Source organism: Lissotriton helveticus, chromosome 3_2, assembly GCF_964261635.1.
Source record: "Lissotriton helveticus chromosome 3_2, aLisHel1.1, whole genome shotgun sequence".
Taxonomy (NCBI): domain Eukaryota; kingdom Metazoa; phylum Chordata; class Amphibia; order Caudata; family Salamandridae; genus Lissotriton; species Lissotriton helveticus.
The window spans coordinates 252426076-252498164 of NC_136062.1; positions in this window are offsets into that span (position 1 = coordinate 252426076).

Sequence of the window (72089 nt, forward strand, 5' to 3'; positions counted from 1 at the left end):
AGATGATCCAGTCTGGCGTAGGTCTTGTGTGCGTGTGAATAGTAGGAGTAGGCTCGGGCGGTAGGGTGGAGACGACGCCACAGATCGTGCAGGTCGAGGTCTCCCATGTGGGATTTGCCCGTCTGCGAGACCTCCCCCGTTTGAGCGTGTCGCTGCGCCGATCTGTCCGAGGATGAATCGAAGACCATATTCAGGTCTCCACCAATAATTATGTGTCTATCCGGGGTGGGAGCTATGTCCACCAAGGCCGAGTGAAGGAACCGCTCCTGGTGGTCATTGGGACTATATATCGAGCCAACAGTAAACACCAGACCTCCCGTCTTGACCCTATAAGCTAGGAGCCTCCCCTTCTGTTCCGACACCAGGATTGCGACCCCCGCCGTCTTGGTCGTGCTAGAGGAGAAGAACTGTGTCGGGAATTTCGGGGATCGCATCCTGTGGCAGTCTCTGGCCAGGAGGTGTGTCTCCTGCAAAAGACAATTATCCGCCCGTGTGTTTTCTAGTAGGGACAGTACTGCTCTCCTTTTGACAGGGTTATTCAGCCCTTTCACATTAAGGGTAACAACCTTAAGGGCCATCAGCGATGTGGGTAAGAGCACAGCTTAATCAGCAGGTCACGGCCCGGGAAGGGCGGCGCCATTGTCAATAGTGTGTTGATGTGGTGTGAGGTCAGAGCAAATGCAACAACAATACAGTACGGTTCCCGTCCCTTCCCCCCCCACTCCCCTAAAACTGCCCCCCAACAGCCTGTCCCTGCCTCCCCCTGGCCCCCCTGTCCTCGCCTCCCCAACAAACCCCTCACGGAAGCAACCAGCTTCATCGACTCCTCCTCCCCCTGCTCCCCTCCCCAACCTTTCCTCCCGACCCCTCCACTCAACCTGCCTACCCCGAAACTACCCCAACCACCCACCTCCCCCACCCCCCTAACCAACCAACTGTGCAACGAGCACCATTGTCCCAGTCTGGTCCCAATGGACAAGTCCGTGGAAAGTTATTCAAGTGGACGTCCAGCCACAACGCACCCTCCCGCCGCCCCCCAACCCCGGAACCCTCGAACATGCAAAGATGAAGAGGCCATGGTGATCTCCCCCCTGAGTATGCTCAGGCCGTCAGGGCTATATCACCATTCAGTACAAAACACATAAGAGCAGACCAAGTCAAGAGAATGGTGTTGAGCTATGTGGAGGACTGTGAAAAAAGTCGAATGCATGTATGCACATATGTCATTGAGGTCCATAGGCTAGAGACAAAACCCCATCAGACCAGCCATTTGCCGGAAAATACATCATGTGGGGGTTTAGTAAAGCATTCAAACACCTCATCCGACTTAGTTATGACGGTGTAGGAGTAAATGTCAATACTTATGCCATGAGACTCAATGCAATAATTCCGTGCAGTGCTTCAGTGATAGTGATGCTTAAAATTGACTACTCAGATTCAGACCTTGGTACAAAAATAGAAGTCTGTGTGTCAAGATTAAAATTAAAAGCTCGCCGAGTAGTGGGACTACCCTGTAGCGATTATGCAGATTGGTCGACATGTTTCAGCCAAATAGGGCATTGCCCTGGCTTTCTTCAGGACCTATAAATGGCTACTGCAACTATGAAAAACTTTTTGTGTCAAGTGAAAAATACCAATATGTACTGCAAGAAAGTTACATAGCTACCAGGAACTTGAAAGAATGTGAGTCCACTGGAAGGAAAGAGACATGTCTTCTTCCTGACAAAACTTGACTTGGTCTGCTCTTATGTGTTTTGTACTTGATGAGCAGGGGATGGAGCAGACAGGTCGGTAAACTACCCCATGACCCTCCACACACACTTTTTGTTTTTTGAGTATTTAGTGCAACTTTTGGGTTGCGGGTCGAATATATGGATACAAACAGTTTGTACCCTTTAAGCTCACCCAACTTAATTGTACATGTAGCCCCTCCGCCTACCTCGCCCTTACCCCATACTACACACAACTCCCATAAATATGGAGACATTTCCTGTGGCAACAAGTTTGTTAACCTTACAGGCTCTGTTTAAAATTGTGAAGGAGCTATCAGGTGCATCTACGGTACCTAAAGACCCCAGTCTGGATACTGCCCAGTGTGAAGTTTTAGCCAATTTTTTTGTTGACAAAATTGAGAAGATCTATGAGACTTTTAACTCTACTTCTGGTGCGTCCACTTATCCTGACCCAACCGTATGTACGCCCCCACCGGTCACTTTCCCTTGCCCTACTCTCATCACTCCCCAACTTCATGCGTGGGACCCCATCTCCCCTACGCTTCTAAAAAAGTATCTGCAGGATATAAAATCTGGTTCCCCCCTTGACCCTATGCCTCCTCAAGTTTTGAGCTCTTTGGACCCAGCACTACTTCTCATTATTCTGAAGATTCTGAACGCATCACTTATTGAAGCTACCGTCCCTAACGAATGGAAGCACGCTATGGTGGTCCCACTATTAAAAAAGGCCAACGCAGATCCCAATAACCCATCTAATTTTCGCCCTATTTCTTTGCTTTCATGTTTCTCTAAAATTCTAGAGAAACATGTGAACTCTTTGCTCAACTCTCACGTGGAAACCTCCAATTTTCTTCATGGCTCTCAATCCGGGTTCAGGGCGGGTTTCTCAACTGAAACCACTCTCCTTGGTGTGTCAGAATCCATCAGACAAAAGGTGGACAATGGGGAGACAGTGGCACTCATATTGCTTGATTTGAGTGCCGCATTCGACACCGTCTCCCATTCCATCTTGTTGTCCACCTTGAAATCGGCGGGTGTCGGTGGTTCCGCCCTGGCCTGGGTTGCTAATTTTCTTTCTGATCGCACGTTTCAAGTTTTTTCTTCTACATCTATCTCATCAACTTTCCCTTCCAATCACGGTGTCCCACAAGGGTCTATCCTCAGCCCTCTTTTCTTCAATCTATATGTTAGACCTCTTGCTTTTTTGGCGGAACAAGCAGGTCTCACTATTTATTCCTATGCCGATGACATGCAAGTCATCTATTCACTTTCCACCAACAAACATCTTCCCTCCTCCTCTCTTCAAGCTGGACTGAAACGGATATCGGCCTGGATGTTTGAGCACAAATTAAAATTGAACGGGGAGAAAACAGAACTACTCCTGTTTGGCTCTGACACCCCGCTCTGGGGCCCACAACATTGGCCACCGGAGATGGGCCCTCTTCCCACCCCAACTACTAGTGCTCGTAATCTGGGGGTCCTCCTGGACAATCAACTATCCTTCAGGCGAGGAGGAGCCTAGCCTGGGATCGAGATGGCCGCCTAGTTTCTCGGCTCCGCCGATCCCAGCGCTCTTCACTATCATCCTGTCCCTGATCCTGCTCCTTTACCCAGCGACTGACATGCGGAACCTATCCTGATTCCGCCGGTGTGTCTCCCGGCGATTTCTGTGCTGTATTGGCGGTGAAGCACCTCTGCTCCTCTCCCGGCCCTACATGGCAGTGAGACCGGGGCTTTGTTTGCGGAGCTGGCTGGATGCGACCACGGCAGCGGCGGTCATCACGGAGGAGGAGGAGCCGCTCAATTGGTGAGAGGCTGCCTGAGTTGTGTTGGTCGATGCAGCACCGCATCCCGCTCTGACATTGTGAGCGCCCGGATACATTGTATCTGCTGTAACCACCCTGCACTATCGCCCGGCTTGGAAGTGGTCGGCGCGGTTTCTTTGTTCTCCCGGCCGGTGACGGACGCCATTTTTACACTGCGCCTCGGCGACCGACGGTGAATCCTTGGCACTCGATTGGGATCCGGATGTTGGCTGATAACGTGGAAGCCTGCACTGCGATGTCCACAGTCTCCCCCCCGTCTCTGACCCGAGGGTCACAAGTGGAGGGTCGGCATAGGGGTCTGTGTGCTGTGAGTGATGATGGCGATTGGCTCCCCGGGCGGCTGTTATTCTGTGAGCCTGGTGTGGAAGACATTGCGCTGCCCTCCCTTTCTGGGATGCCGCTTGGGACCCGTGCTGTCCTGTGTGCTTTGGAGGCTGTGAGAATTGCTCTTTGTGTTCATGCCCGAGATCTGGGGCGCCAGCTCGATGCTATTTCTACTACGGGCGGTGCTTGTTCCCCAGTGCTGTACACTGCGCCACACCCTGAGCCTGCTCCTGTTGCCTTCCATGCCGAGGTGCCTATAGTGCGGTTGGCGGATGGTTCTGATTTGGCTGAAATGTCGACCACGACGGTCGGGGAGTTCTCTGGAGTTCGTGGTTTCATAAACTGGCTGATGTATCATCTCGGGGCGCCATGTTCGTCATCTCCTTTATGTGCTGGTGGTGTGACTTTTCATCCTTTCCGGAGACTGCTGTTGTCGCTCCTGCCTGCTGCTTCCGACATGCAACCGCACTGCCCTGTCTATGTTTGTATCACTCCTGGAACTGTGACTGTGCTTTGCGTGGACTTTCGTGGGCGACCTCCTATCCTGTGTTGGCCGTTTCATGTGCCCCTTTCATCCGCGGCACTGGCCGGACGGTTGGACTCCGTCGACTTATATGATCGCAGGGGGCAAGGTTGAAACAACTTTTTTGGGACGCTATTCCTTCCACTGCTGGGATTGTGCTAAGTGAGCGGGACATTGATTGCATCGACCGTTGTTATCCTGTTGTGGTGGGGCCGGGAGCGGGTGGCCGGGTACATATTTGTTGTTGTCTTCTTTTTCCGTTGATCCTTATCTCCTTCTTGTTTCATCCTCTCCTCCTCCACTTCTTGTACTTGTTATATCTTTCCCTTCTTTGGGGCAGTTCCGGGGCGACAGGCACGCTGTTTATGGGTTAGGCCGTAGCCATTACAGGGGTGCAGGGTGGCGGGTGTGGGGGGGGTTTGTTATTTTAGTTTATTTTGTTCTATGGTCTCTTTCGCTCTTTTCTAACTTTGGGAGGGTTCTTTCCTCTTTGTAGGGTTGGCTGTTCCTTGGCTTTGCACCTTCTTTTTCTCGGGCGTCTTCTTATGCCCCTGTCTTTTTCTTTTCTGGGGTGGGACTTTTGGGATGGTACCTGGACGAGTTGTTGAGTCTGTCATGACCTGTTCCTCGATATTATTGATTCGGTTGTCTTGCCTATTAAGTCGCTATAGTCTTTGCCCGCCTCAGTTCGCCATTGGGGTATGTCCCCCGTGTCTTTTGGAATTTTGTGTGTGGTGCTATTTCCTTGTTGTGACAGCCCCTACTCTCCTTTGAACATTTAAAAATGAAAACCTCTTATCCTTTGTTACGATGCCCGCGCCCTTGTTGGGTGTACTCTCACATATCCTGTTTACCGATTGATATGCATCTCTCCTGATTTTTTGGCTTACTGTTTTGCGGCCGGCCATGTTGGTTGTGGGCCTGCGCCTGTATCTTCTTGTTTTTTTCGAATAAAGGTTTTCAAAAAAAAAAAAAAAAAAAAAAAAAAAAAAAAACTATCCTTCAGGCAACACGTCGTGAAAGTCTCCGCCACCTATACCACCATCATCAGGTGGTTGAGGAAAATCACGTGGATGCTGCCTGCTGACACCCTGAGAACTGTAGTCCAGGCTCTTGTCACCTCACGCCTGGACTATGGAAACATCTTACTCCTGGGTGCCTGCAAGGAGGTAACTAAGAAGTACCAGGTGGTACAAAACATGGCTGTTCGCCTTATCTGTAACCTTCCCGCTAGAACCTCTACCACCTCTCACATGCGTAAACTACATTGGCTGAGAATTGAGAGCAGAGTCAAATTCAAGGCACTTTGTCTTATGCATAAGATCATGTCTGGAAAAGCTCCACACTACCTATCTGCTCTAGTGCACCAATATCTTCCACCTCGCACACTTAGGTCATCTACCCAGAATAAATTCAGGATACCGCGTGTCAAGAGAGCTAAAATGGGAGGTCGCTCATTCTCCCTGCTAGCACCTTCTCTTTGGAACTCTCTACCCCTCCCCTTGCGATCTGAAATGTGCTTCCTGACTTTCCGTAAAGGAATAAAGGCCTGGCTCTTCAATATGTAAACTGCTGTCCTGACACTCCCTCCACCCTGTATACTGGTTTATTTGCCTTAGCGCCGGGAAACCTCCGGGTAGCTGTGCGCTTAATAAATGTAATAATAATATTAATAATAATTGACTTCACACTGGTTTACTATGACTGAATGATCCTTTCCCTCATTAAACATTCCTCCAAAGGGTTTGACCGAGTTTCTACATCTAGTGACTCATATCGATCATTTCACATGTCCATGCTTTTATTTCAGGGCACAGCAAGGGATACGCTTCCAGGTCCCTTCCATTCAAACAACTGTATAGTGCCATTAGGTTCAATACATGAGGAGCATAACATCACCAGTCCGCTTCACACGGAGTCCGGCGGGAGCCCTTTCTTGGCGGTGATGCTCAGTGGCACGCATGCTCAGGGAACAGTGTTCTGCCCCTTGACCGTGCGTGCTCCGCCACTGTGTGTCTCCCATTTGTGATCCACACACTGGCTGTTCCGTGCGCTCCATCGCGCAATTTTGCTTACAATCAGGCAGGAATCTCTGACTTGCACCCACAACGATTTGGGGTGTGAGCCGTGTGTTGTTCCTTTTTTGGCAACAGAGACGACACGGGTTCGGGCGTGTTACCTAGACTCGTAGGGTAATTGCGCATGCGCGTAGGAACAGTGTTTTCTAGCGCTACCAACCACACGGAGTTGACGCCTTTTATAACCAATGAAATGTATGTATTTATTAAGGCATAGGACGGCACTAGGAGTCCCTCCCCTTCCGCTCGGTGTAAAATGGAGGTACCGACAGAGAGGTGAGTTGTCTACCAGGCTCTCTGCAACAGTCAGTCTTTGATATTGCATAGATGGGCTAAGAAGTAATTTAGAGTGCCCCCTCTGGACTTTGTTTAAGTTAGGATATTTAGGGGCCCATGAAAATCTTGTAACTTCGTAAGGTTCTATGAGATCTTTGTAGTGGGTAGTTCAGATGTATGGCGGGTGTGGTCTCCATTACACGTATGTTGGGTTCAGTGTGTAAAATAATTGGTTTGGACACAGTGGATCTCAGTACTTACTGTGCCCTCTTTTTACACCACAGAGCGGGGCCTCATACTCCCGAGCGGTTGCCGGGTGAGGTGAGGTCTTCATCCACATAATGCTGGGTGAGTATCACCGCGAAGAAATGCTTCCTGGTGATTAAGCTAATATGCTTTTCTTACAATGCATAATGGAAACTATTTTATGCAGGTGTTTATCTATGTGTTTTCGCTGTGAACTTAAATGAATGTGTATGTGCAATCCAATGGTGTTGATAAAGAAAAACATTCTCATGTTTTCTGTTGTTTTGTCAGGAAGAAGACATGTCTCTTTCCTTCCAGTGGACTCACATTCTTTCAAGTTCCTGGTAGCTATGTAACTTTCTTGCAGTACATATTGGTATTTTTCACTTGACACAAAAAGTTTTTCATAGTTGCAGTAGCCATTTATAGGTCCTGAAGAAAGCCAGGGCAATGCCCTATTTGGCTGAAACATGTCGACCAATCTGCATAATCGCTACAGGGTAGTCCCACTACTCGGCGAGCTTTTAATTTTAATCTTGACACACAGACTTCTATTTTTGTACCAAGGTCTGAATCTGAGTAGTCAATTTTAAGCATCACTATCACTGAAGCACTGCACGGAATTATTGCATTGAGTCTCATGGCATAAGTATTGACATTTACTCCTACACCGTCATAACTAAGTCGGATGAGGTGTTTGAATGCTTTACTAAACCCCCACATGATGTATTTTCCGGCAAATGGCTGGTCTGATGGGGTTTTGTCTCTAGCCTATGGACCTCAATGACATATGTGCATACATGCATTCGACTTTTTTCACAGTCCTCCACATAGCTCAACACCATTCTCTTGACTTGGTCTGCTCTTATGTGTTTTGTACTTGATGAGCAGGGGATGGAGCAGACAGGTCGGTAAACTACCCCATGACCCTCCACACACACTTTTTGTTTTTTGAGTATTTAGTGCAACTTTTGGGTTGCGGGTCGAATATATGGATACAAACAGTTTGTACCCTTTAAGCTCACCCAACTTAATTGTACATGTAGCCCCTCCGCCTACCTCGCCCTTACCCCATACTACACACAACTCCCATAAATATGGAGAAATTTCCTGTGGCAACAAGTTTGTTAACCTTACAGGCTCTGTTAATTGGCTTCACACTGGTTTACTATGACTGAATGATCCTTTCCCTCATTAAACATTCCTCCAAAGGGTTTGACCGAGTTTCTACATCTAGTGACTCATATCGATCATTTCACATGTCCATGCTTATATTTCAGGGCACAGCAAGGGATACGCTTCCAGGTCCCTTCCATTCAAACAACTGTATAGTGCCATTAGGTTCAATACATGAGGAGCATAACATCACCAGTCCGATTCACACGGAGTCCGGCGGGAGCCCTTTCTTGGCGGTGATGCTCAGTGGCGCGCATGCTCAGGGAACAGTGTTCTGCCCCTTGACCGTGCGTGCTCCGCCACTGTGTGTCTCCCATTTGTGATCCACACACTGGCTGTTCCGTGCGCTCCATCGCGCAATTTTGCTTACAATCAGGCAGGAATCTCTGACTTGCACCCACAACGATTTGGGGTGTGAGCCGTGTGTTGTTCCTTTTTTGGCAACAGAGACGACAAGGGTTCGGGCGTGTTACCTAGACTCGTAGGGTTATTGCGCATGCGCGTAGGAACAGTGTTTTCTAGCGCTACCAACCACACGGAGTTGACGCCTTTTATAACCAATGAAATGTATGTATTTATTAAGGCATAGGACGGCACTAGGAGTCCCTCCCCTTCCGCTCGGTGTAAAATGGAGGTACCGACGGAGAGGTGAGTTGTCTACCAGGCTCTCTGCAACAGTCGGTCTTTGATATTGCATAGATGGGCTAAGAAGTAATTTAGAGTGCCCCCTCTGGACTTTGTTTAAGTTAGGATATTTAGGGGCCCATGAAAATCTTGTAACTTCGTAAGGTTCTATGAGATCTTTGTAGTGGGTAGTTCAGATGTATGGCGGGTGTGGTCTCCATTACACGTATGTTGGGTTCAGTGTGTAAAATAATTGGTTTGGACACAGTGGATCTCAGTACTTACTGTGCCCTCTTTTTACACCACAGAGCGGGGCCTCATACTCCCGAGCGGTTGCCGGGTGAGGTGAGGTCTTCATCCACATAATGCTGGGTGAGTATCACCGCGAAGAAATGCTTCCTGGTGATTAAGCTAATATGCTTTTCTTACAATGCATAATGGAAACTATTTTATGCAGGTGTTTATCTATGTGTTTTCGCTGTGAACTTAAATGAATGTGTATGTGCAATCCAATGGTGTTGATAAAGAAAAACATTCTCATGTTTTCTGTTGTTTTGTCAGGAAGAAGACATGTCTCTTTCCTTCCAGTGGACTCACATTCTTTCAAGTTCCTGGTAGCTATGTAACTTTCTTGCAGTACATATTGGTATTTTTCACTTGACACAAAAAGTTTTTCATAGTTGCAGTAGCCATTTATAGGTCCTGAAGAAAGCCAGGGCAATGCCCTATTTGGCTGAAACATGTCGACCAATCTGCATAATCGCTACAGGGTAGTCCCACTACTCGGCGAGCTTTTAATTTTAATCTTGACACACAGACTTCTATTTTTGTACCAAGGTCTGAATCTGAGTAGTCAATTTTAAGCATCACTATCACTGAAGCACTGCACGGAATTATTGCATTGAGTCTCATGGCATAAGTATTGACATTTACTCCTACACCGTCATAACTAAGTCGGATGAGGTGTTTGAATGCTTTACTAAACCCCCACATGATGTATTTTCCGGCAAATGGCTGGTCTGATGGGGTTTTGTCTCTAGCCTATGGACCTCAATGACATATGTGCATACATGCATTCGACTTTTTTCACAGTCCTCCACATAGCTCAACACCATTCTCTTGACTTGGTCTGCTCTTATGTGTTTTGTACTTGATGAGCAGGGTATGGAGCAGACAGGTCGGTAAACTACCCCATGACCCTCCACACACACTTTTTGTTTTTTGAGTATATCACCATTAGCCGTGTCTCTGGTCACCGCATGCACTGCACTGTCCATTGCCGCCCGGATAGTGGGCGAGTCCGGTCTCACGGGCGTAGGTGGGGATCGCCGCTCCTGAATCGTCTGCCAACCATCTCTAGTGCCGCGGCGGGGCGCAGGCGTGTCCTCCTCCGTTGCGGTGATTCCCAGCACTCCGCAGGTGTCCTGGAGGGACCGGAGTTGGTGCAAGGTCCCATTCCAACGGAAGATGAGCCGGAAGGGGTGACCCTAGGAGTACTGCGTGTCATGTTCCCGCAGGAAGTCCGTAGCTATTTTGAACGCTTTGCGTTTTTGCAGGGTAATGGCCAACAAGTCCTGGAAAAGGGCCACCGGATGGCCACGAAAGCGCAAGGATGGCTGCCGCCGTGCTTCTCGAAGAATCCGCTCTTTCAAGGGATAGTCTGCTAGGAAGGCCAAGATGTCGGGGGGCGGCGCCGAGGCCCGGCGCGGCAGGCCCACTCTGTGAGCTCTGTCGATTCGGACAGGGAAGTCTCCAGGTTCACCCAGTATCTCTCTGAACAAGTCCCTCAAGTACGCGGCGACGTCGTCCCCTTCTTCTTTCGATGGGACGCCTCGGATCCGGATGTTATTGCGCCTGGACCTATTCTCGAGGTCTTCAGCGTGTGCTTGGAGGTCAAGCTGCTGGTCCTTGAGCCACAGCACTTCCTGCTGTAGTTGCACGATCACTTTGCCTCGGGAGTGTCCAGCCTCCTCCAGCGAAGCCACTCGTTCGCCTAGGGAGTCCACCTCCCTCCGCACCTCCCGGACCTCTCCGGCCACCTCCTGTTTCAGCGTTTGGAAGTCTTCTCGGAGGGAACTGAACAGCGACTCCAGGAAAGATCTAGTGACTGGAGGTTCCCCTCCCTCTGCTCCTCTGGAAGTGTTCGAGGGGCTCGGGGCCGGCTGAGACCTATCTGGCCTGGGGGCACCCCTGCCCAGCATTTCTGGTAGAGTGCGGTCTCCCTTCTTGCCCCCTCTGTTCCCGCCATCACGTGAGCGGGGGGGCCCGTCAAGTGGCACAGTGCCCGGGAGGAGTCGTGTGGTTTGTCTTCGCGCCTGCAGATTAATCCCTTTGTGGAGTCCGCGCCCAAGGTCACTCCAAGGGGTAATATCGCCAAGTCACACCCCCGCCTGTAAATTCCCAGGGCACCAGGAGCGCCGGCCCGGGGGAAGCAATCACGGACCACCTCCGGCGCGGGTCACAGTAGCAATGTCCGAAGGTCCGTATGGTGGTGGGTGGAAGGCGATCCAGGCCCCATGGGCGGGGCCAGTCACCAGCGCGCCGACCGGCCACCGGGGCACCCCCCCTGTGGTGTTGGTGTACTCGGCGCCAGGTCAGGGGCGCCCTCCATCCGGTGGCGATACTCCTCGTGGGGCTCGGGCCGTAAAACACAGCAACCGGAGCCTCAGCTGGCCCCCGCTCCTGCCTGCGGGTCTCCCGGAAGCACCAAGAGCCCCGATCCGTAGGGGCCGGTGGAGGTCCGCCCCCCGTGGCGGTCGTAGCAGCTCTCTCTCCGGTGTCTGCTATGGCAGGCCCCTGATCTCCCCACCACGCCGGGGGAACATCGAGGGTGCTTTCTCGTCCGGCGCCGAGTGTCTGCAGGCCGCGGGGAGGACGTACAATTAGAGGCCTATTTCCGGTTGCATCCCGGGGCTCGCGTAGCGATCCTACGCCGATCCACCACCGCAGTTCCCGCACACCCAGCCGTTGCGGGCTCCGGCTCAGATCCGAGCAGTGTCCGGCAGCCGTGCCTAGTCAGCCTGCGCTGTGCGGAGATACTCCGGGGTGGCCGTCCGCTCACCTCCCTCTTCCGTGCTGGTCTCCGGGGGGGCGGGGAAATCGCGCAACTGCAGGTCCGCCGGCAGGACCGGTCCCCAGCTGGGCGCGGCGACTCCACACGGATCCCTCCGCAGCGGAATCAGCTCCGGGTCTCAGGAGCGTCGCGCGCCCCCTCGGGTCTCAGTGGGGGCCAGGCAGGGCCCGCCCATCGCCCCCAGCCGGTCCGTGTGTCTCCGAGTCTGCCTCTCCGCAGCTACGTCGTTCGCGACTCCGGCCGCCTCAGCTCTCGGTCGGCTTTCCTCTCGGGCCCCCTCCGGAGCTCCGGAGCCGCATCCACCGGGCTACTCGGTGCTCCGAGCCGAGCCGCAGTGTGCCCCTTGCTTCTGGCGCCGATCCCCGTGCAGTTGGGGGGAGATCAGCGAATTTCAACGGTTCGAGGGCCCTGAATTACGGGAGCTCATGGACGGCGTGTCCTCTCAGCCCGCCATCTTGGCCACGCCCCCCCAATAAGCAGTTTAAAACGAATAAAGAAACCGGTATGATTTTCTCCATAGCAGATCAATAAATGTAAAAAAAAAATTTAAAAAAAAGGGAAGTCATCAGCTGGTTCCAGTAGAAATCATTTGAAACTGATCAACTGAAATCCCTACAACAGATCGATAGAAAGTGTGGGGAATATATGACAGTCAGTGTTTCAATGGTCCTGTCCTATAGTGCTGTGCAAAACGTAATACGTTCATTAATTGGGTCTCTACTGCAGAAGTTTGAACTGAGCACTCAGTGGTCCCTCAAAGGAGCCTATGTTCAAATTAATTTGCCACTGTGTTCTGGAAGGGAATGAAAAGCTTTGGGAAGACGTTTAAAAGTCCTTTGGTATTCCAATACTCAGATTGCTTTATTATTAAGAGCTAGTGACTGTACTCTGTGGTTGTGTTACCTCATTTCGGGCATCATACGACAAGCAATGGGCAAGCCAATAGGTCTCGCCTGTGAGCGCTATTGGCTCTACCAATGCCTTTCATTCTTTCTGTACAACCGTTGCAGGAAGCAATAAGACGTCAGTGAATAGAGGGGAAAAACAGCCCATGAGGGAGAGCAACACGAAGGGACAGAGAGAGAGACACACAAGCTAGAGAGAGAGAGCAACACGGAGCACGGTGAGAGGGAAACAGATTGGTGAGAGAGAGTACCAAGGAGGCAGCGGAGGAGAGAAGCACACAGTGTAGACCAGTGGAAAACACATGCACTCTCGTGGATTGCTAAGGCAAAAATAAAAAAGTAGTTCCTTAACTGCAAGCTGTGGAAGGACACAAGTAATGAAGTTATGCTGGGGGATGGGGAAGGGACAAAACAAGATGGACAAGGAACACCATCAGATAAGAAGCAAACAAATGAAAGTGACAGTCAAGGCAACCAATGGTAAGTAGTAAGTTATTGGTAAGCTGACATAAGTTTTTTTTCAATCAGACCACTACGTTGTTTAGTAGGCTCGACATGAATGGATTACTAGCACCTATTATTTTTCTGCAAAGTACTACACCTTCACCCTGAATAACAAAACTGCAGAGGAAGAATAATGTATTTGCCAAATTGTAGAACTCAAGAAGAGGCTGGGCGCTGTCCTCAATCCCTATGTCACTTCAAGTAATAACAGTTAACTAGGTGTCCCGTCTCTTTTTGGTCGAGCATGGATTGATACTGTCACATCTTTTAGACAGAATGTGAAAAAGTTCTTTGAGCAGCTGACGAGCATTTTTGTTTGTGTTTGTCTGAATATTCTCATAAATGTAATGAACTCGAAGTATGAATCAAAAACTAAGTAGGATGTAAGAGACAGGCATAACGTGTGATATCAAATCTAATAACACGAGCACATTTATACACAATTTCTGCTGTTTTCGTAAAAATAACAAGCATTGAAAATGCAATAGGTCTCGCAATAGAAGAGTTTTACATTTTTCGTTTTGCAAATGGATGAGTGGCGTTGCGTGGATGAGTGGCGTTGCGTGGATGAGTGGCGTTGCGTGGATGAGTGGCGTTGCGTGGATGAGTGGCGTTGCGTGTGTGAGTGGCGTTGCGTGGATGAGTGGCGTTGCGTGTGTGAGTGGCGTTGCGTGGGTGAGTAGCGTTGCGTGGGTGAGTGGCGTTGCGTGGTTGAGTGGCGTTGGTTTTGAAAATAGCAAAATTAATAGCTTTGTCAGTTACAATGTCAATAGTTTTAACTTTCGCAAATGTGACACCTATATCATTTGTAATGCAATGTGTGTTGTATTTACGTGACTTAGATGTATTGATATTACAAATAACAATGGCTTTTAATTTTGTAAATAATAAATACTGAAATAAAATGTATTGTAATTTATAATGGCAATAGCTTAAACGTTTGTAAATAACTTTTGTGAAGATTATGTTCAGTGTATTTTATTGTGACGAAAATTCAAGAACATTGCATTTGCACCTACACACACACACACACACACACACATATAGATGTGGTGGTGGTGGATCTAGGGGATATGGTGGTGGTGGATGTGGTGGTGGATGTGGTGGTGGTGATGGTGGATGTGGTGGTGATGGTGGTGGATGTGGGGGTGGATGTGGTGGTGGTGGTGGATGTGGTGGTGGATGTGGTGGTGGTGGTGGATGTGGTGAAAGTGGTGGTGGATGTGGTGGTGGAAGTGATGGTGGGTGTGGTGGATGTGGTGGTGGATGCGGTGGTGGATGAGGTGGTGGATGTGGGGGTGGTGGTGGATGTGGTGGTGGTGGATGCGGTGGTGGTGGTGGATGCGGTGGTGGTGGTGGATGTGGTGGTGGTGGTGGATGTGGTGGTGGTGGATGTGGTGGTGGTGGTGCATGCGGTGGTGGTGGAAGTGGTGGTGGATGTGGTGGTGGTGGATGTGGTGGTGGTGGATGCGGTGGATGTGGGTGTGGTGGATGTGGTGGTGGATGCGGTGGTGGTGCCTTTTTTTTTTAATGTGCTAAAGTAAGTTATTAATGCAATTTCGGATTAGGGGGGCATGACGACAGTGCATCTTTGCTTTGCACTTGGACATGCTGCAAAACATACTGTGTTGTATTCTTCTGTGAAATCCCCATGACATTTGGCAGTTAAAAGAATGTATTGAAAGAAATGTTCATCTAAATAAGATAATTAGTGTGCACGACATAATTCTGTAGAACTACAGATTCAGTTTAGGTATGCAGCCCTGCGTTACAAAATCATTTAGAACTGAAATGCAAGAAAGTTGCAGTTTGGCTTTGAAACGGATCAGAGAGGTGTCTGCGTGATAAATGAATGATGCATAGGAATGGACAGAATGGAAATGTGTTTCGAAGGACGTGCTCGGGGTGTGCATACTGGAAGCAGGGCGATGGATTCGAGGCTATGAGCGAGGGTGATGCCGAGCTCACCTCAAGGAGAGGGGGAGGGGCCAGGGCAGAAAGTAGGGAGGGGAGGTGTAAGTCGGCAAAGTCACACGGATCGAACAAACGATGAGTAAGGGAAGAATTGTTAAATAGGTTTAAAATGGAACAGGAAAAAAGAAACAAACTAGGGAAGGAAAGAAACGGAATCTGAAAGGAAAGAGAAAAAGAATAAAGGAAAGAGCAGAGGGAAAATACAAGACGGAGGGAAGGCAGAGAAGGGGAGGGGGAGGAGAAATGCGACACGGCGGGCAGGGGAGGGGGCGGAGCGGGTTTCGGATTAGGGGGGCATGACGACAGTGCATCTTTGCTTTGCACTTGGACATGCTGCAAAACATACTGTGTTGTATTCTTCTGTGAAATCCCCATGACATTTGGCAGTTAAAAGAATGTATTAAAAGAAATGTTCATCTAAATAAGATAATTAGTGTGCACGACATAATTCTGTAGAACTACAGATTCAGTTTAGGTATGCAGCCCTGCGTTACAAAATCATTTAGAACTGAAATGCAAGAAAGTTGCAGTTTGGCTTTGAAACGGATCAGAGAGGTGTCTGCGTGATAAATGAATGATGCATAGGAATGGACAGAATGGAAATGTGTTTCGAAGGACGTGCTCGGGGTGTGCATACTGGAAGCAGGGCGATGGATTCGAGGCTATGAGCGAGGGTGATGCCGAGCTCACCTCAAGGAGAGGGGGAGGGGCCAGGGCAGAAAGTAGGGAGGGGAGGTGTAAGTCGGCAAAGTCACACGGATCGAACAAACGATGAGTAAGGGAAGAATTGTTAAATAGGTTTAAAATGGAACAGGAAAAAAGAAACAAACTAGGGAAGGAAAGAAACGGAATCTGAAAGGAAAGAGAAAAAGAATAAAGGAAAGAGTAGAGGGAAAATACAAGACGGAGGGAAGGCAGAGAAGGGGAGGGAGGAGGAGAAATGCGACACGGCGGGCAGGGGAGGGGGCGGAGCGGGGAGAGCGGCCTTTGAAGTGCACTTTACACGGCCGGCCGGCAGTGAAACTGAAAGCACGGCCGGCCGGCCGTGAAAGCCTTTGATGACGCAGCAGGGGGAACAGACGGCGAGAGGGTGTGAAAGCAGCAGGGGCAGGCAGGCGGCTGGGGGCATGTGCACGCGCTTTTAAGCGCATGCGCATTTAGCTTAAAAGTCACGGGCACTGCAAGGAATCGCCACGATTCCTTGCAAGTTAGGTAAAGAGTGGTTAAGCCCCCATAGTCTCGCAAGCTCGATGCGCATGCGCATCGACAGGCGAGACCTAAAAACGAATAATGATTTTGCCAGAGCTTTAGCTAGTGTGATCAGTCTGTTTTCCACCATTTACCAAAACTTGGCGCATATGGTGCATTCAAAGACAGAGGGGGTTTGATTTACATTTCAAAGTGAATACGGCAAGGCACTGCATGAGATAACGCACTTTGATCAGTTTAATAATAAACTGCATGGCGTTCAAAGTCAGTAAATATTCGAGGATTTCTAAGGCCCAATCCCGCTGCGCCGACACTATGGAATATGCTGGAAATTGAAGTTGTGAATTAATTCTCAGCATAAAAAATCTATACAGACAATGCTCGTGCGAGGGGACAAACAAAGATGATTCAAGCCCTATAAAGTCCTTTGTTTGTGAACAAAAAGTCCCCCTGCATTTATACTTCTTTGGATTCCTGCAGTGATAGACTTTCCTGGTGATGGGGTCTTCCAGTCTTAAACCCCTAGGAATGAATCCATCTGTACAGACAGAGCTGAGATCTGATATGGTGGAGCATGGCTATGTAGGCTATACTCCTCACATCTGGATGTTTCAATGTGTCAACTATTGCAATGAAATATTGTGACTGAGGTATGCGCAGGAGAGTTTTGAAACTGAGTATCCCATGTGACTGTTGTAGTGCAATCCTAGTGACTGAGGCTATAATAATATGGCTGTAATTATGTGGCAATTGTAATGTGACATTTGGGAATTTACCATAATTAAGACAAGTGAGTAAATCAGAGACACCAGCTTGTTGAAAATTCTTTGATTTTCCTGTATCCCTGCCTGCCTCATTACACTTTTATTCACCTCCCAGTGCAGGCCTTAAATTTCCTTTCCTTTATCCATTCAAAATAATGTATTCGGTCATTACGACCATAAAAGTGTACGTGCTAATAATACAAAAGGTTCAATTGTTACTATTGTAGCAATAGTAGAGTTTTGAACAAAATGTGGGTATCATATTAAAAACAACATCTCAGTGTAGGTGTTTAAAACAGTAATTTAGGCAAAAAAGAAAAAACAAAAGAGTAAATGTACTAGGTAATATTAGGTTAAAGACCCACACAAGATTACAAGAAAAGTGCAAATGCAAAATAGTGCAAGTGTACAATATAGCAAGAATAGCAATAATTCATTCATAGCTTGGCTGCAAATAGACCAACAAATTGCTTCAACTAACTAAACGACTAAAAAAATTAAAACGAGGGATGTAAAGGGTAAAAAGTTGTTAAAAGCAAGTTAAAAATAGTCAGAGATAGTTCTAGGGAGCATGCTTTATCTCTTCTTTAGTGCATGGCGCCTGATAATCCACATTTTCCCCAGTAATGTTGCTACTGCATAGATTATTAATGGCCTGGAGTCTGTTTTTAAAATACGAAATGCTTCTTGATGGCACCGGGTTCCCATCAGCCTACAGACAGGTGTTAACCAATTAGATCTCTGGATAATGTATTAAGGGCACATAAGAAGGTTGTGTTTAACCATCTCAAGTGTGCTGGGGCAACCTGGACAATGCTGTACAACCTCAGAAGATCGCTACCAAACCACTGTGAAAGAATTCACAGGGAGGCAGACAAATCTAAATTGTATGTAGAGGTTCCTATCTTGTGGTATCGAAATTACCTCCATAGACTGTTCGTATACACCTAGCCACATAAAACTCCATGAACTCTAATGATAGGAGGCCAGTCCATGAACTCTAATGATAGGAGGCCAGCAGAGGATTGAGAAACAGTTGTCTGCGCCACCTAATACCAATAGTGGGTCTTTACAACTTGTCTGCTAGGCAGGAGCAGGCCCGGACTGGCCATAGCGGGCACCGGGCAATCCCCCGGTGCGCCGCACTGGTGGGGGCGGTTTTGGGCCCCTGTGGGCCGTTTTTGGTACAGGGCCGTTTTTGCAGCATAGCTGCAAAATCGGCCCTGTACCAAAATCGGCCGAAAACCGGCCCCGGCAAAGAGCTCGGCGGCACCTCCAACCCTCCCACACCCCCCGAGTGGGGAGGGGGCTGGCCGAGCACTTTGCCAGGGCCAGTTGTGGTTCCCAGTCCGGCCCTGGGCAGGAGGCTAGGATCGGAAACATCCCACAAGGTTCCCAGGCCTCTAGCAGAAAGCAAAGCCTGGGCTTTGGTGAACCAACTTATGTTTTGGAAGCGATCTAGTTTGTAAAGATCTTCAAAGGCTACAACATAGCAACTAAGCTCAGGTGTTTGAGTCGTTACCAGAAGAGAAGGGGCTGAAGCCTAGCTTTGTCCATTATAGTTGTTCTACCCATGTCCAATCTTAGAGGGATGAGCGGAGTACTCTGGGGAAGAAATAAAGATCTTAAGAACTTGTTTTCTGTGTGCAAAAGGCCCTCAAGATTGCCGAAAACCCAGGTTTACGCCCCGTACAAGGCAGAGGCTACTACCTTCTGATCGTATATCTGAAGCGGGCAGCGATTGGTCTGGTTTGGGAGGCCCTGGCTCTTTACTCAGTGCCCCAGAGGTTTTCTTCTGCTGTAATTTCCTCTTGGTAATGTGGTGCCTCCATGCCATTGTCTTCGAGAGGGTCACCCCTAGGTAGTCAAAAGTGGCTACTCTCTCCAAAGGAATCCCCCGCAACTTCAGTTTACCTTTAAACGATTTGTGGGGGTTCATCGTCAGGAGCTTAGTTTTCGAGGTATTAACCTCCAGGCCTTTCAGATTATAGAAGGCCAGAAAACGATCAAGAAGGAGTAGAAGACCGCTGGGAGTATTGGAGACTACAAATGTGTCATCCACAAATAATAGAGTTGTTACCTTTCCACCCCCCCAGTGTAGGGGCATCAGCAGGGACTTCCTACAGATGCTTCACCACACCGTTGATGAAAAGTGAGAACAGGATGGGAGCCAAGACACATCCTTGGCTTTGATTGGTTCAGTCACCTGCCCTTGATACCCCCAACAAACCCTTGCGTAGGTATCCTCATGCAGCCGAACAACCAACGCAAGAAGCTCCAACAGTAGCCTCAATTCCTGCAGTGCCTGCTATAGTTTGGACCTTGGAATAAGGCCGAAGACTGACTTTAAATCAATAAAAGCAATATAAAGACTGGCTTGTTCAATGTTCACTGTTTTCCAGGCCAATAAAGCAAATCTAAAAACTTGGTCAATGGTGCTGACTTTCCTCCTAAACCCAGCTTAGAATGGAGATAAGATGTTATTTTCCTCCATCCAATCTGTGATCTTAGACAGAAGAGCACGGGAGAAGACCTTCTGAGCTCCATCGATTAAGCAAATCAGCCTGTAATTAGAGGGCAGTGCACGGTCACCCTTTTTGAAGACTGGGATTACTTCTGCTCCCTTCCAAGACGGGGTATTGTTGCCCCGGCAGCAATTCCATTGGCGAGTGCCCAGATGTAGTTGGTCCAGTTGGCAATATCAGTGAGAAAGACGTCACTAGCTACACCGTCGGGACCAGAGGCTTTGTTTCTGGCTGTGGAAGTTATGCTTTTGGTTAATTTCAGTTATTGAAAATAACTCACTGGAGCGAATGCCAGTATATTCATATGAATGACCTTCAGTGGCCGGCTCTGCTGGTCCAGTATATACAGCTGAGAAATGGTCAAATCAGGCGGCTACAGAAATGTTACTGGTATGTGGCCTAGGTCTATCGGACTCTCCTCTCATGACAAACAACCAGAGTTGTTAGGAATCTTTCCTCTTGCAAGCATCACAGATTTGTACCCAACGATTTTCAGCCCAATCCCTTTTCGCTATCACCTAGGCTGTCTTGTAGGTCTATCTAGCCTCCCTTATTTCTGGAACGTTATTTGATCTAACTGCGGCAGCCACGACTGCCCGTAGTTTCTTACAGTCTTCATTAAACCAAGAGGATTGTGGGCGGGCAGTCGGCCTCTTGTTTTGAAGCCGGCTTGGCTAGCTGCTTGAAGAGAGATGTATGTATGTCTGTTACCTCTAGGAGCTCCTCCCATTGCTCACGCAGATTATAGAGATTTTCAATATTATCAAGTAATAATCGCTTCATTTCATCACACTCGGAGGTGTCCATTGCTGCACATGCCCATTTCAGTCGCATATTATCGTTTGTGGGGCAGATCATCTTGGTTGATTGTTTTCTGCCAGAGGGGCTACTATATATGGACCAGGGCGATGACATGGCAAACTCAATCGGGTTGTGGTCACTGTCAGTGGTCGTCCCTACTGTCATTTCCAGCACACCGGGCCATAATCTTACATTTATCAATATGTAGTGGATTCGACTCATGTTCACGGTTCTGTTGAATGTGTTTGCCCCTGTCCTATCGGATTTGGTGCGTCCATTCGCTGCCCTTAGCCCGTACTCAAGAGTTATAGCTTGAAGCTGCAGAACTGGACGCGTCCACTTTTTGATTGGCGGTTGGTCAAGTGGGGGGACAGACCACAACTCATCTATCCGGTCAGTGCTGGTTAGGTCTTTGGAATCAAGTGGTTCGAAGGTGACATTAAAGTCTCCAGCTATTATTAGCGGAGAAGGAGACTCTCTTTTCTCGAGGCAAACTTCTGGTGCTTGAAGTGTTGGAGAACTATAACCCATCTTTCTGTCACGTCCATAAACGTTGAATAGGGCCACAGACATACCATTCCTGCACCTAAAGGTATGCCGCAAAAATTTCGGGACTGTTGATCTTGATTGCTTTCCTGGTACATTGTGGATCAATTCTGATCCATACCTGGAGCCCTTCAGCCGGACGACCAGATCTATTGTTGACTGCTGGGCAACAAAAGGTGGTGTATCGAGGAATAAAACAGGTGCTAAGGCCCAAGTTTCCTGTAACATACAGATATCAAAATGTTCAATGTATTTTAGGCAATGAGGGAGAGTTACCTTAGATCTTATTCCAGTCACGTTCCACGATAGTATACGTAGTTTGGTGGTCGAACCTCCTAAGTCAAGGCTAGCAGGGTGATGTCCATTAATTGCGCATCTCGTCTGTGGGCTTATGACTATAGCTTGCTGGATAGTGCTGGCCCAAAGACTGCCGTTCATAGGCTGTGGGCTTACAAAGGCCTCAGAGCTAGAAGACTGGGTACGACGTCTAGCGATGGATCTTCTTGAGGCCTATCAGTAGGGGCTAGATGAATAGGTGAATCTGTATGATAGAGTGTTCTGTAACTTGATGATACTGGCAAAGCCAGTCAATCAATATTAGCTAAAGCTGAGTCTAAATCCAACAAAGTACCATTCCTTTTGCTGGCTTGGAGCAACAGTGTACCAATGGGATTGATTGTATTTCATCTGGATTCTGGTGGGAGAGGGTGGACATGTCCTTGGCTCAAGAGCTATTAGGTTGTTACCAGGTTCTCATCCCTCAAGTGCAGTTCTATAGAATCCACTTGGGAAGAGCGATGGGTTATCCTTTTTGGCCATAGAATGTCATCTCTGATAACAGATCTATACCCCCTAACCTTTCGAATCCAGTGGATCGATTTGTTTATTAGGAGTTATCTTCATATTTGATATGTGACTGGATTTTAGGCACATTTGTCATAAAAACGCTCCTGGTGGGACCATGAGCCAACACACACCTGTCACTGAGGTAACATTCATTATCAACTGCAAATGATTTGTTTCTACCCACAATGCTACCTACTAGTGCCTGAATCTTCAAAATGGTGGATTTTGTAGGGAAGCATGTAGTGATGGACTATGTTGTTTGTGGGCTTAGAGGAAACTATGCTTCCCTGATGCATGGTAGGGTCCGTCATGGAACCCACAGACTGATCAGGGATGCACGTTTTTATTGAATCTCTATCCAGGAGAAGTTTAACCTAGTCTGTAAGCACAACAATTAGTGATTTGAAGGTAATGAGTTCTGCCCTAAGCTCATTTATAGTCGCTGTTGTGTCCAACTCTGCTAAAGTGGAATTACTAGATCCCCCTCTACCCTTCCCTTAGTTGAATCTTGTTCCACACAAATATTGGCTAGATTTGACTGAGTGGATACCGTCTCTGCTCCTACCAAGGAGATTGTCTGGTAGATCCTGTAATGGTAGAAATCTGTTAACCAGGGGAATGCTAGTATTGATAAAATCATTGGTGTTAGCGATGTCGACAGTGTCCACAACTATAGGGTTTGACACTGCCTCTGCAAGGGGCTGACGGAGATTCCCCACCTCGACTACATCAATAACAGCTACAGATTGCATAGTGCTGCTATAGCTAAGAGACTTATTCTTTGTACTCCTTGTAGTGCGTTTGATAAAAATAGAGGAAATTCGTTTGACATTTATGGGGCTTGGGGCTTGGGCCAGGGGGAGGAGGGGTCTTGACTGGGGTGAGCAAATTGCCTAAGGTGGATTTGTTAGAATCAGGAACTAGAATACCTTGGCATTCTATCAGTAGATCATCAATGCAATCCAAAATGCAATTGTTAGCTGCAGATCTCCGGGCTACTTTGGTTTTGCTGGCTTTCAAGCGAGGCCCAACTGTCTTCCCACCCCCCTTACTAGCATTGGTCTTACTTTTCCCCATCCCGTTAACAATGAAATAAGATAAATGCTAAAATTCGGTTTAAAAGCTATTATCAAATCTTGTGGTAAGCACTTGCTAAAAAAACGAATGAGGTACACCATGCGCAAACTCAAGGAGAAGGTAGAAAGAAGGGGGTGAAGGGACAGTGTCCAGCTCTCACAATTCAAGTCTTGGCAGTTGAGAAGTACATTGAGTCCAGGCGGGCTATCTCAAAACCAAGGGGGGTGTCCCTGCACTGCCTCTTGCTGGCAATGACAGGCAAGGACGGGTCCACCCTTGGCCCGGGCTTCACCCGGGCGCAGCCCGCGCACGCCCTGCCATGCGGGGGCTTGCTGGTGATTATATGCGCCTCCAGGCGCTGAATAATAGTGAGATGTTGTAGAGGAGCGAGGGAGCCTGGTAGATGGAGTCCTAAGAACCCGCTGCTGCTGGCTATCACCCCAGTGCAGTGAAGAGGAGCATCCTGCGCTGCGGGGGCTTGCTGGTGATTATGTGCGCCTCCGGGCGCAGAATAATGATGAGGTGTTGTAGAGGAGCGAAGGAGCCTGGTAGATGGAGTCCTAAGAACCCGCTGCTGATGGCTCTCACCCCCGGTGCTGAACAGAGGTGCGTCCCGCACTGCGGGGGCTTGCCGGTGATTATATGCACCTCCGGGTGCTGAATAATAACGAGACGTTGTAGAGGAGCGAGGGAGCCTGGTAGATGGAGTCCTATGGACCCGCTGCTGCTCGCTCTTTTTTCTTATTTTTTTTAACACACTTTATTGAAGACCACGTTACATCACATCATGAGAAAAGGATTTTACAGAAAGTCATTTCGTTTTTCTTGTACCAAAATTACAGAACACGTAACATACATGGGGTCTATGCCAATCGTTCCTTGTGACATAAGGTGCAAGGGTTTCACACTCCTTAGGCATTGTTGCTAAGATATCAGTAAGTAAGCAATGTAAATAGAATCAATACAAAGTTATGCATATATACAATTAACCAAAGAACCAAATTCAAACATCTTCCCCACCCACCCTAGCCCTCACATCCCGTTTCCTGGTCAGACCCACGTTAACTTTCACATTAATCAAAAAAGGGGTTCTTATAGCTGTATCATTCCAGGGAATGCGGTTTCCATAATAAGGCCATTATTTGTTCGGGCCTCAGTGCCTAGAGGTTAGGTGACACATGGTATTTTCGCATGCTATGGGGCCAGGGTAATCTGTGGGGGAGACAAATCAAGAGTGTCTTACTCAATTATCATAACCTCCCATTCCATTGAAATGGACTGCTTCCTCAGCCCTCTGTCCTCTTCCCTACGAAGAGCTATATCCTCCGCCCTTCCCCATTAAACCAAGTCAGTTTGCCAGATGGAGATCGTCGGGCATCTGGGTGATTTCCACCTCATTGCAAGAGCTCTTATTACCAAGATAAGTGGCAAATCTAAAAACTTTAATTGGACTTTCTGTACCCGTGTGCGTCTGCGGAGGCCTACAGGGCAATTCAGGGCTTCATCCGGGACCGGGAGGTGTGTCACCACATGTAGCGCATGGCAGACTCCTCCCCAGTATTCTCGTAAGCAAGGGCAGGACCATAGCATATGGATAAAATTTGCCTCTTCTCCTCTACAGCGGGGGCAACAATGGGATCAGTCCGGGAACATGCAATGTATCCTATGAGGGGTGAGGTATGATCTATGAAGGACCATCGCCTGGATAAATTTTAATTACTGCATTAAGCTATACTTTTCTGGGGTGTTTCAGCATACATTTCCATGCTTTGTCCGTAATCTCTACGCTAGAGTCCTCGGCCCAGTGAGCTCTAAGAGAAGTAAGTGTAATTGCTGCATGTCCTCGAACTCCGGTGTATAACCATCGCACCAAATGTCCCCCAGGACCCATGTAGTATAAGAGATGTACCAAGTTATGTTGTGGGGCCCACGTGGTTCTAACATAATGTGCCACAGTAGCATGTAGTAAGTATAGGCGTGATGGAGCACCCGTGGCCTGTACAAAGGAGTTGTGATCTAGCATGGTGCCGTCGCCGAAGAACGCACCTACATCCTCCACCCCACTGTCAGTCCAGTCCTGTATTTTGGCCCTTGTCAGTCTTCCCTGTGGTGTAGGGATACCTAAGAGGGGAAGGATGTATGACGTTACAATGCATGCTTTTACCACGCATGCTGTTACAATGCAGTTTTTACAACGCATACCATTACAACGCATAGCGCTTTGGGGTGCTGGATAGTGAATAGTTTAATTTACTATTCCAACTCCGGTACCCGTGGACACTAGGGAAGGTGTTGGATAGTAAATTAAATCTATTCCCTATCCTAGAGCGCCCCCCAGCGCAATGCGTTGTAATGGTTTTTGTTGTAAAACCTGCGTTGTAATAGCACTGCGTGATAAAAGTTGCATTGTAAAGGATGTTTCCCAAGAGGGGAATGTTCGTGGCATAAGGGACCGCTGTAGCTGTATATGATAGGGCCTTCTTCCAACAGTGTAGGGCAATCTTCAGTAGAGGAGGGCAGTCTGGAGGGATCCTAGCCTTCGACAATAGTAAAGCATGCAGCTCACCCCGGTCCAACCTCTGTGGCGTGAACCAAATCTCCTGTAGGTTTCTACCTGCAGTCTAGTAGGATAACCATTGGAGCTGCCTTGCATAGTAGTAGCTTCTGAAGTCAGGAACTCCCAGGCCACCATTGTGCGTCTCCAGTTGGAGCTTCCGAAGACTTATTCGTCTGCGGCCAGTACCCCAAATCACAGGCAAATTCACGAAATAATATAGCCCCATCACCGATAGTGGTAGAGAGGACCAAAACCCTACACTAGCCCGGAGACCCGTTATTGCCCGGGGGATGTTACCTTCAATTTGATCCGTCTGTGTCCTATAGACTTGAATGTCTACGTTTTTAAATGTGGTGGGAGTGACCAGTAAGGTGTAAGTACCAAATTGCAGGTGGGTTAGGTGTGGTGCCTCCTGAAAGAAGTAGCTTGTTGATTTCTCAGGGTTTATGGCCAGGCCGGACAGGCATTCAAAAGTGGCAAATATATCAGGGGTAGGGGCATTATCAGCTGTCAGGTCCCGTAGGTATAAGAGTATGTCATCTGCATAGATGGAAATAAGATGGTGCATCCCATCAATGGGAAGGCCCAGCAGGGTCGCTGAGTTTCGAAGAGCTATAGCCAAAGGTTTTAACTCGAGCACAAACAATAGGGGGGACAATAGGCATCCCTGTCTTGTGTCTCTGTGAACTGTATATTGGTCTGATATATGGTGACCCATGCGAGCTCTGGCCGTAGGGGATGTATATAATAGGCGTACCCATTTGAGATATGTGTCTGGGAATCCAAACTGTTTCAACGCCGAAAACATGAAATCCCAAGAGAGGTAGTCAAATGCCTACCTAAGGTCTAGTGCTCTGCACCCTGTGTTTTGATAAGCTTGTGGGGTGGCCTTCATTACGTAATGTAGCCGGCAGGTATTTAGGGAGGTGCTGCGGTTTGGTAGGAAGCCGCGCTGGTCACCGTGAATAAGCGTATTGAGGTATGGTTGTATGCGATTAGCAAGGGCTTTACTGAGAATTTTATATTCAGTGGATAATAGGGAGAGGGGTCGATAATTAGACATCTCTAGGCTATCTCGTCTTGGTTTGGGTATGGATGTGACTAATGCTTGCATGGTGGAATCTGGCAGGCGGCCAGTCTCGAAGGCAACCCTGTATACATCTCCAGTGCTGGTACCAAGGACTCAGAATAAGTATGATAGAACTCTACAGGGAGTCCATCGATCCCAGGCATCTTGTTACGATTTACACCCTTAATTGCAGCACAGATTTCCTGTTGAGTTATGGGCCATCTATGTCTTTTTAGGCGTTGTCAGGTAGTATTGGAAAGGGGAGATCCTGTAGGAACTCTGAGATGTAACTGGAGCAGTGGGTGCATAGAGTGCTGCAAGGTGATTGTGAAAGGCTGTATTTATTTTGTCTTGTGTTTGGACTATGTGTACTGCTGGCGCACAGAATCTAGATTTAATTGGTGGGTTTGGGCGGTCCCTGACTATGCGGGCAAGCAGTGCACCCGATCTATCTGCTTCCGTGTGTTTTTGTTGGAGAAATGCCCTGTGGTCTATTGTCTGCAGTGTTTGTAGTGTTTCTAGTGTTTCAGCGTCGTCAATGTGAACGGATAGTAATGCTTCTTATTTGTTTGGATCAGACACTGCCTCCCTCTCCAGTATATCCAACCGGCGTTTAATGTCCTTCAAACGTTGGTGTGTTTCCTGCCTAGCTCCCACTAATTGTCCAATCGTCGCTCCCCCTACCACCACCTTCAGAGCATCCCATTCAATTAGATTGGAGGAGGCTGTGTTCAAGTTTTCAGCCAGGTAATTAGTAATAGTGTTGGCCAGGGTTGTGCAGAAGGGAGCATCTTCAAGTAGTTGTGGGTGTAATTTCTAAGTGGGAACTGGGGTGGGGACCGTGCCCCAGCAGAGTGTGACTTCTAGGGGATTATGGTCCGAGAAGGTTTTTGCTAGGTATGTGGAGTGATGGATCTTAGTGATGATGAATCTTGAGCATAAGAACCTATCAATGCTGGTATGGAGACTGTGTATTGAAGAATAGAAGGAATATTCCTTGTGGGTGGGATAAAGGCATCACCACGCATCAGAGAGTGTCCAGCCTGTCGCCCAGATCGTAAATTGCTCAGCCAGTTTACTGGCATTTGTACTATGTAGGGGTGGATGTGATCTATATCGAGGGTAGCGTTTAGTACAGCCTTCCAATCCCCTCCCAATATCCAGGGATACCATCCCAGTCCGCTAGTACTGTACCCAGCCTACTCAAGAATTGGTCTTGTTCATAATTAGGGGCGTAGATGCTGCCAAGGACCACCAGGGAGCCATCGAGGTTGCCTTTCACTAGAATGTACCGGCCCTGGTCATCTATTCGGCGCTCTAGCTCAAGGAATGGGAAACCGTGGCGTATCCAAATGGTCGCGCCCTAGCGAAAGCAGAATAGTTAGTAGAATACATATGTCACCTCTATTTTTTCCACATCTTCTGCGTTTCAGATTCAATTAAGTGGGATTCCTGCAGAAACGCTATTTGTGTGTTATGTCGGAGGACATATGCATGAATACAGTGTCTTTTCTGGATGGCTCCCAATCCCCGTACATTCCATGTAATTAGGTTATACGAACCTATGGTATTAGCATTCCCAGGCATGTTCCTATGTGTAGTGTGGAGCTCCCGCATATGTGGAGCCGGTAAAGCTGGCCTGAACAGGAGTCCCTTTTCCCCGAAACCTTAACAAAACTTGGCAGTGGTGTATAAGTAGTACATAACAGATAACGGTGCATACGCTAACAGGGAGGTAGCTGACCTCAGATCCAATCATGATCACAGAAGGGTCTGTGACTCGGCGGCTCTACGGTGCCCCATCTCCGGGGGAGTGTGTGATCAGGTGTTTCGGGGGCAGTGTTATCATCATAAAAGCTTAGTAGGGCCCTCCCAAGATAGCACAATCCCCGGAAGTACAGGGGTACCCTATTCATATCAATAACACATACAACTGGGGCCCCATACAGTAGGAATCAGAACATATCAGATTATCAATGTTCATGCAAATCATCACGAGCAAAAGGATACAACAGTCTCTCAGGCACAGAGTCCGTGGCAGCCGCAGGGGCCATTATCGCTGTATCGCTCTCCGGTATCTCTGACTCGCCGTCTGGGTTCAGTTATCAATTATGTCATCGGCCGCCCTAGGCGTGATTGCGGGGAACAGAGTTATGCTGTGTTTGGAGTCCAAATGAAGAGTACTGTCTTCAGAATCAGTGGAAATTTTGTTTGGGTCGTCGCGGAATGCACCAGCAGTTGCAGTTGCTCCTTCTTGGTCTCGCCGTTGTTGTTCTCTCGATGGGCCAGCACCTCCCTTACCCCGGTATGGATTCTGGGCACGAGGAGAGGTCCGCCTGGGAGTTTATCTGAGTCCTGTGAGGAGAGGTCTGGGTGGCTGATTTGACTAGAGCCAATGCACATGAGCTCCATCCATTCTTCGGCATTTGCTGGACTTTCGAAAAAGTGGGTCTTTTTTATCATGGATAATTTTCAGCCGGGCTGGGTATAAAAGTGCGTATTTGAGTTGTGCCTTCTGAAGTTTTTTCTTTATGGCCTGGTAGAATGAGCTCTGCCTCTGTACCAGGAGGGTATAATCAGGGTACAATGATATACGATGATTCTCAAACTGGATTGGTGCCTTTTCTCTTGCCTTCTGTATTAAGACGTAGCGGTCTCTATAATTGAGGATTTTCACAATCGGGACGAGGAGGCGCGCCAGGTCTTGGCTGTCCTGTTGGGATTCTATGGGCCCGTTCTACGCAAAAGTACGGAGACAGCCCCTCAGATGCCACATGGTCTCTGAACCATGTCTCCATAAAGTCCGCTGCCTTACTTCCTTCACAGCGTTCCGGCAGGCCAATAACACATATATTATTGGGCCTGTTTCTGCCTTCCACGTCCTCTACCCGTTCCATAAGCGTTGTCATCTGCTGCTGTAGTTGTTGCAAGGTGGCATATTTTCGTTAACTCTGGGGGCGAGATCATCGATAGATTGGCCGTGGTCCTTGGCTGTATCAGCCAGCTTACTGTGGTCCACTCTTAGTAGTGTTAGTCCTGTGGTAAGCCTACCCATCTGCAGTTCCATCACCGTTCTAGAGTCCCAGATCTCTTTGAGAATGAGGTTCAATTTATCAGGTAGTCCCTCTGAATGTCCAATAGATGCTGTCCCAGGCGAGGAGGGGCGGCTCGTGTGATCTGTCATAACAGGAGAGGGGTCAGGTCCTTGCTGTCCCTCCAGCGTCTTCGCCCGTACCCTGCCCATGACGCAAAGTGTCTATCAGGCTCAATGCTATGCTATCTCCGTGGCATAGCCCAGGAGGACGTCAGCAGCGTCTCGGATAGTGATATGGTACCGCTTTGTTGCCTCTCAGCGTACGGCTGCTGTGTAAATCCAGGTGGAGACAAGGGGCCCAGCCCAAATAGACAGTGGTGTCCCAAGGTCTAGAAACGTGACCTTCAACCCGTGCTCACCAGCGTGGTCTTCTCTACAAGGTAATTGCTCTGCACATCACTGCGGGGTCCCACTGTACCTGCTGCACTGACCATGCTATCCTGTCTCCTGGAGAGTAAGCGCAGCATGTTATAGAGGAACGTGTCCTATGTTGCTGTATCTCAGTAAGAGGTGATGCTGCAAGTGCCAGAGGTCTTGAGTAGGAAAAGCTCTGTATCGGGGGTGAAGCAGGGAGGAGGAGTCGCAGCATTGGCTCCGGAATGCGCCACAGGGACTTAGGGTCACCCTCAGGGGTTTCAGACAGTCATCAATACCCCCCAGATCAAGGCAGCCCATGATCATTAGAGGGTATATCCAGGGACATCTCCTAGTGCAAGAGGCTCAGAGACATATTATAAAAAGGAACCTGGGACCATGTCAGCTCAGTAGGCACTTCTCGCTCCCCAATAGGGCAGTGAGGTAATTCGCCATTTCTTTCAAGTTGTACGTCTCCCTTCCTTCGGGTGGGGGGGGCGGACTGGTCTGTTGGCCGCGGGTCCGTCCCTCACAGTCCTGCCTGGACCCCCGGTGGCGCAAAAGGCACAAGGAAGACAGATCTCAGGAATTTCTCCCTCTGTGGCCCCAGATCAAGTCCGTCAGTTCAACGCGCCTGATCACTCGCGCTGCATACGGGCCCGTGTCCAGCTCCCGGCCTCTCCTTAAGTACTGCCGCAAGCAGGCCCGCCTTCCTTCTGAATGCTCCGCACAGGCTCCCAGGACCCTGCAAAGCACAGATGCAGGGGACAGGGGGCGTGGATCGGCGTGGGACCCCGCGGCTTCCTCACTTACTGCACTGGTCCCTACCGGCCCCCTCTCGTCTGACGATGCTCCGCACCTGTCGGTCGGCTCCGGGCGGTCCCTCCGTCATGCCGGCTGTTCTGCTGTGGCGGCTCGTCAGGGTGATTCGTCAATGCAACCGTCTCTTGAAAGCAGGTACGGCATCAATGGGTCACTGTCGGGTGATGACAAAACGGGGGGGGGGGCATGACTCCCGAGCCAAGGGGGGAAAAGGTCCCGGGTGGGATCACGCTCAGATGCCGGTGGCGCGCACAGACTCCCGCTTCACGTCAGTCCCGGTCTCTGTTCATGTCCAGTGGACGCTAGGCCCCGGCCCGCAGCTGCAGCGCGGGGTCATCCTCCGGGTCGGGAAAAGTACTCAACCGTGTCAGGGGGCTCCAGCATTCCCACAGGTATGTCCACGACCTATCGATGTCCGTGGGGCAGCACAGGATAAGTTTGTTGCCTAAGGGAGGGTCCAGAGCTCTACCAAGTTGCGACTGCCATTTTAGATGGTCAGCCATGCCCCCCCACTACTGCTCGCTCTTACCCCTCGTGCGGTGAAGAGGAGCGTCCCATGCTGCTTGGGCTTGCCACTGATTATATGCACCTCCGGGTGCTGAATAATGACTAGGCGTTATAGAGGAGCGAGGGAACCTGGTAGATGGAGTCCTATGGACCCGCTGCTGCTGGCTCTCACCCCCGGTGCAGTGAAGAGGAGCATCTCGCGTTGCGGGGTTTGCCAGTGATTATATGCGCCTCCGGGTGCTAAATAATGACGAGACGTTGTATAGGAGCGAGGGAGCCTGTTAGATGGACTCCTATGGACCCGCTGCTGCTGGCTCTCAACCCCAGTGTGGCGAAAAAGAGAGTCTGGATTTATTAGCACAAAACAAGCAGAAAAGCAGAATCACTATCACTACAGGTCCTGATTAGTTCTGCAACACCTCTTTCGAGGGTTATAGGCAGAAACATGTTGACCTATTCTAGTGATGCAAGTAAGCAGTTTTTATTCTTCCTGCAGTGTCCTGTTTTTTCATTCCTGGCCCAGTGTGGCTCAATGGTTAGAGCAGGCAGACCTTGATGCAGAGCTCTGGCCAGGGACCAGGGTTCGATTCCCGCCCCGGCGGGTCTCCGGCTCATTAATTCCCCTGACTGGATATTCTCGCCTCAGTGCCTGTTCTGATCATGGGTCCCACGATGCAACTCTGGGCAATAGCTTGCTTAGTCTCCACAACGGCCCCAAAAGTGCTGGGATGCCTGGCTGCACCTGGGGGGTGCCCAGGAGTGGACATTTCCCAGGAAAGCCAGGAAGGGTTCCTAAGCGGTATACGGACAGCGCCGGGACACCTCCGGTGGAGGTAGCTGTGCGCTTTACAAATTCCGACATTTACATTTACATTTAGTGTGATTACCTAGACATTGGTACAGGCCAGCACTCTCCCCAGCAGCTCCGCCTTCGAGCGCCGCATCCAGAGCCCTCCTTCAGTCTCCAGTGTTTGCGCCGGCAGCCCCCTGCTCACTTGCTGCTCCTGTATATTTTCTAGTGCCCACGTAGTCTCCTTAGCGTTTTTAGTGTAATTACTGTAAATTGTATCTTGTGCATTGTTATTTTCATTTTCAGTAGCCTTTAAGTTCAGCCTTTTTCCTGCCGCTGCTGCCCCTGCGGCCCCTCCCCGACACAGCCCCCGCTCCTGCCTCCAGTCCCGCCCCCTCCCCTACTTAATGGCGGCCACTGAGCAAAAGGCGCACTTAAGGCAAGCTTGTCTGCGCCCGTCCGCGACCAGCGGCAATAACCCTGGATCCGTGACCTTCCACCGCTACAATACCGCCACCTTCCTTGCACTCAAACCTGTATAGACACGCAGACTGCAAACTGGCCTCACTGAACATGACCCACACCCACTTCTCTTGCCGCTGCTGCCTCCGGACCTTCACCACAAATCCGACCCCCAACACCACCAGCACCAACACCGACGACACCCTCAGCTGCATCCCCCTCAACGTGCGCTCCGTACACAAGTACGCCATGGAAATCTGGAACCTACTCGACTCCCTATTGCCCGATGTCGCCTTCCTCACAGAGATCTGCACCAACTCCGCCTCCATCCCCGATATCAACACTGCCATCCCAGACGGCTACAAGATCCAGAGGAAGCACCGCCCCAACCACCCAGGAGGAGGCCTCACTATAGTCCACAAAACACCCTCCGCCTCACCACATCCAGCGAGAACCTCCCCTCCGCCGAACACCTGCACTTCTAAATCAAGATCAGCCCCAAGACCACAGTCCGTGGAACACTAATCTACAGACCCCCGGACACCCTTCGCCATCACCATCACCGACTTCATCGCACCCCAAGCCATCGCTTCAACAAACTAAATACTCATTGGAGACCTCAACTTCCACCTCGACAACCCCAGTGACCCCAACTCCACCATCCTCTGAGACAACCTCACCAACATCGGATTCAACCAACTGATCAACACACCAACAAACAGGGCAGGGCACACCCTAGACCCCATCTTCGCTGCGGGAAACAGCGTCCGCTTCAGCCACACAACGCAACCTCCTTGGACTGACCACCACTGCGTCCACTTCACCGTTGAGAAACCTAAAGCACCTAAACCAGCCCCTCGTCCGCCACGCAGGAACTGGAGCAAGACCACGACGAACAGCTGAACTCCACCCTCTCCCGAGACAACCATACCCGGGCTCTTCCGACCCAAACACTGCAACCAGAGAACTCCACACATGGATCGCCAACTGCGCAGACGCGCTCGCCCACTACGCAACCCCGGCAAACAACGCCCCAGAAAAGCAGCTTTGTTCACCACTACCCTCCGAGAAGCCAGACGCACCTGCAGACGCCTGGAAAAGAACTGAAGGAATACCACGACAGCTACTCCACCTACAAGAATGCCATGACGGACTACCACAGCCAAATCAGAACTACTAAAAGGAACTTCATTCACAACAAAATCCTCACCAACTCAAAGGAACTCTTCAACTTCTTCCAATAATTCACCAACCCACACAGCGAAACCAAAGACATCACCCCTTCCCAGCACCTCTGCGACAAGCTCAGAACCTTCTTCCACCTCAAGATCAGAACACTCTATGACAACTTCCCCGACCACCCACAAGACATCTCAGCCAGCCCCCAACATCGCCAAGACACCAGCCAGCCCACCATCTCCAACTGAACACCAATAACGACCATGGACACTGCCACTGTCATGTCAGGCATCCACTCGGGGACCCACCCACCTCTGGCCCCCTCACATCTACTACAGAGCCGCGGACACCATCACACCCCAACTGCAACACACCATCAACGCCACCTTCAAAACAGGCACCTTCCCAAATGCCTGGAAGCATGCCAAAATCAGGCCCCTGCTCAAGAATCCTACGGCGTCCGACACCGACCTCAAAAACTACCGGCCCATCTCGCTTCTCTCCTTCGCCATCCTCGACCCATCCCAATCTGGATTCCGAGCTAACCACAGCACCAAGACGGCCCTTCCCACCACCACAGACGACATTTGCACCATCCTGGACCAGGGCCACTCCGCGGTCCTCATCCTCCTTGACCTGTCTGTAGCCTTCGACACCGTCTCTCATCGCACACTAATCACCAGACTACGCAAGGCCGGCAGAAAAGGAACTGCCCTAGACTGGATCTGCTCGTTCCTCACTGGAAGAAGCCAAAGGATCAGACTACCGCCCTTCCTCTCCACTCCCACTGACATCAACTGCGGAGTACCACAGGGGTCTTCTCTAAGCCCGGCCCTCTTCAACATCTGAATGCCCCCCCTCGCAGAAATCGTCCGACAACACGGCCTCAACATTGTATCCTATGCCAATGACACTCAGCTCATCCTCTCCCTCACCAAAGACCCCACCACCCCTAAACTCAATTTCCAAAGAGGAATCCAAGAAGTGGCAGTCTGGATGACCAACAGCTGCCTAAAATTAAACGCAGAGAAAACAGAAGTTCTCGTCCTTGGAACCACCCCATCAACATGGGACAACACCTGGTGGCCCACTGCCTTTGGAAGCCCATCTACCCCTCAGACCACGCCAAGAACCTTGGCATCATACTCGACTCCTCACTCACCATGAACCAACAAGTCAACACCGTCACCTCCAGCTGCTTCAACACCCTTCGTGTTCTCCAAAAGACCATCAAATGGATCGCCCCTTAATCGAGGAAAACAGTCACCCACGCACTCATCACCAGCAAACTAGACTATGGTAATGCACTCTACGCCAGCATCAACAAGTCCCTACTCTGCAAACTGCAAATGGTACAGAACACCGTGGCCAGACTGGTCTTCGGAATCCCCCGGCATGAACACATCAGCCAACACCTATGGCGACTCGACTGGCCCCCCTTGGAGAAGAGAGTCACCTTCGAAATCCTCACCCACGCCTACAAATGCCTGCACAACAACTGACCCAAATACCTAAGCAACAGAATAAACTTCCACATACCCAAAAGAAACCTGCGATCATCCAACCTCGCACTGGTCAAAACACCGCAGATCCACAGAGCAAGATCATGCGGGAGATCGTTCTTTCACATTGCAGTCAAGACCTGGAACAAGCTGCCAGCAGACATTAGAACCTCCCTGGAGGAAGACCCTCACAACCTGGCTCTTCGGCTGAACAGAGCAGGATACCCCCCCCCCCCCCACCACCCAGCACCTTGAGACCTTCAAGGGTGAGTAGCACGCTTACAATCCCATTGATTGATTGATTGATTGATTGAGGGACGTACTACTAAAGATATCTGCGTACCTGTAATGACCTACTTCTCCATATGTTTTGTTGCTTCTGTCAGTCATCAGGCCATTACTTACCACATCCTTTCTCAGGATCCAGAAAGACACCACATTTCACAATACTTACCCAAGAAAGGAATAAACACTGACAACATATAAGACCATTGCCGAGGAGCTCGCAAATAACAAGTCACAACACCTCCCCATCCGAGAGGGTACACAGCAAATTACAACACCTCCCCATTCGAGAGGGTACACAAAGCATGCTCCTCCTAGCAATGTATTGGATAGAATAACTAGAATTTAGACATCCCTGATGGGAGCCGATTTCCCTCCCGTATCAACAATTACCCATTAGAGGGGAATCGCCCATCTCTCTGTAAGTACTTGGTAAAAAAGGGTCCCGACCTTCCCTCACAAGGAATACAAACAAATGATATGCTCTAGGGTTTCTTTATTACATGATCATAGGATGACAAAAGAAAGAAATAACTAAACATCACAGTAAACATTAGTAACAATCATCAACACATACATATACATAGAGCCTGAAAATAAATGACAAAGTTAGATACAATAGGTACACCTGGAACACCTCACCATAATCTTAGGCGTCTTGTCATCTGAAGAAGGGTCCGTCTCTCTTTCCCTCTCTGGTTGGGTCAGGACTCTCTGTTGCACAAACACGACTGCACGTCTGCACCGTGATGTATCATCAGACCGCCAAACCACCAGACCAGCATCTCAGAATCTCTCCCTCTCTCGGATCCCCTTTCTCTAATATAGCACTCTATCCTCTATCGAAGCTTCTGGAAGAACCCACCTACCTTTCTCACAAGATTCCTGTACCTTTCCACACCAGGCACTCAACAGCAGCTGGCCAAGCGTTTTGTTATGACGCCAATGCGAAGAAGGCACATTCCTCTTGATAAGAACTGGTCTGCTCTCGTTCACTGCTGGTGAACAACACATGTAATCTCAAATATAACCTCTCACCTACAGAGGCTCAGAAGATGGCTGCAGTTTAGAATATGGAGTTGCTCAAGCATAGGCCTCTACTACTTGGAAAGGCAGAATGATATTAGACCACGTCAAAGCCAATAGGCTAAAGTCATAATTCACCTAACTCAAATAACACTATGATCCACTATGGAGCACATGTGTGCACCATCACCAACAACACTGCACCTTGACATCCCATACCTTCTATTCTTTGGTAAGATTATTCTAATGCAAGACCATCCTACATTAAGGCTAAAGTAAAATAGCACACTAAGGTCAGTACACAATGGTAGTGATCGAGGGTCATCACAGAGTATCAGACCACTAAAGTGGCTCATTCACTACATTACCCTCTAGTCAGTTTTACTCTCATATTTTTTCCTTGTTTATGCTCTGCTGCCCTCACTACCTCGAGCTCATTATAGGGTATTTATTATACCTCTCAAAAAACATCCATAGAGCTACTCCCTCTCAGTTAAGGGGTTATAGTCTGCACCATGACTAGGTATCATGGTGGGAGGAGATTTTTGATGATAAAGCATTCCACCTATGCTGGGTGAGGGAAATCATCCTTTAAAAAGGAATACTCCATCTGAGCTAGGTCATTCTTTTTCATGTTCTCTCTAGATCTGCCTTCACTTTAGACCCTGGAGTTCTCTTGTGCTTCATAGTGGTATATTGAGGAGGTAACCCCTGTTGGTCTTCAAATCTCCCATTATGAGCCCCAATGAACCCAAATATAGGCCTAGGTAGCTATGCAACCGTTTACCTATATTTGTACTACCTTGCTCTACAAACTGGCTCTGGCGCTGACATTTTACCTAGTTATGTGCCGAATAAATAACATGTGGTTTTCTTGGAAAACTAGCCTCATTTATTATGCATGAGGATTCTTAGTATAACACAGCAGGATTACCATCTTCTGTATAATAACTGTACAAACGTCACCGCTATCATCATCCTTGGACGACAGGCCCACAGTACCATTACGCATTAAGGTAGAACTCCCGAGGGCACCTTTTTGGGTATAAAAGAACTACATCTTCACTGGGAAAACAAGAGGCTACACTTCCATGCTGACACAAGACGCTAAGATTCCTGCTGCCAGAAACTCCAGCACGCAGTGGTCTGGCATCCCTTGTGGGGTGTCAAACTTGAGACCAAGACAGGGTCCTTCATTCTCTCCCATCAGGTAATGGGGTTGGTTCTATCCTATTGTTTACTCTATGTATCTCTCTAAGACTAAGTGAGCACGAGTGACTGAGCGAAAAGTGCTGTACTGTTTCCACAATCACTGAGGAGTCATGGTTGTCATGTTTGATAGCAGCCAGAAACTATTCGCTCCTTGGTAAGGGGGGCCTATAGTTGACCTGTGAGCTACATGGTCTAAGGCAAACATATCCTTTGGGGGTGTCTGGAATCAGCCTGGAAACCAATCCCATAGTTTATGTTGTATAAATGCGCAGATCCTATAGATATTTATAGGAACTAAATGACATGGCGCCGCCATCGTTGGTTTGTTTCTTATTCATCGGTCAAATCTGAGTAGTTCAGTCAGGCTTTCTCAGAGACCCCTACTCACATATACCCTGAGACGTCTGGAGTGGGAAGGGAAAAATCCACCTTAGATGATTATGCATATCCTATGTATTGCCTGTAGGTTTGTTCAAGCTTGAAGGATTATAGTTCCCCATATTGTGCAAAACCTTATCTCTATTACCTTACAATTTCTTTCGCAATGTCTGTCCAAGACAGCCCTGCAAATGCAGGAGAAGCTGAGCAGGAATGTGCTCTTAACATTTCAGAAAATTGCAGATGCGCACTTACTTTGAAATTAGTATATTTTGGAGCCCCAGCATTGTGTGGGACTGGTACCTTTGTGAGAGAGGCACACGAGGCATTCAGGACAGAGGGATTCTATTCTTGGATTAAATTCCCGCCTGCAGATGCACACACACATTTGTTTCATACTTATATTCCAGATGAGACACCTAAGGAATACAATCCATACGAGGTCACAGAAGTCCCAATAGCTTACCAGGAGGATATAAACTGGTTTAAAGGCTCCCTCCCACATACCAATGAAAAAGTGAGATTCAGTCCGCTCAGCAGAGACGGAGCGAACTGGCCAGTCCTGCTACTAACACACCACATCCAGAAATTGACACATTGTCAGCAGCGGACTTGCATCCAGTTTACAAAGAAATAATAAAGCTATACAGAAATCTTACGCAGTTCATAATGCGAACACTTACAATTCAACCTACAAGGGTTACCCAAGCTCGTCAGATACAAGGGACTGCAACAAAAACCACCCCACAAGCATCGAACGCGATTCTGGGAAGAATGCCCACTAAATGTGAGCAAATGCATTCTGGATAGCACAGAAAATAGCACAGCTTGAGGCAGCGTTTCCCCACACAGACCTGCAAAACAAACACAGAATACTGACAATTTGCTTGCCAATGAGTATAGATTCCCCGACAGAGGACTGTACCACTTGGGGTACAGTTTTCACTGCAGTTTATACTAGAACACATAGTACCCCCTAAATAGCGGTTATACCAGAGCTGTTGAAACAAATACAGAATGAGTATGGGGCAGCACCTGCCTTGGATTTGGGGATGAAATTGATAGGCAATTGTGCGCAGGTATCCACAATTATGTTAGCTTACATAAAATGGAAGGCAGCAGCGGTGGCTATATGCCAAAACCTGTGGGAATACACTCCTGCACAACAGGAGCGGGAACTACCTAAAACTATCAAAGATACCTATGCTTTGCTTGATAGAGATAATGTGGGAGCTAGATCTGTGAAAAACAAAATTAATGGCTAATCCTGAGAAGGATAACTTGAAGCAAGCACCCAAATCTTCTAACAAGAAATGGGATAACAAACAGTCAAAAAATAATAAGCAGCATGCATCACAATCACGGGGTGGGTCTCCTCATCAGGAGCCCTCTGGTAAAAAATATGATTTAAGAAACCGTGACAATATAAAAAAAACTGAAATGTATCAGGATACTGATACACATTCCTCTCGTTCTTTTCAGGGTTCATCCAAAAATTCAGAGAGGGAAGGACGGTCTGAACGCAGATCAGAAGAGCGAGTCAAGCCAAGAGACACACATCGCATCACAGACTACATTATCAAACAAGAAGATAAACCCAAATCTAAACCTCAATTTAAAAAGAAGAAAGTAGCTGGACCTAAAATTAGAAATGCCCAGGATACAGAGGACTCGAATATTGAACTGTGAATGGACTCTGAAGATACTAGACAGCTTGGCAGAGGTAACAATAGCTCACCAGAACTTGATGGAATTTCCGGTGACAGCAGTGTTAAATGAGCATATCACAGTGAAAACACCTTTACACAAGATTACGCTCCAAATGGTGGGGCACCTACCAAGGAAAGGGAAAGGTCTCTTCTTGGAGAACCTGACAGATGGAGACAACTTCCTGTTGGTTGAAAAAGATAGGCCACCTCAGTTCATTATGGCATGCCCTAAAAGGGAAGACTTAATATTACCAACCTTCTCTGATCTCGTTCCAGAGTCACTAAAACATAAATACGTGCAGGAGTGGGAAGTAGCGCTACCCCCCGCATTGTACAGAAATCATGTAGGGTGGGATGCAGAGCCACCTCACCAGGAAATCCCTGTAAAAACGACTCCAACTTCACAGAGGCAGTACCCTATAAAACATGACGCTAAGAAACAAGTGAGGGAGATCTTAGAGTAACTTGAATACCAAGGTGTGATTGAGAATTGCACATCTTCCATGAATAATCCTTTGTTTCCCCTAAAGAAACCCGATAATTCCTACCATCTAGTTTTAGACTACAGGCATTTGATCACATGCACAAAGACATTTACAGTACAGAATGCACACAGCACTGCAGTAATGAATAACATTGTGTGGAAAAAATACAAAACAATATTAGATATCTCAAATGGATTGTTTTGCCAAAACATAGCGCCTGAAAGCAGATATTTGACAGCATTTTCAGCGCTCGGTTCCCAGAGTCAATTCTGTAGACTGCTCAAAGGGTATCAGAGTCACTTCAAAATTGTGGTGAGGAGGCATTGTCCTATGTAGATAACATTTGTCTGACGGATAATGAATTATTGGATCACTTGCACAGGGTGAACAACATAACTCTGGGGTTCACTGCTGAGGGCTACAAATCTAACTTTAAATCCTTGCAGCTATTCTTTTAGAAAAATTTGCGCTGCTCCGACCTTTCCAAACTCTGAAAAGTTTACAATCCATTTTAGAATTCCTAGATTTTGGCAGAACATGATAGCTTCCAAACACTTACACACATGTGTAAACACTACGAACTTGGTGATCCGTGTAGTTGCGGGTCAATCAGGGTATACTTACCTAACCTTCAATTAAGGCGAAACAGTACCCATTACATACAAATCTTGTATGTACAAAAGATGACTGCTGTAGTGAGAAAAAGAGCACTGGCTCAGGGGAAACGTTTACTTGTTGTGACTCCAGTACCAACCTTAGAGGCTGTTACCAAAGCAAGCATTCCAAATGCAAAAGCACTGCATCTGCGATGGATACAATGGGCTAAGTCTCTCTCTGCAACAAATGTAGACTACAAATTCAATTCTACACTAAAAACATAAGCATTTCTTCAGTACAAACAAAAATATCCTCTCCTGAATGAAATAATGCCTCTAGATCAGTATGAATACATCATTTACACTGACGGATCTGCTCAGCCTTCTGTAGGAAGTAAACAGCAATACAGTGCCGCATGTGCGATTGTAAAGGGTCATATATGGGATGGCAAGTTTCGTCCTAGCAATACGCAGATGTAGTCTCTAGGAGATTGCACAACACAGCTGGAAGAACTAAAAGCACTGATACTGGCACTAAAAAATACGGATCGAGAATTCCCCATATTCATTGTGTGCGATTTGTTTTACTGTGTCCAGTCATACAATGAATACCTTCACTATTGGGGACAGAATGGGTTTAGGGGTTCAAAAGGTTGTACAATAAAGGACAAGTTGCTGTGGGACAAGTTGCATAGCTGAAAAAAGGCTTCCCACGGGCTCTTGTAATTCACACATTGAGCTATTAACATGCTGGCTGATGAAGCAGCCAAGGCGACAGTGAGAACTGCTGCCGTTGCTGCAATCACTTGTTCTAGTATGAGGATAGACAGACAGATAATGGTAGCTGTGAATGCTATGTGCAACAACAGCTCAGCCTTGCCAAAAGGTTCTCTAAACAAGTACTCCTACAAGTTAGATGCACAAAACATTCCTTATTCTCAAATTCACGGATTGGAGGATAGAGTAATACCAAACATGGATCGCAGATTCGGATTAATTCTAGCTGCACACAAGGGTCTGGGCTCAGCTCATGCAGACATTACTGCAACTGTTTCTCTACTGAAACACCAATATTGGTGGCCCGGTCTCACTAAGAAGACCAAGGTCTTTGTCCTTAAGTGCGACATCTGTCAGCAGATAAAGCATTTGCACGTGTCTAATTGGACCACTGCAGCCCATTACAATCAGATGGGGCTTACAAGTAAATCTTCGTGGCAGTGGATTCATGCTCTATATTCCTGTGGGTTTGGCCTCAGTGCTCGGCCGTCGCCCAAACTGTTATAAAGGATTTGTGAGTCTTTATAGGGACATACGCAATTGGCACATTACATTCCAACTGTGGTCTTACATCTAGCTCTTTGGCTTACAAAGAAGCCGTGGGAAGTTTGGGTGTGCTCTTTCAGTACTCCTCTCCATATCATCCAGAGGGAAATTCGATTGTGGAGATTAAAAACCAGGACTTAAAGCAATCCTTAACAGCAAGGGTATTAAGCTCGGATGGCAGTTGGCTCAATTACCTATATGGGTTCCAGAGGGCACATGCCAAGAAGTTCCCTATGGGGGCCATACTCCAGATGAAGTCCTGTTTGGGACTAGAAAGTGGGTAACTGACCTCGATTGTGGCAGCGCAGGGGAGGATGAAAAACGGATTGACATCAATGATCTTTTGGCTATTTTACAGGAACTCAATGAATTCCGGGCATTACAAAGCAACGTCCACTGGGGAAGTGAAAGTTGTTCTGGCAAGACCTGCCAGCGTCCCGAAGTTTGGAGACCTGGTCAGAGGAAAGATTGCGGCCCAAAAATATTTGGGCCATCTTACAGAATGCCTGCACCTGTCCTGGCTGTCGATGGAACAAGAACAGTACTTCTTCCACCTCATGCCGGCAACAAAGAAAAGAGATTTGTCTCAATTGATCTTACCAAACCACACTATGTGGCCAATACTGAATAGCAGGCTACATGGGCTCCTGGGTAGCCGCCGATCTGCTCTCACTACCATACAGGAAGTTCAGACAGAAAGATTAATGACCTTTCAAGATTCTACTCTATGAAGTGAAGGTGTTACTAGCCTTATTCATTATGCATGAGGGTTCCTAGTATGGGGCGTGGCCACGGAGCCGATGTGGGAAGACGTGTGAGCTTGGAGCTCCACGCTGACCCTGATAATTATCCTGCATTGGGACCTTGCGACGATCCCCGGACCCACCAGGGAGACGACAACGCGAGCTGGGAGCATCTGTGGTGCCGATCGAGGGTTCCGGTACTCCTCCCCCCGGGGAGCTGGTGGAGCGGTGAGCTTGCTGAAGGATCGGCCAAAATGGCGCTGGTGGCGGTGTCGCAGCACTGACAACAGAGACTAGAGTCAGATCCGACCGCTAGCAACACAGGAGGGGGAGACGACGAGAGTGGAGTGCGGAAGCTGCTTCTGCAGCTTCTAACATAGAGACGCCCTGGGACAACGGCGGCACCAGGAGCGATAGCGGCTGACTTGCAACAGAGGGATCGGGCGCTGTTGAGCCTCAGGACAATCGTGAAGATTGAAGAGACACCGGAGCGATTACTGACTGGGGAGTGCCTGGCGGAAACTCGAGCGGAGCCCAGAAGCTCTGAAGGAGGTAATGAGGTGCTGGCGCTGACTAAGGGACCGCGGATGAGCGTACAGCTGTGGGAGCGGCAGGTCACCATGGGGGCCTCCTGGAGTGGAGGAGCCTGATGGACGTGAGATAGTGGTGGGGCCTCAGCACGCAATTATACTTGGTGGGGCGGCCGCATGGCAAGTGAAGAATGGAAAGGCGGACCCTGCGGTTCCAAAGACGAGGAGTGATGGGGGGTGCTGCCGAGACGCGGAGCCGTGGAAGAGAGGTTTGCAGTGCAGCGGAAAGGTGCGAGGAGGCGATCCTGCAGCGAAAGACGAGGGCAAAAAGCGCAGGTCGACGGGAACGCTACAACGGTGCTGACAGAAGGGATTGTGGCAAGAGATGGCAGTCACTGGATTACCCCTGAGCGTGGTGCATTGAGATACTGTGAGGAGACGCTGGGTGGCAAGCGATTGCCATTTTGAGCCTGACCGCCATATTGGAAGCCTGAATGGGACTGTATTGTGGAGCATACTGAGCAGAAACGCTGGGCAGAGGCAAGGAGAGAGGGGGCCACCAGCACGTGCTCCTGGCTAGTGCAGAAGGCCTTGGTGGGCTACCTCCAATGGTGGTGGCTGGAGGACTCTGAGGTAGAGCAGACCTATGGAGAAAAGAGCAACAACATTATAGCGGTGAGCGAGGGAACTACACGGCACAAGACGGTGAGGTGGAGGGACCACGTAGTGCCGCACGGTGGCAGGCTCTACAGCGCATCTACCGGGGGGGTACTGTATGGCGCGAACCTCTGCGTCACTGGGAACACCGACGCTATGAGGCGCACTGAATAGTGCGGCTGGGCTTGGTCAGATGGTCGTGGCTTGGCTTCAAATGTGCGCCCCAGCTGTGAGAGACGATAAGTTTGGTGAAGGAGAGCAACATAATGACACTATTGATGAGTCTGATGCAATGGCCTTTAACGCATAGCTGACCCACTCCGATGGTATTGTTACGTATGCTGGGCAGAAGGAGGGGATTTTGACACCCGAAAATCTGCGTACGGAAGTAAGCGCCGAGGTACCGCATTACAGCGAGAGGGACTGAGCAGCAGTGAGTGCATTCCAGGAGGGACCTCGGACGGACTGTCAAGGGCATTCGGGTCCCTGGACGCAACTCCTCAGATCCTGCAGATGGATGCACTGCGGTCCAAAGATGATTGGATCCCCTGGTGGAGCACTGCTCGGTATTTGGCCAGCTGCAGTGGGCAGAGCGCTGCGTGGAGAGGGGGTGCATCTACCAGGCCGCAGCTGGAGGTGCTTGGAGGGGTGAATAGGAGAAGCAGCAGGTTATAAGGTAAGAGGAGAGAACGGAGATGTGGGGGTGGAGGTACGAGGTCACACTGGCATTGGACACGCGGGTTGCTGGCTGTTGTAGAGGGATCGGCCTGAGAGCTGGCACTTGCACATCTAGGACCAATGGGGAAGCCCAGAGGGAAGCAGACGGGGCGCCCCCTGAGTTGGAAGATGAAGCGGGAGCACCAGACAGGCAAGAGGGACTCACGCAGCAACTGGAAGGGTTGCCACAACAACAAGTGGACCTCATACTTACAGCTATTACCGACACCAGGGAAGCTTTACAGTTGGACATCGCGCATGTGGTGCAGGGACTAGGATTGCTCCAAGCGGATCATGTTAAATTGGCAGACAGGGTGAATCAGGCGGAAGTCACCCTAGAGACCTTGGAACCTGCCCAGAAGGCGATGGCAGCCCAGCTAACAGATGTCCAGCACAGACTGCAAGCCCTAGAGCGGAGAGCAGTAGACGCCGATGGGAGGAACCGAAGTAATAATATCCGAGTGGTGGGGCTGCCGGAAGGAGCGGAAGGAACTAACATGGTGGATTACTTGGAGCCCTGGCTGATGACGGAGGTCACTCCTGAAGGTTTTACATTGTTTTACACTCTGGAACGAGCGCATACAGTTCTGGCTCGGCCGTTGGCCCAGGAAGACCTCCTAGACCAGTGGTGGCGAGGCTGCTCCACTACAAGGACAGGGATCTCCTGCTGCACAAGGCTCGAACCGCAGGCCCATACAAGGTGGGCAATGGAAAAGTGACACTGTTCCCGGATTATACATTTGAAGTGCAGCGCCTTCTAGCTTCATTTCTAGAGGTCAAGAGAGCGCTCCGGGACCAGTATTCACCGATGTTCCTGGCGCGTCTAAGGATAGCCATGGATGGTAAGACGTTCTTCCATGACAGCCTTGAACTGGCTGGAGTTGTACAAAGCGGGCACTGGAGAAGCGGGGTGCAAGACGAGCACACTAGAGGAGGGACCACGTCCGCGCCGCTCACGGCGCATTCGGAAACACCACCATGCAGCTCAAAAGCCTACAGAAACAGAGATGGAAAAAGAGCGTTCTGCTGTCTTGCAGGCTGGCACGGTAATTTCACAAGAGACAAGAACAATGTCACTGGTGGCGTCAGAATCTGAAAAGGGTTCGCTGGGATCGGACGCTGAAGAATTGGACACTATAAGTGTCCCCTTGCCACATGTGACAGCGGGGCCGGCGGACGAGATCGTAGATGCATAACACCGTGACCTGTATTGTATGGATGCAAGAATGGGTGGGAGGGGGACCTTATATATCTGTTTCTGTCTAATGGTTGTTGCAGCACATATTTTGTACTAGAATGACGCTGGTTCAATAAATGCTTATCGAAAAAAACACCCTCATTTTTCATTCTGTGTAGCTCTCTAAGACTAAGTGAGCATGAGTGACTGAGTGAAAAGTGCTGTACTGTTTCACGTTCCCTGAGGAGTCAGGGTTGTCATGTTCGATAGTTGCCAGAAACTATTCGCTCCATGTTAAGGAGGGCCTATAGTGGCACTGGGCGCTAGATGGTCTACAGGCGAACATATCCTTTGGGGGTGTCTGTAATCAGTCTGGACACCCATCCTATAGTGTATGTAGTCTAAACGAGCAGAAACTATATAGATTTATAGGAACTACACGATGTCCCAGCCCTCCTTTTTGTGATTAGGGCACAAAAAGGGCAACTTTCTAAAAGTCGCATTCTTAGAACTGTGACTTAAAATCCAACTTTACCATTAAAGTGGAATTTAAATTACAATTCCTCATATACCAAACATGACTTTCTCACCTGCTCCCAATCAAAAGTCAGCACTTATTAAATACAATAAGGTAACCCAATGTTATCCTATGTGAACGGTAGGCTCCACAGTAGTGAAAAACAAATGTGGGAGTTTTTCACTACCAGGACATTGATAACATAAATGTACATGTCCAACTTTTTATTTAAAACGCTCTCTGCCCTAAGGGCTGTTTCAGCCTACCTTAGGGGTGACTTACATGTAATAAAAAGAGAGTTTTAGACTTGGTAAAGGGGTTATATCACTAAGTCAAATTGGAAGTTTGAAACCTTATACAGGCTGCACTGGCAGACCTGGAATAGAATTTAAGGGATATGTAAGTAGGTGACACAATCAGTGCTGTAGGCCTACTAAAAGCATTTAATTTACCAGCCCTGGTTATATGGTATACCACTACACTAGGGATTTGTAAGAAAATTAAATCTGCGAGTCAGGTGTAAGCCAATCTTACCATGTTTTAGGAAGTGAGCACAAGCACTTTAGCACTGGTTAGCAGTGGTAAAGTGCTAAAAGCCAAGAAAAACTGGTTCAGAAAGCAGGAAGGGCGAAAACAAAATGTTTAGATTGACCCTGCAAAGAGGGCCAGATCCAACCAACTATATTGTTCTGTAAACCTCTGTTCCATGGACAGATCCTCTACATTATTCTGACACCATGGAAAGCAGTTCAAACACCTCTGTTCTTTTCTCCATTGGTAGGTCCTATTGTCAAGTCCTTCTGTGCCTTTGTGACTAGCTTTACTTACCATTTATCCTTGTTTCTATATATTCTGCCATACCTCTTTGAAATGGATCATAGATATGCATCTTGGTCCTTTTTCATCCCACTTAAAGCATAATCTAGAAGTGAGATAAAGAGAGCACTGGATTTGGTGGTGAGAGGCTAACTTGGAGAAGCACAGTGATCAAATAGGAGCTGTAGACACGAAGAATAGCTGAATAAATACAGATCAGGGTAGGACATGTATGAACAGAAACATATGAAATAGGAGTATCAGAGATGAGAGAATGAAACGTGGACTTGAGAGGAAAGATGGAATAGAGGTGTGGGTATGGGAAATTTGAGGTACCAGGGTAAATTGGAAGATGCCGCTGGAAACAAACGGAGTTAAAAGAGAAACGTAGAGAGTCAGAGCAGAGCAGAACAAGCTACAGATGGAAAACTAGGAAGAGCATAATAAGAATGACAGAGGAGGAGATCCGTGTCTAATTTGAGCCTGTGGTTTCCAGTTCTCAGCACCGGCACTTAATTGTCAATACCAGCACCTGTAACAGTCTGCCACAAGGTGGCTCTGTCAGGCTAATTTACAGATGACCACAACAACAGTTAAATAGTCCGAATAGTCACACTTGTAGGAGCTTGAGGATTAGTGGTTGTGTTGTTACTATCATTGGCAGCATAGGAGGGGCAATGTGTGGTTCAAGCTGCTGTGGCCTCCTGAGAAGAGACCTGGCACATATGTTTTTTTTATAAATTGAGCACTGGAGGTGATAGAGGTGAGAGGAAGGCTTGAAAGGAATGAGTTGAGAAACAGCAGTAGAGATGAGACGCTGACAGAGGCAGAGCTGTTAGTGAGAGAGAGGGGCATGCAGTGGTGAAGGAATGGGAGATTGGGTAATATGATAGAAGTAGAAATGGATGTGAAAGAATGAGAAGTAGAGATAAAGGTGAAAGTGACACTGTGATAGATGTAAGCAGGACATAAGATCGAGGACAGTATATTGCTGCTTTGACACTGTATTTTGCACAAAGGCAGAACGGTTGCTTAATTATGTCTGTAAGGTGCTTTCATGTTCTATGTCGGCATAGATAGCCCCCGGAATTTCACTAAGAATTGCACCTCTACATTTGCCTGTTGCATATGTCATTCAAGCCGAGCCCACCCTGAATTTTGAAGCTGATTCCGCCCGTTTCAAAGTGACCATAAATATAGTTCTTTTTTTACGTAGAATTGGTGCTACCCTCAACTTTCCAAGACATATTTAATTTTGTACAATTGTAAAATCTCTTGTAGTTAATAAAAAATCTTAAAAGAGATGTAGAGCACGCTCATTACTTACCTTTACTTGGCTGGTTCCCACGTGGCTCCCACATCACTTTCTTTACCATTGACTGGCTCCCACTTGGGTGCCACTTCACTCTTGTTTCCTTGCTTACTGGTCAGCACCTTCTCACCTTCATCTTCCTACTTCCTTTCCATCTTGTGGAGCCTGAACCAAGTACTGCTTCCAGTGGCCAATGTCCTTCCACTGCAGGCTCCTACAGTGCAGGCACATTCTTTTTTTCTTACTTTTAGACATGCACTTTTTTAGGTTTTGACTGGCCATGCGCTTTGCGCATGTGCCAAAAAAACCTCTTGAGTTGTGTGTGTGGGTCGGGATACGCCCCCTCCTCCGATTGGCTAGCTCCATAAATGGAGGCTAGCCATTGGACGAGGGGCCTGTCCGTCAATGCCGGACCAGATTCGGGGGCGTTCCCGAGATTCTTTGGCTTTTGCCGACGTCACGCGACGTCAGCCAAAAGCCGGGAACGCCCCCGAATCTGTCCCGGCATTGAGCCGGCACCCGCCTTCCGATGCAGCATTTTCATTGTTACTATAAGCTTGTTTATTTTATACGTTTTAGCGTTGTGGACATTAAAAAGGACTGAAATGATGTACATATATGTGAATATCCGTTTTAGAGTTAGGTCCTTTGCTGGATGTGTTTTATTTCATGGGAGTAAAGTATACCGAATTCACGCTGGTTTCTCTTTATTTTAATGAGGCGAAAACAGACTAATTTGTGCGGTGATAAATGTCCCAGCGGCGAGCATGCTACTTTTTTTTATTTAATGACAGCCTCATTAGATGAAGTTATTTATTTAGAGCTTCCCATGTGTTACCTATTATAGGGCACCGACCCCCACTGTGAAACCACTAACTTTCCACTTTCCGACCAGAAAAGTGCACCCGGGATCACAGCATCGCCTAATTGTGCACTTCCCGCGGCAGCGAAAGGCCACGAGGCAGCAATATTGTGCTACTGAACACTGCCTGACCCGCTGGGCATTGACAAACATTGCATGCGTATTAACACGAGGAATAAAAAGGTCTGCTTACTACAGAACAAAGGGAATATTTCAAGTAGATAAACTTCCAAATAAGGTAGGAATCGTAAGCTGATAGTTAAAAAAAATTTTTATGCTGTCGCACTTTGAAACTTCCTGCTCACCTTTTAATAAAATTTCGTAACGAACATCAGGCAAACAAAGGAACCGAGAGTGGATTTTAAGGCGTGCAGATTCAGAGTCAGAGTGCAGATTCAGAGTCAGAGTGCAGATTCAGAGTCAGAGTGCAGATTCAGAGTCAGAGTTCAGAGTGCGAGTGCAGAGTGCAGAGTGCGAGTGCAGAGTGCAGAGTGCGAGTGCAGAGTGCGAGTGCAGACTGATAGTGCAGACTGATAGTGCAGACTGATAGTGCAGTGCAGACTGATAGTGCAGACTGAGAGTGCAGATTGAGAGTGCAGAGTGCAGATTGAGAGTGCAGATTGAGAGTGCAGATTGAGAGTGCAGATTGAGAGTGCAGATTGAGAGTGCAGAGTGCAGATTGAGAGTGCAGAGTGCAGAGTGCAGATTGAGAGTGCAGAGTGCAGATTGAGAGTGCAGATTGAGAGTGCAGATTGAGAGTGCAGATTGAGAGTGCAGATTGAGAGTGCAGAGTGCAGATTGAGAGTGCAGAGTGCAGATTGAGAGTGCAGATTGAGAGTGCAGAGTGCAGATTGAGAGTGCAGAGTGCAGATTGAGAGTGCAGAGTGCAGATTGAGAGTGCAGATTGAGAGTGCAGATTGAGAGTGCAGATTGAGAGTGCAGATTGAGAGTGCAGAGTGCAGATTGAGAGTGCAGATTGAGAGTGCAGAGTGCAGATTGAGAGTGCAGAGTGCAGATTGAGAGTGCAGAGTGCAGATTGAGAGTGCAGAGTGCAGAGTGCAGATTGAGAGTGCAGAGTGCAGATTGAGAGTGCAGATTGAGAGTGCAGATTGAGAGTGCAGATTGAGAGTGCAGAGTGCAGATTGAGAGTGCAGAGTGCAGATTGAGAGTGCAGAGTGCAGATTGAGAGTGCAGATTGAGAGTGCAGAGTGCAGATTGAGAGTGCAGAGTGCAGATTGAGAGTGCAGATTGAGAGTGCAGATTGAGAGTGCAGATTGAGAGTGCAGAGTGCAGATTGAGAGTGCAGATTGAGAGTGTAGAGTGCAGATTGAGAGTGTAGAGTGCAGATTGAGAGTGCAGATTGAGAGTGCAGATTGAGAGTGCAGAGTGCAGATTGAGAGTGCAGATTGAGAGTGCAGAGTGCAGATTGAGAGTGCAGATTGAGAGTGCAGAGTGCAGATTGAGAGTGCAGATTGAGAGTGCAGATTGAGAGTGCAGATTGAGAGTGCAGATTGAGAGTGCAGATTGAGAGTGCAGAGTGCAGATTGAGAGTGCAGAGTGCAGATTGAGAGTGCAGAGTGCAGATTGAGAGTGCAGATTGAGAGTGTAGAGTGCAGATTGAGAGTGCAGATTGAGAGTGTAGAGTGCAGATTGAGAGTGCAGAGTGCAGATTGAGAGTGCAGATTGAGAGTGCAGAGTGCAGATTGAGAGTGCAGATTGAGAGTGTAGAGTGCAGATTGAGAGTGCAGATTGAGAGTGTAGAGTGCAGATTGAGAGTGCAGAGTGCAGATTGAGAGTGTAGAGTGCAGATTGAGAGTGCAGATTGAGAGTGTAGAGTGCAGATTGAGAGTGCAGATTGAGAGTGCAGATTGAGAGTGCAGATTGAGAGTGCAGAGTGCAGATTGAGAGTGCAGATTGAGAGTGTAGAGTGCAGATTCAGAGTGTAGAGTGCAGATTCAGAGTGCAGATTCAGAGTGCAGATTCAGAGTGCAGATTCAGAGTGCAGATTCAGAGTGCAGAGTGCAGATTCAGAGTGCAGAGTGCAGATTCAGAGTGCAGAGTGCAGATTCAGAGTGCAGAGTGCAGATTCAGAGTGCAGAGTGCAGATTCAGAGTGCAGATTCAGAGTGCAGATTCAGAGTGCAGATTCAGAGTGCAGATTCAGAGTGCAGATTCAGAGTGGAGATTCAGAGTGGAGATTCAGAGTGCAGATTCAGAGTGGAGATTCAGAGTGGAGATTCAGAGTGGAGATTCAGAGTGGAGATTCAGAGTGGAGATTCAGAGTGCAGATTCAGAGTGCAGAGTGCAGATTCAGAGTGCAGAGTGCAGATTCAGAGTGCAGAGTGCAGATTCAGAGTGCAGAGTGCAGATTCAGAGTGCAGAGTGCAGATTCAGAGTGCAGAGTGGAGATTCAGAGTGCAGAGTGCAGATTCAGAGTGCAGAGTGGAGATTCAGAGTGCAGAGTGCAGATTCAGAGTGCAGAGTGGAGATTCAGAGTGCAGAGTGCAGATTCAGAGTGCAGAGTGCAGATTCAGAGTGCAGAGTGCAGATTCAGAGTGCAGAGTGCAGATTCAGAGTGCAGAGTGCAGATTCAGAGTGCAGATTCAGAGTGCAGATTCAGAGTGCAGATTCAGAGTGCAGAGTGGAGATTCAGAGTGCAGATTCAGAGTGGAGATTCAGAGTGGAGATTCAGAGTGGAGATTCAGAGTGCAGATTCAGAGTGCAGATTCAGAGTGCAGAGTGCAGATTCAGAGTGCAGAGTGCAGATTCAGAGTGCAGATTCAGAGTGCAGATTCAGAGTGCAGATTCAGAGTGCAGAGTGGAGATTCAGAGTGCAGAGTGGAGATTCAGAGTGCAGAGTGGAGATTCAGAGTGCAGAGTGGAGATTCAGAGTGCAGAGTGGAGATTCAGAGTGCAGAGTGCAGATTCAGAGTGCAGAGTGCAGATTCAGAGTGCAGAGTGCAGATTCAGAGTGCAGAGTGCAGATTCAGAGTGCAGATTCAGAGTGCAGAGTGCAGATTCAGAGTGCAGAGTGCAGTGCAGATTCAGAGTGCAGAGTGCAGATTCAGAGTGCAGAGTGCAGATTCAGAGTGCAGATTCAGAGTGCAGATTCAGAGTGCAGATTCAGAGTGCAGAGTGGAGATTCAGAGTGCAGAGTGGAGATTCAGAGTGCAGAGTGGAGATTCAGAGTGCAGAGTGCAGATTCAGAGTGCAGAGTGCAGAGTGCAGATTCAGAGTGCAGAGTGCAGATTCAGAGTGCAGAGTGCAGATTCAGAGTGCAGAGTGCAGATTCAGAGTGCAGATTCAGAGTGCAGATTCAGAGTGCAGAGTGCAGATTCAGAGTGCAGATTCAGAGTGCAGATTCAGAGTGCAGATTCAGAGTGCAGATTCAGAGTGCAGATTCAGAGTGCAGATTCAGAGTGGAGATTCAGAGTGGAGATTCAGAGTGGAGATTCAGAGTGCAGATTCAGAGTGGAGATTCAGAGTGCAGATTCAGAGTGCAGATTCAGAGTGCAGATGCAGAGTGCAGATTCAGAGTGCAGATTCAGAGTGCAGATTCAGAGTGCAGAGTGCAGATTCAGAGTGCAGATTCAGAGTGCAGATTCAGAGTGCAGATTCAGAGTGCAGATTCAGAGTGCAGAGTGCAGATTCAGAGTGCAGATTCAGAGTGCAGATTCAGAGTGCAGATTCAGAGTGGAGATTCAGAGTGGAGATTCAGAGTGGAGATTCAGAGTGCAGATTCAGAGTGGAGATTCAGAGTGCAGATTCAGAGTGCAGATTCAGAGTGCAGAGTGCAGATTCAGAGTGCAGATTCAGAGTGCAGAGTGCAGATTCAGAGTGCAGATTCAAAGTGCAGAGTGCAGATTCAGAGTGCAGATTCAGAGTGCAGAGTGCAGATTCAGAGTGCAGATTCAGAGTGCAGATTCAGAGTGCAGATTCAGAGTGCAGATTCAGAGTGCAGATTCAGAGTGCAGATTCAGAGTGCAGAGTGCAGATTCAGAGTGGAGATTCAGAGTGGAGATTCAGAGTGCAGATTCAGAGTGGAGATTCAGAGTGCAGAGTGCAGATGCAGAGTGCAGATGCAGAGTGCAGATGCAGAGTGCAGAGTGCAGAGTGCAGAGTGCAGAGTGCAGATTCAGAGTGGAGATTCAGAGTGGAGATTCAGAGTGGAGATTCAGAGTGGAGATTCAGAGTGGAGATTCAGAGTGGAGATTCAGAGTGCAGATTCAGAGTGCAGATTCAGAGTGCAGAGTGCAGATTCAGAGTGCAGAGTGCAGATTCAGAGTGCAGAGTGCAGATTCAGAGTGGAGATTCAGAGTGGAGATTCAGAGTGGAGATTCAGAGTGGAGATTCAGAGTGGAGATTCAGAGTGGAGATTCAGAGTGCAGAGTGCAGATTCAGAGTGCAGATTCAGAGTGCAGAGTGCAGATTCAGAGTGCAGATTCAGAGTGCAGATTCAGAGTGCAGATTCAGAGTGCAGATTCAGAGTGCAGAGTGCAGATTCAGAGTGCAGATTCAGAGTGCAGATTCAGAGTGCAGATTCAGAGTGCAGAGTGCAGATTCAGAGTGCAGATTCAGAGTGCAGATTCAGAGTGCAGATGCAGAGTGCAGATGCAGAGTGCAGATGCAGAGTGCAGATGCAGAGTGCAGAGTGCAGAGTGCAGAGTGCAGATGCAGAGTGCAGAGTGCAGAGTGCAGATGCAGAGTGCAGAGTGCAGAGTGCAGAGTGGAGATTCAGAGTGGAGATTCAGAGTGGAGATTCAGAGTGGAGATTCAGAGTGGAGATTCAGAGTGGAGATTCAGAGTGCAGATTCAGAACTGTGTGTGGTGAGGAGGGCCCCTCAGTGTTTCACATGCTTCTACGGAGGTTTAGGGACCTTGTTGCTTCACTGCTGATTGGGCTCTGAGACGACCATCCTGCCTAGTTACCTGTTGTGAATGGGTATAAACAATAAACGTCCGATTATGGTGCCGGTTGGACCTATCCCCCCCTCAAGAACACAAAGAACCTACTGACATTTTCTACCTGAAATAGACCATCTAATTTGGAAAGACCACCCTGTGTCCTTCCTGATTTTATTTTCACCCAGTCACTAATCTCAAACTTATACTCCTTTCTCTCCATGCTCACATTTGTCCCCTTGCCTCCTACACCATTTCAACCTTTCAGCCATGCATGGACCAATTTAGTACCAGGTAAGCATCACACATCTATTGAAATGGGGGTCGCAGTGTGTAGGGCTTGCAGTGTGTGGGGGGGTCGCAGTGTGTGGGGGGGCTCTGTGTGGGTGTGTGTGGAGGGCTCTGTGTGGGTGTGTGTGTGGGGGGGCTTTGTGTGGCTGTGTGTGTGGGGGGCTCTGTGTGGGTGTGTGTGTGGGGGGCTCTGTGTGTGTGTGTGGGGGGGCTCTGTGTGTGTGTGGGGGTCTCTCTGTGGGTGTTTGTGTGTGTCATTTGCGAGAGATAAAGCTAGTTGCATTGTAAATGACAATGCCATTTATTTATGTTTTAAAAAAACACATAAATAAAAATAATGTCAAGAGCAATGCCAATAGCTCTAACTTTAACAAAGGCAAAACCATTGCATTGTAAATGCTTGTTGATTGCATGTCTGTGTAGTCTGTTCGGCGGGGCATTAACTGACATGAAACGTCCATCCCTTCCTCAGTCTGCCAATCACTGCTGATGCACCCAGATCCTTCTCTCATTCTCACAACAGATGCGAGCACCTTAGGGTGGGGTTCTACATTTCAAGCAACAACTGTGCCACAGAAATGTGTTAATTGGATCAGACAACACTGTGAGGGAAGCATATATCAATCATCAGGTTAGCACTCATTCTCAATCTCTAGACAAGGTGGCCTTTCTAGCGCTGTGAGCTGTCTTCATCAGCTGTCCATATTAAGGGTGTCAACAATGCGTAGGTAGATCGCTTGAGTCAGATATTTCCCTCCTCTCAGAACATGAGGATGCACAATTCAACTTTCAGGGAAATCTGCAGGAGGTTTGAGGATCATTATATGCATTTGTTTGCTTCCAGGACCAATACTGTTCTGAGTATTTGCTCCAGATTCCTGGAGCGAAGAGCTCGGAGAGTGACTTGGGCTTGAGAGAATACATTTGTTAAACATTACAAATGAAGGGAGATATGAAGTACTCACAAGAACTTTGATTAAGCAGTGTTGCAATCAGTTTTGTAATAATTATGCTTTTTACTTCCCTTTGAGTTCTGATGATGATATCAACAAATAAATCACGGTGGTATTGTATTATAGCTTGACCAGGATTATACTTTATTCTTTCTCAAAGGCCTGTTCCTTTTCCTTTTAAACCTCATAGGTAAATGGCTGGGTCGAGGATGAGGGATTTGGAGGTAATGCCCTAATTTACATACTGGTAGTCTTCATTACTCATAGTCCTACTCGGCCCAGTCATTATATGCATCGTTGAAGGAGCATCTGGTGTTCCACCTATACTTAATGCCGTTTCTGGCTGCAAGTGAAGACTTCTTAAGTAGCAGCCCCACAAGACTGTGTTTACATTCTGCTGGTACACATCTCAATCAAAGTGAGTGATTTGACGTCAGGGACTAAAATGGCCCACTTGGTGTTAATAGACAACAGGGTTTTATAGCAATTAACAAGGGATCCTCCGCTTCTCCCGCCTATGAGGAAAAGGCTAAAAGGAGTACAATAAACTCACTGGCAATGTTGGTAGATCTAAATTGTGGATGGTGAATTGATAAGTAAGGCAATAATGCTACCCTACATCAGGGTTGAGAAAGAGCCAAGCATAGTCTTCCAGGAGAGGAAATCTGGTAAGGAATATTGCTGCAGAAAAGAGGAGCAGGAATCAGGGACAAAAAACATCGAATAGTGCAATGAATATGATGAAAAATAAGGAATGGAAGTGGCATGCTGCATCCTTCTGTGAGCAATGTCTTCATATACAGGATGTAAGCAGGAAATGACATCACAAGCTAAAAGGTTGGCGTTATCTTGGATTGGGAATCTCTGACCACAAACACTGGGGAAGCAATCATCTCCTTACAGATATCCAAGCCTACTTCTTCAGGAGAACTGTGTTTTCTCGAAACAACAGGTGTAAGAAGGAGACCCTTATATTTTACATCCTTCTTTTACCCCATGCTCCCTCACTTTGCCAGCCCAATCCTCAACCCAGTATCCCAATCGACACACAGAACCTGATAGGCCAATGCAGCTGCTGGGACACTGCTGCTGACCCTGGGTAGAGTGGGAGAAAGCTGCTAACCAGGCACCGAGCAAGAGGACCAAAGAGCCACTGCCTTTTTTGCAGTAGAAGTTAGGCTAACCCATCGAACCCCTTCCAGTGAGTTGTATTCCCAGGCAAAAGAATCCGACTGATATGATGATTTTCCAAAATTAATAATGAACCCCAACTGTAGAATGACTCTGTTTTAAAGTGTGAAGGCACCTGAATGGGTAGTCCTCAGGAAATTATTGTCTTTATATGCTTTTTGCATATAAGGGTAACCTTATGGCCAATACGACCAGTGTCATTACCTTGGTAATATACCAGGGGACCTGACAACAAACAAGTTACCATTTCCATTGTCAAACTGAATACATAATAACCCTTCTAAGTGGTAGGTCCAAGTAATCTTTTCCACATGAATAGATTGTTTTCTACAGGAACACTGAGTGGTTTTACAATGAACTCGATGAAACATGAAAAATGTTCTTAAATTCTTGTCAAACCAGTTTAGTGTCTACTGAGGGAAAATCGAGGGGGGAGGACAGAAGTTGTTGAACAGGTTCCCTCTGAAGCTGGGTATAAAAAAAACTTCTGTCTGTTAAAGCCAGCTATTGTGAATTATTTGTATTCTAAACGGGAAAAACAGGGTGAGCATGACTTAGCTTTCTTTGAGAAACAAAGGCAAAAATGGAGAGAATTTTTATATTTTGTAAGTGGGGTTGTGTGCTTCAAAAAAGTCTTCCCTTTTAATTATAAGACCCGCCTTTTATATTACATAAAAAGATAAAAATTTGCAAACAAAAAATGTACATTATGAACATTACGGTTGTCTTCTCCAGCTTCAGCTAAAGACAAAACAAATGTAAAGTTATTTCTTTTAAACAGTGACTGGGGGTGTATTGTAGTTAGAAAACCATAATTAGGCAAATTCATTGCGTTTTTAGTTTACTTTCATGTCTACCAGAACACTCCTTGACACAAGTTTTTCAGTGAATGGTGCTGTTTAAATTATGTTTCATTATACATATCAGCACATAGTTCGCAAGTAAGTGAAGTTTAAAATGTTGTGCTCGTGATCACCACTGGGGTTGGAATGACCTGCAGAAACCAGACAAGTCCATGCGGAGCTTTGATAATATTCACAGAAAGCCTAGAGGATATATGTGATTGGGATCATGTGTTCACAGGACCGTAACCCTGCAGGTTATATGTGATTGAGACCATGTGGTCACTGGACGTCTGCAGGTTATATGTGACTGAGACCATGTAGTCACTGGACGTCTGCAGGTTACATGTGATCGAGACCATGTGGTTACTGGACGTCTGCATGTTATATGTGATTGAGACCATGTGGTTACTGGACGTTGGTAGGTTATATGTGATTGAGACCATGTGGTCACTGGACGTCTGCAGGTTATATGTGATTGAGACCATGTGGTCACTGGACGTCTGCAGGTTATATGTGACTGAGACCATGTGGTCACTGGACGTCTGCAGGTTATATGTGACTGAGACCATGTAGTCACTGGACGTCTGCAGGTTACATGTGATCGAGACCATGTGGTCACTGGACGTCTGCATGTTATATGTGATAGAGACCATGTGGTTACTGGACGTTGGTAGGTTATATGTGATTGAGACCATGTGGTCACTGGACGTCTGCAGGTTATATGTGATTGAGATCATGTGGTTACTGGACGTGGGTAGGCTATATGTGATTGAGACCATGTGGTCAATGGACGTTTGCAGGTTACATATGATTGAGACCATGTGGTCAATGGACATCTGCAGGTTACATGTGATTGAGACCATGTGGTCACTGGTCGTCTGCAGGTTATATGTGACTGAGACCATGTAGTCACTGGACGTCTGCAGGTTACATGTGATCGAGACCATGTGGTCACTGGACGTCTGCATGTTATATGTGATTGAGACCATGTGGTTACTGGACGTTGGTAGGTTATATGTGATTGAGACCATGTGGTCACTGGACGTCTGCAGGTTATATGTGATTGAGATCATGTGGTCACTGGACATCTGCAGGTTATATGTGACTGAGACCATGTAGTCACTGGACGTCTGCAGGTTACATGTGATCGAGACCATTTGGTCACTGGACGTCTGCATGTTATATGTGATTGAGACCATGTGGTTACTGGACGTTGGTAGGTTATATGTGATTGAGACCATGTGGTCACTGGACGTCTGCAGGTTATATGTGATTGAGATCATGTGGTTACTGGACGTGGGTAGGCTATATGTGATTGAGACCATGTGGTCAATGGACGTTTGCAGGTTACATATGATTGAGACCATGTGGTCAATGGACGTCTGCAGGTTACATGTGATTGAGACCATGTGGTCACTGGTCGTCTGCAGGTTATATGTGTTTGATATCATGTGGTCACTGGACATCTGCAAACACTGAAAATATCATCTTCAGGCACCAGAGCATCAAATTCTCAATCTTTTCAGGGAATGTGTGCATTTTCCACCCCTGAGCTGGGTGTCCTGTTTCTTCTGGCTATTTGCGACTCTTCGCTGATGGAAGGGCCAGCCATAACTATCAGTGGTGCAGCCGGTGCAGTGGCACTGGACCCGGGGGATGGGGCAGCTTTCCCAGCGCATTCCGCAGGTATTTAGAAGGCCGTGCGCTAACTTGGGCTGAGTGCTGCCTGGGGCCTGGCTCTGCTTGTTTAATCTTCCAATTCTGACAATACCCCCGCCCCCACGCTGCAAAATTCTATGGCACATATGCTACCTCTGGGATGCCAGTCGAGAGGTGGTCCAGGGCGAGTGTCGATGGACGCATGTCTTTGAGATTAATGCTCACTGATGGGTGAGGGGAACGTCGCTTTGTCTGTAAAATGCAGGTTTTGTGGCTCTGGGAGCATGTATTAGCATGCGTGCATACATGACCTTGGAGTGTACAGGCTTTATCGCAGGTATGATCTTGGTTTGTACCGCTATTCCTGCAGGTGTCTGCTTGCATGTGATTGAGTAAAATGTGAGCTTATAATGTGCCGCCTGGGGTACAGATGTGAACTTCAGCTGCTTTCCTTTAGGGATAAATGTGAACTTGGGATGCGCTGCTTTATTGTAGGTGTAATCTTGGGATGCAATGCTTTATGGCAGGTGTAATCTTGGGATGTGTTGCTTTATTGTAGGTGTTATCTAGGGATGCACTGCTTTATAACAGGTGTAATCTTGGGATGTGCTGCTTTATGGCAGGTGTAATCTTGGGATGTGCTGCTTTATGGCAGGTGTAATCTTGGGATATGATGCTTTATAACAGGTGTGATCTTGGGATGTGCTGCTTTATGGCAGGTGTAATGTTGGGATGCGCTGCTTTATGGCAGGTGTAATCTTGGGATGTGCTGCTTTATGGCAGGTGTAATCTTGGGATGTGCTGCTTTATGGCAGGTGTAATCTTGGGATGTATAATCTTGGGATGTGCTGCTTTATGGCAGGTGTAATCTTGGGATGTGCTGCTTTATGGCAGGTGTAATCTTGGGATGCGCTGCTTTACGGCAGGTGTAATCTTGGGATGCACTGCTTTATGACTGGTGTAATCTTGGATACGCTGCTTTATGGCAGGTGTAATCTTGGGATGTGCTGCTTTATGACGTGTAATCTTGGGATGTGATGCTTTATGGCAGGTGTAATCTTGGGATGTGCTGCTTTATTGTCGGTGTAATCTTGGGATGTGCTGCTTTATGGCAGGTGTAATCTTGGGATGTGCTGCTTTATTGTAGGTGTAATCTTGGGATGCGCTGCTTTATGGCAGGTGTATTCTTGAGATGTGCTGCTTTATTGTAGGTGTAATCTTGGGATGCGCTGCTTTATGGCAGGTGTAATCTTGAGATGTGCTGCTTTATTGTAGGTGTAATCTTGGGATGCGCTGCTTTATGGCAGGTGTAATCTTGAGATGTGCTGCTTTATTGTAGGTGTAATCTTGGGATGCGCTGCTTTATGGCAGGTGTAATCTTGAGATGTGCTGCTTTATTGTAGGTGTAATCTTGGGATGCGCTGCTTTATGGCAGGTGTAATCTTGGGAGGCGCTGCTTCATGGTAGATGTAATCTTGGGATGCGTTGCTTTATGGCAGGTGTGATATTGGGATATTCTGCTTTATGACAGGTGTATTCTTAGGATGTGCTGTATGTGCAGCCATGAACTTCCAATGTGCTGTTGAATACCAGATGTGAGAATGGAACATGCTTCCTTGTGAACTTGGGGTGTACTGCTTTAGGAGCAGAAGTGAGCTTGGTATGCTCTAAAATAGGAGTAGATGTAAGAGTGGTCCTTTGCTTTGGGGCAAGTATGAGCTTGGTGCTCTTCTCGGCATGTGTGAGCTTGGGGTTCTTTGCAGCAGGTGTGAGCTTGTGGTGCTCTACTTTAGGGACAGATGTGAGTGGCTTGGGCTTCTTTAGGGCAGGTGTGTTCCTGGATTTGCAGTATGTAAAGGACTGAGGAAGTCTGTAGTGTGAATTGACATGAGGTGGGTAAGTAAACGCCGCTGGCCATGTCTGTCCACAATGGTGCACTTAATATCCAGTCCTGGAAGTAAGAAAGTAGTCCATGCCCAGTGCACTTGTGTCTGTGGGGATCTTGCACTGCCATAACCCTGAGGATAGCGTCAAATGCTATCTCTCAGAACCTCCTTGGCAACGTGGGCCCTGCCTCCTCTGCATCTGTCTACTTGAAGTAAGAATAACCACAGGAGGCACATGAACCTCTCCCATCTCCAACCCCAATGACATAAATGTGTCAGAGATCCAAATCAATAAAGTAATATGTAGGCCAGGAGGCAGGAGGTCCACTTTTCTAGCGTGCATTAGGGCTCACTGTGCCCTCGCAACACCGCTGAGTGATGGCTGTGGATCCAGCCTGACCCCAGATGCTTTCGGTCAGCAAACTCATGATCTAGGCCCACATATTCTCAAGATTAGCAAACAATGGGTGCCAACCATCTCACTCATGAGAACGTGGAACTTTTCTGAGAATGAGGCAGAACCTGTGATTAACTTTGGAGTTGACCACTAAGGTCCACCTCCACACGACCACTAAGGTCTGCCTCCACACGTCCTCAGCGGAGTAAAGACACTAGCCATGTGGAAGTATTGTATATCAGAATTTATTTATAAAAATTTAGCATGACAGAATCATTGTGCCATGAATATCATTTACAAAAAGCCAAAAAGCTACAATAAGCTCATTTGCAATATAGGATTGTTCTTGATTATAGATTATATAAATCATGCAGTAATTGATAAGCAAGGCAACAACACTGTCCTAAGTCACGGTTGAGAAACAGCCCAGCAAAAATTCTTTCAGGCGATGAAATCCAATCATCCCATTAAGTTTTGATTTTCTATCATTAACCTATTGAGGCAATAGTTTTATAAACAATATTAAATCACATCCCAACACAGAAGCAAAAAAATCGCTTCTACTGTCACCCTCTTCCCAGACCTCTTGTGTCCATCATTACAAACAGATTTAGAAGCATAGATCTTTGGTGTGGTAGGGGCACAACCAGGACTGGCTCAATGTCCCCTTCATCTAGCAGGTTGGTGTCGGAGCATAAAGTAACATTATCTGTAAGCGTAACATTTGAATTGTAATTTATAATTCAGAAAATGAAACCTTTACATCAATTTTCATTCTGCAGCAAAAACGTTCAGGGACCTGGCTAGAACTTTCCTGCTGCACCTGGCGTGTACTTTTCTGCCACCCTTGAAATAATATCTGTACAAGACAGTGAAGAGTAGTGGTTGGGTGTTGAGAGGAATTGAGTATGTTGTCAGTAAGCGTGGGGTGGATCTGGTACATGCCCCACTTGCCTTTCATTTGGCAATAAACAAGGTACACACAAAGTAATCTGGCTTAATGCTTCCCTGAAGGAAGGTCTCACTAGACAGGAGGGGCACGCACCTAGGAAGGGCAACAGACCTAAACAAACAAACCGTGTCCAAAGGTGCATTTTATCCATCCACAGGCTGCCACTGGATCCATAGATATTATCCTCAAAGTGTAAAATCACATCACTAGGGCCCCGGTGAAGAGAAGAAGGACAGCCATGCTGTCTGAAAGCTAAGATGAATAGCTGACCTGCTCGCCTTCACGCCAGGATCCCAGCATTGACTCAAAGGGTCACCAAACTACAGGTGTCCTACAGGGACACCAAAACTTTCCTAAGCATACAATTTCAGCACTAAATATGCCACTGATATGCTACTTTAACACATTTCAGGCTGTGCTGCAGGCAGGCCACTTGACGAGATTAAAGTGGACACACACTGGACTATTCTCTGGCATCTGCACAGCTATTCCCCCGACATCTCCTCTCAAAGTCCTGGACACTAGTTACTGGTCTAAAGCCTACTATTTGGAAGAAGAGATAAAGTGAGGACTTCAACCAATTATTGCTAAAATGTGAGCATGTACGCCACATGAGAGTAGGACAGAAAAATATATCTTGAAATGGTGCCTTTCTGCATGAAATGGCTTTACATCATCTCCAAATAATCACAATTACTAGAGGTATTTCTTTGTGTCATAATTTTGTATTGGAGTTCAAAGAGTTATTTCAATATTGATTGAGCGAAAGTCAGTGTTTAACTGTACGTCTGTACTAAAATAGCAAATATTCTTCTACCAATTGTCTTAAATCATCAATGTTGGCTTACTGTGAGTAATCAATCACTTGCTACAGATTTTTATTTGCAGAGCTCACATTTATATATTTGAAGGCAGGCACAGAAGTCTCCGACATCAGCCGTTCACGTATTTATAATACACACACTAATAGTATAAAACTTGTTTGAAAGAGTGTACGTTTGTAATAATGGGGTTATTGGTTGTAGGGGTAGAAGCCTTACCCTTGCATCAAACACAATCCTTGTCAGAGTGAACAACAAAAGTTACTAAATTACTCTACGCTTATTCCTCTACTTTGACATAAAAACTGTTAGGCTTAAAATAGAGGCAATATGTAAAGTATTTATACTGCATACAAACAGTAATGTATTGAAAACCCAACGCATGAAAAATCCAAATACAAGTTAAAAAGTATGGTAAATGTTATTAAATAAAATTACAATGTCACAGTGCGCCCCCAGATCCAGGGACCCTTGAAACATAAGAAGACTGGTGGACTGCGCCCCCTGTTACTGTTCCCCAGTTTCTTTCCCAACAGGATGACTGGGACCCGAGTCTGTTTATCACGCATAAAGCGTATGAATCTGAATTGGTGACCGGTCCCCTTAATTGGGACGTAAACTACAGGAGGACCGCCTCCTTACCGGACGTCAGCTCTCCAGGTCCAATAAGAAAGAAGGAAATCCGAGCAGAAAAGAGAGAGACTTCCGGAGTCGGTGAAGACGTGGAGAAAAGAGATGTAGAGACGAGAAGCCCGGGAACCACAACATCACCTGAGGACCTGTGCCCTCCAAAGGTGTTCAAAACGTTAATTCCCTTGGTTAAGGCTGAGGTGCTGTCAGTCCTGAACTTATCTTTGACTTCAGGAACAGTGCCCCAGAAATTCAAGGAAGCTGTAGTACTTCCTCTACTGAAGAAAGCTGGGGCAGACATTAGGAATTTGAAAAACTATCGCCCCATCTCCCAACTTCCATTTCTGGCCAAGGTACTCGAACAGCATGTTTTGAGAGCCCTCGCGTCTTACACGGAACAACATCACCTGCTGCACCATTGGCAAGCTGGGTTCCGCACGCATAACAGCACAGAGCTGGTCATGCTTTCAGTCTTGGACGATCTACAACTGGCAGCAGACAAGAAGATCTACTCGGCCCTAATCCTACTTGATCTCTCGGCCGCCTTTGATACAGTGAATCATGGGCAGCTATTAGCACGTTTGCGCCGGCTGGGAGTCACGGGGACGGCCCTTCAGTGGTTCACCTCATTCTTGGTAGATCGCCGGCAGAAGGTCCAATTAGGAGACCTCAGGTCTAAGCAGGGCAACCTTTGCTGGGGGGTTCCGCAGGGCTCGGCATTGTAGCCCCTGTTTTTTAACATCTGTCTCCAACCTCTGATAGAGGCTCTGGCAAAGGCAGACTGCCAGATGTTTAACTATGCGGACGATACCCAGCTAATAGTACGCGTCGATAACTCCTATGACGCACAGCAGAATGCCCGGAACATTCTTCGGTTTACCATGAACTGGATGACCTTAAACTCATTAAAGGTGAACCCTGATAAGACTGAGATTTTCGTATTCTCCCCAGCCTCTTCCCCATATTCCAGCCTTTTTTGGCCCAAAGAGCTTGGTACAACTCCAACGCCAGTACCAACAGTAAAAAGCTTGGAGATCAGACTAGAAACCGGACTGACCATGAAGACCCAGGTGTCTGCTGGCGTGGGGAGCTGTATTGAGCTGCTCCGCCAACTCCGGAAACGTTCGACCCTGCTGTCCTCAACCACTATGCAGGCGGTGGTTGTGAGAAGTTGGCCTGGTATATGATGTTCACTATTCTAGTGAGCACCTTGCACCAGTCCAAACAACCCTTATGGTGATGGTTGTAAAGTCAACCTTATAGACCAGCTATACTAGTGGTAGCATGGACAAAGCAGTCTTATGCTAAACTCAAGAGGGCATGTGAAGCCAGCTGTTTTACCACATGTAACCCCTTTAATACCAAATGAAAGGACACCACACAGGTTATATATATAAATATATACGTATTTATTACTAAATTATTCCTTTGAAATCTTTATGAGGTCAGAGGCACAAGCACATAACAAGAGACTTAATTATCATACAATAAGTGGCACAAAATACAGTAATGCCCTAGGGGCACTTCAAACCATATACTAAAATAGTGGTATAAGAACCACGTCATGAACAAAGGATGGGTCTAGGGCCTGGAAAATCGCTGGGGCTACGCTGTACTACCAAAGGATAGGGAGCAGGAGGCCCACGGGATGCGTGTGCAGTGCCTTTACACACACGCGAGTTACCATAGAGTTAGAATGGGAACAAAAGAATTGGAAACTAGTTCTTTTAGGTCACTTCTGGATAGACTAGGAGAAAGCTACTGAAAACTAGGACACTAGGATAGTTAATACCAACAGGAGCACTGAAGTACTCGCGTTACCTCACCCACAGGAAGCGGGTGCATAGGTGTCAAAGTGTGTCGGGTTTCGTCGCTGAATCCTGTGGGGCCTTGGAGAAAGATGCTCCAGGCGACCAGGAGGGAAGTGTCCGGGTGGATCCAAGGGCGGACCGAGGAGGAAGAGTACCTGAAAGCAGAGGGGACAGAGTCTGGGTCACTAGCCAGTGACCAGGAAGGAACCAGGAAGGAACCAGGCGATGTCGCGGAGCAAAACTCCCAGGAGGGCTCTTGCCACAACAGGTGCTGTTATGGTCCTTAGGGGAATAGCTTCTGGATACCTGGTGGCATGATCCACTACCACCAGTATAAATCTGTGCCCAGAGGCTGTTTGGGGATCCATTGGTCCAACAATGTGAATCCCTACTCTTTCAAAGGGTACCCCCACCACAGGTAGTGGTATAAGGGGGGCCTTTGTTGTGCCACCTGATTTGCCACTGGCTTGGCAGGTCACACAGGAGCGACAAAACTCCTTGGTATCTTGTGACATATGGGGCCAGTGAAAGTGAGGGACAAGCCTGTCCCAAGTCTTGTTCTGGCCTAGATGTCCTGCTAAGGGAATATCATGGGCTAAATGTAAGAAGGAAACCCCTAAAGGCCTGTGGTATGACCAACCTCCTGGAAGCACCAGGCTTGGGGTCTCTAGCCTCAGAATAAAGGAGTCCTTCATCCCAGTAAACTCTGTGGGTACCTGTAGCATTCCCAGCAGCCTCAGAAGCAGCTTGCTGTCTGAGGGGTTCAAGACAGGGGCAGTCTAACTGTGCCTGCCTCAAGTCTGCCCTTGAAGGTCCCCCTGTCCCAAGAAACTCAACCTGGTCAGGTTCAAGCTCTTCTGGGACAGTTCCTTCAGGGGTCTCAAAATCAGTTTCCTGAGAAGGCTGAGCCTCACTTGAGGGCAGGGGGGAAGGCACTGCCTTAACCCTACTGCTCTTTCTCTTGGGTGGTACTTGGTCCATAGTTACAGGATCCTAGACCTGTTCAGTTTGGCATTTTTTGGCCTGTGACCTGGTCACAGCAAGGACATGAGCTGATATGCCTAACATCTCTGCATGAGTCCTATACTCCACTTCTGACCATTCTGAGGATTCAAGATCATTGCCCAACAAACACTCAAATAGGAGATCTGCACTTACCACAACTCTTTTGAGGCCAGTTACCCCTCCCCAGGAGAAGTTAACAACTGCCACACTATGTGTAGTAGTGAAATTGCTTGCATTGGTTACCAGGTAATTATCACCCAGTACAATATGTCCAGGGTCCACAAAGTTAGGTGTCACTGGCACATGTGTCCCTGTAAGCCTGAGCCATGTCCACATTACAGACAAGATCAGCCTGGGTTTGTATCCTGACTAAGCCAGAATCCACCTTAGTACCCATGGTTAACCCCACTATAGCCTTGGGTTGGGAACTACCACTGTTAACTGTACTAGGGGGTGCAGATGCCTTAGGTGCTACAGTGGTAGGGGCTGTACCTTTCTTGGTGCACTCACTAAACCAGTGAGAGGCAGGTTTACAATATTTACACCAAGGTTCTTTTGGACCTTCTTTCTTCTTCTTCTTGGAAGTTTGGGACCCCCTCATTAGATGTTTGGGGGCCTGATGAAGACTTCTGGTCTTTTGGTTTTTGATCCCCACCTTTTTGGTCGTTGTTTTTCTGATCACCACCTTGGACCTGGTTTTTCCACTTAACCCAGGTTCTGACCCATTTGTCTGCCTTCTTTCCCAGTTCTTGGGGAGAGGTCAGATCTGAGTCACTCAGGTGTTGGTGCAACAACTGGTTCTGACAATTGTTAAGTATTTGCTCTCTCTTGATCAAATTATACAATCCTGTATAGTCCTTAACTTTACTTCCCAGCAACCAGCCTTCCAGAGCCTTAGTGGCACAATCAACAAAATCAGTCCAATCCTGAGTCTGTGTCTTCTGGGTATCTCTGAACATCAACCTGTACTGTTCAGTGGTTAGGTCAAACCCATCAATCAGAGCACTCTTCAGGACAGTGTAATTGTGAGCATCATCATCACTAACTGTGAGGAGCTTGTCTATTCCTTTTTCTGAAAAGGAGAGCCACACCATTCAAGATTACTGCCCACTGACTTTAAGGTACCTGCTGTACTTTACAGGCCCTCTCCAAAGCAGTTATCCATTTGTGGATATCATCCCCAACTTTGTAGGGGGGCACACTCTTACTCAGGTGTCTATTGTCATAGGACCTGTCTTTATCCTTAGGGATATTGCTGCCACCAGTGGACTCTAGTCCACTTAACGTTTGCTCTCTTGCCAGAGCAAGTTTTGCTTGGGCCAGGGCAAGTTCTTCCCTCTCTATCCTGATTTGGACTTCCTTCATCCTAGCCTGGTGTTCTCTCCTCTGAGGGGAAGTCACCCCCCTCTGAGAACCCCTTGAAGCATTGGAGTGGAGAGATTCCCCAGAGTGGGATCTTTCCCTCCTATACCTCTGGTTAAGTCTACTGATAGGCCTGTATGGGGCTTGCCCCTCTCCAGCCCCATGTTGGCTTAGGTTAGCCTGACTAAGTCTCCTAACTTGGACATGGCTGCCCTCCCCTTCTTCAGAGTCTTCTGCCTCCACATCATCCTCATTATCTATGACAGTAGGATCTGTGGTATCCTCTACTGGGGTCATGACCTCATCTGCATTGCCTGTAAGACCTGAGCTAGAGGCCTTAAGAACATCATAACCTTCTAGGAGTTCTATCAGGTGCTGAAGGGTAGGGTTAGAACCTTGTTTCAACCTCCTTGTGGTACACAAGTGTCTCAGCTCTTGGAAGTTGAGTATTTCATATCTGGAGGGTGCCCTTGGAGGGTCACCTCCCACAGGCAGAGACACACTTGGCTCACCTGTGGCAGACATGCTCTAGTGAGGTGTGGTGTGTGCACCTACCTACACTAAGTGTTTACTACTAAACCTCTCTAGGATTTGTAGTCAGGGTGTGCTAGGCCCTTTGGTCTACAACAACTAAGTTCAGTAGAACTTAAGTATTATAAGTCTTGTTATATGTACCTATGGCACCTAATGTGATCTTTCAAATGATATCTCAAAGATTACAATTGGTAAAACAACAGCAAGCTCAAATCCCAGCGCTGCCACCAATGTGATGAGTTGGCCTGGTATATGATGTTCACTATTCTAGTGAGCACCTTGCACGAGTCCAAACAACCCTTATGGTGATGGTTATGAAGTCAGCCTTATAGACCAGCTATCCTAGTGGTAGAATGGACAAAGCAGTCTTAGGCTAAACTCAAGAGGGCATGTGAAGCCAGCCGTTTTTACCATATGTAACCCCTTTAATACCAAATGAAAGGACACCACACAAGTTATATATATAAAATATATATGTATTTATTACTAAATTAATCCTCTGAACTCAAGGTCAGATGCACAAGCACATAACAAGAGACTTAATTATCATACAATAAGTTGCACAAAATACAGTAATGCCCTAGGGGCACTTCAAACCATATACTAAAATAGTGGTATAAGAACCACGTCACGAACAAAGGATAGGCCTAGGGCCTGGAGAATCGCTGGGGCTACGCTGTACTACCAAAGGATAGGGAGCAGGAGGCCCATGGGATGCGTGTGCAGTGTCTTTACACACACGCGAGTTACTGTAGATTTAGAATGGGAACAAAAGAATTGGAAACTAGTTCTTTTAGGTCACTTCCGGATGGACTAGGAGAAAGCTACTGAAAACTAGGACACTAGGATAGTTAATACCCACAGGAGCACTGAAGTACTCGCGTTACCTCACCCACAGGAAGCGGGTGCATAGGTGTCAAAGTGTGCCGGGTTTCGTCGCTGAATCCTATGGAGCCTTGGAGAAAGATGCTGCAGGCGACAAGGGGGGTAGTGTCCGGGTGGATCCAAGGGCGGATCGAGGATGAAGAGTACCTGAAAGCAGAGGGGACAGAGTCTGGGTCACTAGCCAGTGACCAGGAAGGAACCAGGCGATGTTGCGGAGCAATCAGGTGATGTCATGAAGGTTGTCTCTGCAGCCACGTAGACCAGGAGGTGTCGGTGATGACCAGGAGCTGGATACGGACTGTCCCACAAAGGATCTCGCTGTCGGCGGTGTTGGCTTCCGGATTGGAGTCAACAAGCCTTGGCAAAGGCAACCCACGCAGGAATTGAAGATGGCTTCTGGATCAGACCAGCAAGATTTGATGGGCTTCTCCTTTTCAGGGAAGCAGGGGCCAGTCTGGAGCAACCAGACCAGTGGTGTAAATTTGTAGGTTTGTCGTCACAGAGGCCACTAGCCAACTGGGCAAGTGACCGGACAGACATGTCGAGCAGGAAAATGCAGAAGGGCCCCACGCAGAACTCATGGAGTGTGGAGGGCTGATCTTCGATGCAGTTGGTGCTCGGGGCTGGGGCTTCTCAATCCCCAATGCACAACTTCGAGGGTGCCTCAGAAGTTGCACGGAAAGCAATTCGCTGGCTTTCCAAGATGGCCGGTTCCACGTCTCTCGTCGCCTCCACGGGTCTCAGCTTTGCTGTGGCTGTGGATCGGGCTGCGGGAAGTCCGGAAGTCCAGGTCTTGTTGGGCTATGTGCTCGGGCTCTGGCGGGAGCGTCGACAAACTGTTGATCGCTTGATGGTGCCTGCTTGCACAGGGTGGTCACTCCTTGACCACAAGGGAGATTCTTCAGTCTTCTATCTTCAGGTAGAACGTCGAAGGTCCAGAGTTTCATTTCAAGTTTTCGTAAGGATAAATCTAAAGTCTTGGGACTCAGCTCCTCCCTATATACCAAATTTAGGGGCTGGATTACCTGCTAGGTCCCTCCTATGGGTGGGACCAGGTAAGGGGGTGGTTACACCCCTTTCCCTTTGTCCAGTTTCACGCCAGAGCTGGGGCTGGAGTGCCCCAGCACCGGTTTGAACCGGACTATGCATGGGACACCTTGTGTGCCCCAGGCAGTGTCTCATTTCATTCAGCCCTCCCTGCCCCAATACACTATGGCCTGTCTGGGGTGGTGCTGCACCTCCCAAGACAGGAAACCTATTGTCCAAGCCTCCCTCGCTGGAAGGACTCCCAGCAGCAGGAGGTCAGACTTGTGTCTGTGGCAGCAGCATCCATTTTGTGATGCTGAGGCTCTGGTTAACTTTAACCGGGATTAGTAGGAACACCATGTCTTCTCCCTCTAGAAGGGTGGAATGCTACCCCCATCACCAGAACTGGCGAGGGGGTAGTAGTCCAAAGCGTATGTCACCTTACACAACATGTTTTGATAAAGCCAAACCAAAGTTAGCATTTAACCGCGAGGTTCATAATGCACTTAGAGTATATGGTATGGCTATATCCTATAACAGCTATAAGGACATGGTTCTGAAAGCTGCAGACAGGCTCAGCTCATGCTAGAGTCTCATCTCACATAAAACCAAGCATTCTGCCTTCAGGATTGTTAATTAAAAAAGACAAGGGGACCCAGCGGGTAGCCATGGACCATGGGTATCAGTTAAGTTCAAACAAACAAAGGTCCAAAGCAAATTAGGTATAATCAGACAATGTTCTATAGACCACAATAGGCTCTATATATTTCTAGTCCTTGTCCAGCCGGACAGGGAATTTATTAATCAAAATACTTAGAATCATATTTCAATTGTCTTAGAACAACAACACATCATTGTCGTGAAGCACACTCCTGTGCTGTACTGTGGAAGAAAGGATAGAGGAGAAAAAGGGTGTTTCAGGCAAAGGAAAGGAGCAGGCAGGGTACTGTTTAGAGTCACAGATTACCAGTATCGCCTGAAGTGGTACATACACATACAAATATATAATGAATCACTGTATGCCCACTCAAAGGAGTCGACGTTTCGATCACGGGCTCGGATTTAACAAGGGATCATCTTCAGGACCAATTTAATTATTTTGCCCGGTTTGTAAAATAAAAACAAGCCTGGTAGGAAAGGGGAAAAACAGGGAAATGAAAAAGGGTTGTAAATATATGACTATGGATAGCGGTCAGATACACACTTGCAACACTGGAAAAATCGGAATC